This window comes from Pyrus communis, chromosome 11, assembly GCF_041283825.1.
Source record: "Pyrus communis isolate YQ-2024b chromosome 11, ASM4128382v1, whole genome shotgun sequence".
Taxonomy (NCBI): domain Eukaryota; kingdom Viridiplantae; phylum Streptophyta; class Magnoliopsida; order Rosales; family Rosaceae; genus Pyrus; species Pyrus communis.
The window spans coordinates 22,662,048-22,734,136 of NC_142575.1; the positions used below are offsets into that span (position 1 = coordinate 22,662,048).

General features: G+C 36.9%; 3 protein-coding genes, 3 long non-coding RNA genes and 2 pseudogenes across 15 annotated transcripts in view; 4 read left to right on the forward strand and 4 right to left on the reverse strand.

The window, feature by feature from the left end:
- Positions 1–4,609: 4,609 nt before the first annotated feature.
- On the forward strand, positions 4,610–7,011 carry LOC148693102 (uncharacterized). The gene is made up of 3 exons (XR_015953613.1): positions 4,610–4,653; positions 5,340–5,398; positions 6,809–7,011. It is a non-coding gene; the product is annotated as an uncharacterized LOC148693102 (long non-coding RNA).
- A 12,435-nt stretch (positions 7,012–19,446) lies between these two features.
- Positions 19,447–21,546, forward strand: LOC137742924 (F-box/kelch-repeat protein At3g06240-like). The gene has a single exon (XM_068482861.2). It carries the CDS (start codon positions 19,447–19,449, stop codon positions 20,602–20,604), a length of 1,158 nt encoding a protein of 385 aa, XP_068338962.1. The 3' UTR covers positions 20,605–21,546.
- Positions 21,547–31,972: 10,426 nt separating this feature from the next.
- On the forward strand, positions 31,973–34,195 carry LOC137743387 (uncharacterized). Its single transcript, XR_011069459.2, has 2 exons — positions 31,973–33,419; positions 33,517–34,195. It is a non-coding gene; the product is annotated as an uncharacterized LOC137743387 (long non-coding RNA).
- A 548-nt stretch (positions 34,196–34,743) lies between these two features.
- LOC137743386 (Pentatricopeptide repeat (PPR) superfamily protein) lies at positions 34,744–36,639 on the reverse strand. The gene has a single exon (XM_068483269.2). The coding sequence runs from the start codon at positions 36,538–36,540 to the stop codon at positions 34,942–34,944; it is 1,599 nt and encodes a 532-aa protein (XP_068339370.1). The 5' UTR covers positions 36,541–36,639; the 3' UTR covers positions 34,744–34,941.
- A 1,015-nt stretch (positions 36,640–37,654) lies between these two features.
- LOC148693103 (uncharacterized) lies at positions 37,655–40,388 on the reverse strand (annotated as a pseudogene).
- A 144-nt stretch (positions 40,389–40,532) lies between these two features.
- Positions 40,533–42,023, reverse strand: LOC137742923 (uncharacterized; annotated as a pseudogene).
- Positions 42,024–45,045: 3,022 nt separating this feature from the next.
- On the reverse strand, positions 45,046–45,882 carry LOC137743909 (uncharacterized). Its single transcript, XR_015953038.1, has 3 exons — positions 45,650–45,882; positions 45,198–45,350; positions 45,046–45,128 (listed from the first exon to the last, which is right to left on the reverse strand). It is a non-coding gene; the product is annotated as an uncharacterized LOC137743909 (long non-coding RNA).
- Positions 45,883–69,760: 23,878 nt separating this feature from the next.
- Positions 69,761–72,089, forward strand: part of LOC137743351 (F-box/kelch-repeat protein At3g06240) — a 2,672-nt gene continuing 343 nt past the window's right edge. Inside the window, exons 1-4 of one of the 10 annotated variants that reach the window (XM_088678891.1) lie at positions 69,761–69,922; positions 69,999–70,034; positions 70,201–70,345; positions 71,042–72,089. The exon at positions 71,042–72,089 is cut by the window's right edge and continues 343 nt beyond it. In XM_088678891.1, coding sequence (XP_088535017.1) covers positions 71,144–72,089 — 946 coding nt within the window. In that variant the 5' untranslated portion in view covers positions 69,761–69,922; positions 69,999–70,034; positions 70,201–70,345; positions 71,042–71,143. The other 9 variants (XM_088678892.1, XM_068483230.2, XM_088678897.1 and 6 more) reach the window with 9 other exon arrangements.

The following is a 72,089-nucleotide window of genomic DNA, read 5'->3' on the forward strand; positions in this document are numbered from 1 at the left end:
AATTTAAAAAACATACTCGGAGATGGATTCAATCAGGTACTACTTGTTAGAATAGAATTAATTAATTAATTCAGAATTCTCTCCATAACACTTTATAGGAATGTAAATTCTAATTGCAATTAGTGTAGCATTCTTACTTCTGAGATTAATAACCCTATATATATTGTAATATATATATTTTGTACATATCAATATAAGAGCCGCAGTTTCTAACTGCATTGCTAAGTCGCCAGCAGCTTGTGCAGTTGAGCCGCGAGCTGTGAGCCACAACGGAGCCCCCTCAATCAAATAACCAAAACGACGCCATTTTTGTAATCATCCTTAAACCAGATCGAGGCTCGCCTAAAGCCAAGCCAGTGGCGTAGCCTGAAAAACTTTGCAGGATAGTCAACTTTAAATAACTATAAGATTAAAATATTATAAGAAAAATTCATACTAAAATAACAATCCTTAGTCTTAATAGGTATTCATAAAACATTCTACTAAAATTACAATTGCACTCACGAATTTTCAGACCACTAAAATCTTCTCATAATCACATCATTGTCAATATTATCAAAAATATCATTCTCAATATATATTACCCTATTGTCTTTCTTGATATATATATACAATAAAATCACGAAGAAAATTGTAAACTAAGAGTTAAGAATTACCTAATTGATTTGTTGATTCAGAAAAAATTCTGAAGATGAACTGGTGAAGGCTTGATGTCTCGAAGTTGGAGATGGTCGATTCTCTGAATTGGAGAAGTTAAAAGTTTTTTGTTGATGGAGGAGAAGTTTGAAGTTTAATGCTAATTGATTGGTTATCATTTCAGTTTGTGTAATTTTTCTAATTTTCTAAATTTTATAATATATTAAATAATGAAAGAAGACAAAAGGTAAGAAATAACTCTATCATATTAGACACTTGGGTCAACTGACAAATAGAGGTTAAATTATTTAGTGGGCCACATGGGTGAATATATAAGAATATAGCATATCATTAATGAATTATAATATAATATATACTATTTTAATGAGAATCATTAAAATGTCACAAGGGTCAAATGACCACTGTAATGACAATGTGGCTTCACCTCTGAGCCGAGCCCACGATCTTGTAATTTTTTGAAAAAACATGACCTATAGTCATGGTTTTAGTCCACGTTATTATCCGTGACTTCGAATTCCTCGAGAATTTCGTCGAATTATGTGGGATTCCCACTTGAATGCATATAGTTCTCAAACCCCCACCCTCCCCGACGTAGAGCAATTTTTGCTCTGACGACCAAAACTGGTTCACCGTTGAACCGAGGCTCTATGACCCACGCCGGGCCCAGAACATGGCCACCTAAAGCGGCGTCGCCGGTTTTTTGGGTGATCTCCCACCTAGTGTTGCTGGGGTGTTCTTGGACCACAAACCGAGCTCAATTTAGGCCTGGTCTTGCTCACCCTGCAACAACAGCCCTTTGGGCTTCTTCCTGGGTCTGACGAAGCAACCCAAGGTCGCAGATGGACCACCAACGAATTCCAACGCCTGATTTTTTTAGGCATTGTTAATTGTAGGCGTGGGTTCAGCTTCATTCGGTTCGATTTTTTATCAAAATTAAAAACCAAACCAAAATCACTGTTTGGTCCAATTTGGTTCGATCTTTTATCGGTTTATCTTCGGTTTGATTTGTATTCGGTTTGGTTTTTTCCGGTTTAACTTTTTTTTATTATTAATTTTTTTTTCTCTTCTTCTGCAGTAGACAAACGAGTTGAGATCCAGAGTCACTCTGCCTTGCTTAGCTGTATCAAATGAACTATACAGATTACTGCAACAAAAAATGGCAAACAACATCGTTAGTCTTCAAAATAGTAGATAAAGAGATGATCTTAAAAGAAATCAAATTTCATGCATATCATTGTTACGTGTATATATATCTATCAACAATCACAAATTTTACAAATAATTTCTCTCATAGAGATGCTTGAAGGACTGAATCACTAGAGGGAGGAAAAGAGAGAAAAACAGACACAAAGATCTCCTGCGCAGGTTATGATCCAAATTTTGTGAGGTTATTCAAGGAGTAATTCGTCTAATACCAACTTAAAATTCCAAATCAGAACCGTTTAGTCAACTGAATAATCACTTTAGTGTTTGTAAGAAAAGACTTTGTTCATTCTTATCCTCCTCGTACAGCAATATTCAAGGATCTTTCATTGCAAAAACATATCTGATCATGGAAAAAAGTGTTTAATCATTGGATTATCACCATACTCATTCATAGGAATGTTATTTTTGTCTGGTTAGATTATCTGAACAAAGTATTGCATGACTAATTGGAACGCTTGTCATTTTGCATTGCTAATTGATTTATGATTCAGAGTCGGGTTTATCTCTCTGGCATGAAGGTTGCTACATGACGGGCCAGTTCACAGTGACAATCTATCTATCTATCTCTCTCTCTCTCTCTCTCTCTCTCTCTCTCTCTCTCTACAATCTATAAAAACCAAAACCCAGTACGGCCAAAGGGTTTACGCTCCCAGAAAAATCTAAAATAACAATCTATTGAAAATTGAAATATCTCAAATTCTCATGACCACACTACACATATGGTATATTTGTCCAATCAAAACCAGTTTGAAGAGATAAATAGAATTTGAGAGACAGAGAGATAAACACAGAGAAGTGAGAGTGTGAGACTAACCTTTTGGTCGCCGCTGGGAATGAGAGACAGAGTTTGAGAGACTGAAGGCCGAGAGAGAGAGGAAGGTCGTGAGCCGCCTCTTGGAATGAGAGACAAAATTTGAGAGAGAGGAAGTTGATGCGCGACGCGAACTAGGAAAATGGGATAGAGTAGAGAGGAATACGCGGATAGGGTCAGGGTCAGGGACTTAGGGCTAGTTTGGTATTGTTGTGCTTTGCAAAAAAACTGTTTCTGCTGTACTGTGAAAATAAACTCATTTTTGCTGCTTCACGTTTTCAACTCTTTTTTTTTTATCCAAAATTGTGAAAATAAGTTGTTTTTAAGTGTTTACCAAACATTATTTTGAGCTCCGCTTTTTTTTATACTCACTTTTTATAAAAACACCTCAGTACCAAACTAGTACTTAGGGTTACACGGTAGAGGCCAAAACACTTGGATAATCACGGTTACCCGCCCATTTAAAGTTCATGGTTACGGTTATGGGTAACCGTTTAGACAAACAAACGGTTATGGGTATAACCGTTTAACCGTGAAATTTAAATGGGTGGTTATGGGTATTACCCGCGGTTATAATAGGTATCCATTTACCCATTTAATTTAATATATGTAAAATTAAAAATAAAATTAAAATTAAAAACCCCAAATTTTCAATCTCTCCGCCAAACTTAGAGTCTCAAACATCCCATACCCGCTCATCTCTCCCTCCATTTAATTTCAGGGGAAACTTGATATAAGTCCAATTTTTTGAGTCGATAGTAGGAATAGTCCAGTTTATTAAAATAAGTCCAATTTGTTATATTTAATTATTTAATTATCAATAGTTATTTGTTCAATGATAAAATTTATTATAAAAATCAAAATTTTTTCCAATTATCTCTTTACTTATTTCTTTTTATTTATCTTTTTATTATTTCTCGTTCTTTCTCTTGCTTTAAACCCCATTTATAGATTTTATTTTTAATTTTTATAATCAACCTATATCACAGGTTAATTATATTTATCTACCTATATGACAGATTATTTTTTTATAATCAACCTATCACAGATTAATGTGTCTTGCTTGTAGGTATGTTATGTTTTTTCTACCTTTTAATTAGGTTTCATATCTCACGTATAGGTATTATATACATTCATATATTTGTTACTTGAGTTAGTGTAAAATGTTTTGCAGATAAATTTATGTTAGTATATTAGTTTTTTTGTTATAATGTGACAACCCGTTCCAAATTTTACGTATTTATTTTATTTAAAAAGCGTGAATTTACGAAATTGCCCTAGAGGTAAGGACTTTGACTTTTGTTAACCATCGTCTAGAGAGACGTATGACTTATTCTTTTAGCATATTCTCGTAATACTCGTGGATGTGAACGCATAGGCGAAAATCGTTTGCGAGTCCGGATTATAACGGTATAGTTACGGACGTTCGAAATTGGTTATTCAAGGTTTAGTGTTGATTAAATTAAATCCCCAATCAGAAATTGGTTATTTAAGGTAAAGCCCAATCAGAAAAAGGAAATAAAAGAAAAAAATAAATAAATAAATAAAAAAATAAAAAATCCCAACTTTCCCGTGGGTTTTTCACACTCGCAACCACCCACTTTCCAAGGCCGATTCCAGCCAACTCCGGTGGATTGTTTCGATGCCACCACCACCATCTTGAAGCTCTCATTCCCCTCTACAAAACTCACCCAAGAACCACCTTGATTAACCATGGTATGAGGCGGTTTGAGGCCACGAAAGTTGACGAAAATCAATGGTGCTCCGGCCACCCTTCTCGATTTTCCGGCAAATCGGCAAAGCAATGGCCGATGCCACCACTTGGACTTTGTAGCCCATCATCCCAGGAGCAAAACCCAACCAACCTTGACCCCGTTGGACCACCGTAGACGACGAATCGATGTCGGGAGGTTTTAGGCACCCGTCGACTTCGTGGGAAAAATTGACCATCTTCCGTCCACTTTTGGACTTCGTGGCAGGTATGAAAGTTGTTCCACTCACTGAGATCTTCATTGCTGTGAAGTTTGAGAATTTTTGAAAATAGTTGAATTTTCCGGCGAGTCGGGGCGGCCGACCGCCACTCGCGGCGGCGCGTGGCCAGTGGGCCGCCAATGCTATTTTTAGGCTATGTCAAATGTCTTGAATTCAGTTTTGTCATTTGAATGACGTAGGTTGATAGTTGGAACCTAAATTCGTTACGATACGTTACTTGATAAAATGTGAATCGATGATCCGACCGTTGGATCGTCACCAAAATTGGATACATTATAATACAAAATATTTAAAGATTATAGGAATTTACGGATCGGGAATCCGACTTACGGATCTTCCTGAATTGGATTTGTAAGTTAGTAAAATAAATGTTCACGGCCACTTGTTTTAGGCAATTGGCGGAGATTTGACCGTTGGATCATAATGAAATTTTAATATGTTATTCTAGAAACATATTGTGGATCGTTGGGAGTTGCGGATTGGAAATCTGATATGCGGATCTTCCGGGTCAAGTTATACAGGGTTGTAAACCCTACCGTCGATCTTTAATCGACGGTTGACTTGTGGTCAATGGGTATCAAACTATTTTAGAATGTCGTTGAGGTTGTGTTTTATGTGAATTACATATTCTACGGATAAGAGTTCTGAGATGTGATTTGATAATTGGTCACAGGGACCAATCATTCAGGACGCCTCGATGCGTGCGCTAGAGAATCATAGCGTGGACTCCAGGTGAGTGCATCTTTTCCTTTTTATCGTACATATTATTGAGAGTTCTATCGACACTTTTAAATTGATTAGGCATATTACTTTCATACATATTTAATGTGAATGCTTGAAGTACTATATGAACTACGAATGGCTTGATCTCTGTCTAGGGTACGTAGGCAGTCTAACGAGATGTTAGATGCAGCCATAAAATATTTGAGACAAAAGCCTTGCTTGGGAAATCGAGTAATGTGAAGGAAATTTGTAAAGGCAAGTTTTAGTTTTGTGAATTAGTTAGTTAAATTAGAGTTAATTGGGTTGTCATGGATAATTATTCCTAAAAATAAGTAGTTTGGGAGTAGGGCGTTACTGATTGTACACTTCACACCATATTGTTTATAATTGAAAATGCTATGACATGGTTAAGTAGTAGATTGCATCATGATATATCCATATGTATATTACTTGCATATAATTATTGAAAATGCTTTCAAGTGCAAGGGTGAACTCAGGACACCCAGGTAAGTTCAGGTGAGTTTATCATAATAGTTGAATCGATTGCGTTATAGCATGACTACAGTTATGAGTTAGGCAACTTCGATACTGTCGTACTGGTTGCTATGAGTTGCACATGTTATATTGAGATGCATTGAGAGCTCATAAACCTGCACCCCGGTGTTAGTGCTCCCGCCCGTGGCCAGGGCACAGTCCTTCACGTGATGTTCACCTCTCGCACCTTACGCTCACCTTGGATTCAAGGTAGGTGCACAGTCCTGTCGTACAGACCACTTTAGGTGGTTCCGACTCGTAGGTGACCCGCGATTATTCGCCCAGTCTTCACGTGATCGTAGCACTTGAGCGTATTTATTTACACCCAGTCCTGTCGTACAGATCACTATAGGTGGTTCTGACTCGTGTGCAGGTATACTTATTGAGCTATTGGCTAGCCAGGATTGATGAGATATGGATAAGTCGTACAGGTCACTATAGGTGACTCCGACTTATATGCTGGCCATGATTGATGAGATATGGATAAGTCGTACAGGTCACTATAGGTGACTCCGACTTATATGCTAGCCATGATTGATGAGATATGGATAAGTCGTACAGGTCACTATAGGTGACTCCGACTTATATGCTAACCATGATTGATGAGATATGGATAAGATGTACAAGTCATTTTAGATGACTCTGACTGATATATCACTTTGTATTGATTTAGTTCATTTGGCCTACTTATTAATGTATGGTGGAGTTGATGGCAAACCGTGGTTTTGGTCATTTCTGAGTATGGTTTGGATATATGTATATGTTGTACTGTCTTATGGAAAACGATACGGGTTTTACATTTAGGGGCATTACTTTTTGAGAGGTAGTAACTTTGGGAAGCTTGGTTTTATTGCTTACTCACACCTTCTGTTTGGTGCCCTCCAGGTTTTAACTGCTGAGTTTGTATCGACAAGAATCTGTGGCGAATCTTAGTATTGATGGATATTTTTTAGGGTATGATTCTTACCCACACTACTGTACCTTACTTATGCTCTGACATCGCGTGTGAAATGGGTTCGCTCCCACTCGTAGCGCACTCTGGTATTTAGACACTTTTAGATTCAAATTCATTCACTTTTTATACACTATCACATTTTATGGCTTCGTCACCTTCCAGGTGTCGGCCAGCACAGCTCGATTCAGGGTCCAAGTGGACTTTCTGGGTCGGGGTGTGTCATATAAGATATTAAATATATTTTTTTGGAGTTGGGAAATGCATAATATTAGAAGATTTTAATTGATTTTTAATATTTTTAGAAAATATAAAATGAGTATAAAAGAAATAAAAACATATAATTAGATAACTGGACTCACTTATAAAAACACTCTACGTTTTTGAACTTGGATCTAAAAGCTCCTTAATTTAATAAAGGATTAATACTTTTGCGTGTGAACACTTATGCGATTCAATATTTTTAAATTACAACATAAAGTTTGACCGATAACAAAATCACAGCAAGAAGATTATGTACCCATGACGCGACCACATCGTGCAAGCAGATCCCGTTTTGATATTAGTATACATAATTCCCATGCAGTTGCTCCATAAAGTCACATAAATTAAGGGACACATTACACCTAAGCACAAAGCGACATAATTAATTAACCTCTTCTGAAAGCATTAGTGTTCGAAAGTATTTAGTTTCAGAATATTTTGGAGCTTTGAATCATCTAGTATTCAAGATAATGACTACTTTTTGTTTTTAAAAACTTTACTTTGTAATCATATGGATTATAATTAAAGACTTGCCTAGGTATAGTAGAAAAATATTATTCGTAAACTATTATTTCAATTATTGGAATTGTATGAGGACTTAAATAATTAAAATAAGAAAATGCATGCTAAAATGTACTTGTAACGGTGTTTAATTGCTAGAAAACGAAAATTATAACAAATTGTTCTTTTGTAATTTTCAAGTTGTTAAAAAAAAAAAAAAAAAACCATGTAGACGAGTGAAAAAAGGGGTAAATGGGTAAAAAAAGGATAAACGGGTTCAAAAAACGGGTAAACGGGTAAATGGTTATGATTAAATGGGTAAACAGTTATAGTTAAATGGGTACACGATTATGGGTATGGTTAACGTTTATAAACAGTTATGGGTATGGGTATAACCGTTTATGCAATTACCGAACAAGTAAACGGTTATACAGGTATGGACATAAACGGTTATGGGTAAATAACCGCGGTTACCCGCCCACCATAACCGTTGCCCATCCCAATCGAAGTAGAAGTGTAGAACGATGCCCGTTTAGAATAGGTTTATTAATTAATTAAAAAATTACAATACGACGTCATTTTGAAGAGGTGACGTGAGGTGAGGTTTTCGAACCCCAGAAACCAAAATCGACCTAACTAGATTCGGTTCGGTTTTTTTTTTCAATTACGTTTTTTCAACCTCGTTTCGATTTTTGGTCCAATTTTTTTCAGTTTTTGGTTTTTTCAACCCACCCCTAGTTAATTGGGCTTATTTTTTTGCATGTTTCTTACTTGTTGGCCTGCGTCCCAGCAACGACAAATTATCGATTTAAATTATTACGGTAGGCCCTAAAGACCTATGCATTTATATGTTGAATATTTTAATGTATATATTGTGTTTGCTTGTAGAAACTTATGAACCTGAAGTTCATAAAATTCGAATCCAAAGTTAAGGGTTTGGTATGGATGGATAATTTAAACCAAAACATGTCTATTTGAACCCAAATGTTCTACTCCTTATGTACGGATGGATAATTTTGTCTCCATTGCACTAACCACAATATAGTTCTCTTTTGTGACAACAACATGTCGAATTTGAATAAGCTCGATTTTACCACTTTGGAAGTCTCCAAGAGAAACTATCTTGAGTGGGTCCAAGATGTGAAACTCCACCTTACCGCTAAGAGCCTTAGAGCTACCATAGAAGTTGAGATTGATGTTCTAGTTGGCGAAGCTGAGAAAGCCACCGCCATGATTTTCATATGAAGGCATATGCATGATGCATTGCAAATCGAGTACCTCATTGAAGAGGATCCATGGGCTTTATGGATCACTTTGGAGGATCGCTTTGATCAACAAGGAGATATATTATTGCCTAAAGCAAGACACGACTTGTAGCATTTATGCTTCCAACTGAAGATTGCGTTAAAAATCTGTGAATGAATACAATTATGAAGACTGCATTACAATTGCTTTATTATATTGAGATAATGTGTAAATAAAGTATTGTTGTCGTTTCGTTAAAAAAAAAGTGTTATATTGTAGTAGAAAGATAAATGTGAATTTGAGACACTAGTATATTGTGAATTTTATTTTACTTTTGTTAAGTCTGTGTACAGTGCACTACTTGACTTGAGGTCGATCGTCGTCGGCAATTTTTTGATTTCCTTCCTATAATTTGGATTAACCTTCACAAATTTGTATGCTTGATTGTTTAACCTTCCCATGATCACTCTCCTTTCATCAATCTCACAAATTTACTAGGTTTGGCTTGATTTACTTTTTCAACCGTCTTTTGAGGTTCAGTCCAGAGTTATTTCCAAATAGTATAGCTTGCCCATTCTAGTACCAGAACCAATTATCTTCCATATGAGGATCTCTTGACAGAAACAATACGAAGGCCAGAAGGTTACAACACTGTAGAGAGCACTAGAAATTTTTCGAACAGATAAATATGTTGTAATTTAACACAGGAACTACAAGAACTGAATCCAAAGTTATAGTATTGGTAACAGTTATAGAGCCCTCCCCAATTGCTTTGGCAGGATTACCATCTGCTACTGAAACGGCGGATTGAGTGAATTTATGGAGGTCTTTAACCAAGCTTGGGTCACGATTCATGTGATTAGTAGCTCCAAAATCACTAATCCACAATTTTAGATCTAGTATGTAAAGCAAAATTTGGAGTAATTGAAGCAGCCACATGAGCTGCTGCGGTAGCATGCTCATTGGAACTTTCAGAAGTCAGCTTAGAAGATAACATGTAAAAATTTACCACCAGTATTTCACCAAGGCATTGAGTGATCCCACCATTCAAGATATCCAAATCACACCTCATAGCATCCATGAAAGGTGTGGTTGTTTCAACCACACTCACTTATAAGTGCACGAGTACTAGAGTTGGTTGAATCCGGTGGCTTGGTTGGATTGTTCTAAGGGCATGGATTCCACTTGAGAATTTCGCAATCATGACAGAGGCTTTAAAGGAAGGACCGCGCTCAGACTAACATTGTTTGGCATCACAGTTTATATATAGGCATAGGCTTCATCAAGATTCAGTTTTGGCTCATTATGTAGGATTCACCGCGAGCTTGTCATGCCGGTCAAGCTCCTGAAAATACTAGTCAAAATACTGTAGTTTGTATTTACCGGTTTGCCATCTTGTCAAATTGTGAAGGTCTTTAGATACAACTCATAGATCCTTGCCTCATCACCATCATTTGAGAATGTCTTTTTCAGCGCCTCCCAGATTTCTGCAGACGCATCTAGTTGAAACTTAACCACCCCTTGACTCGTAGATCATTCGTACACCATTTCGTATCGGAAGTCTCTGTCTCAGCATGGTTGGGAATCATGCCATTCAGATACCCTAATTTTGACCAACCGCTATACACATCGCCAGGATTTGGGACCAGAGTGAATAGTTGTTTTCATGGAGTATGACTCTTCCAGGAGGAAGCGCAAAATTATCTTGCTGAGTGATAATCTACGGAGAATTTGATGAATCAATGGTGATTTGAGGTTTCTTCATCTAAATTCATCAATGCAACGGAATAAGATGTGAAACGCTAATTTAGGTTTTTGTTCTAGGGATTGCATTTGAGTTTGTGTTTGAAATTTGTTATCTGACTTGGATTTGAGAGCTAGGATTTATAATTGAGAAAAAGGAATCCTGGAATTGTCCTACTATAATACCATGATAAAATATTTAGGAAAATGCTAGAAAGATCACATTTTTGAAACCCAATAATGTATGACACAATAAAAAGTTACGGGGGGTGATGTGATGGCCGACACTAAATTGACTATATAACCCCATTCAAAGATGATGTCACAAGCCAACTCAATGACAAAGCCATAGTACGATAATTATGATGTGTAAAAATTTGAACCGAAGATGTTCATTAAATAATAAAAGCCAAAGCTGCTACATAAGTACTTATCATCCTCCCCACTTGGGGACACAAAATATCTCGTGTTCAACCCCGTTATTAATCATATCACATTAGAGCAGCTAAAAGTTTCACACAATAGTAAATACAACAGAGTGCACAATAGTAAATACAACATAGTGCAGTGCTATGCATAATCAAAAGTACGATCATGCAAATATTATTACAACTACAATAAAACTCTAGTAAAGGAGCCATCACCCAAGATTCAGCGGATGAAAGCCTCACTGCCAAGCCCACTCGTCCCCACCGGTGTTCTCCTTAATCTTGTTATGTCCTCAAGGGGTCGATAAAACAAAATGTGAGTGGACCAGTTTTTATCACAGTTATAAAATCATTGTTAAACATAATAACCCCTGTTTTGAAAACATATATAGCGAAAAACTATATAATATAGTACTACCATAATAGTAAAATCTTATTCATCAACATCAATGAAAAACCATCAAGTTCAAGTTTAGAAACTGTACCTTCCATCAATCAAACATGCTAGCATCCATTAACACAAGTATAGCAAGCAAGAAATATACTAGCATCAACTAGTTAATCACAATACCGGTAATACTATTATCAATATCAAAACAAGTCTCATCCAAGACTAACACAACAATATGCATCCATATATTAAGCATTTAAGCATATACGTAAACATCTAACGTAAAAACATTTGGTTTTTCGAAGGGGTCCACTCACAGGTAAGCAAAGCATCCATCACACTTAAACTCCTTGCTTGTATCCTTCTGATCCTCAATTAACCCTGTGAATATCAATATAAGCTAAGATAAGCTTAAATCATCATTTTAATGGAACATAGTCCAATTCAACCCTTTAGGCTTCGAATTTGCACAAATAGAGGGCACCAAGGGATTTAGAACTTCGAAAAACCTAGGGTTAGGTCTTGGGTTTGTCACACCTCGCCGTGCTCCAACCATACACCACCACGGTGATGTCACACGCCGCCTTGGGCTTTCGTCACCGATGATCATGCTGCCTTGGGCTGCCGTAAGTGAGTTAACAAAATATACCTTCTTCGTTATGAGATTCCGTCAAAGTTAACAGAATCTCAGCCACTGCCGTTAAATCCAACAGTGACCGTGGCAAGTCTTCAGAACTCGTGGTGATTCATTGGAAACTACAAAGTAGCCCAGAACACGATCAGGGCTCTTTCGAACTCGATTTCAATGTTTTCAAAGCTAAATTTCAAGTATCTTGGTCCTAAAAATCACTAGAAACATACCTGGGATCCTTTTAGGACAAGGATCCATTGAATCCCTCTCGGATTTGACTGTTGGAGCTCGGTGTAACTCGCCGAAATTTGGAAAAAGGTTGGCAGAGTGCGTACATGTCAAAACTTGGCGATCTCAACCCAAAATTTGCATGCAGTTGGGTAATTTGTTACCTGTAATGAGGTTCGAAGGCGTTCGAGTGCCAGAAGCCTCGAACTCATCGGAACAACTCAAGGTTCACCATCGAAAGCTGTGACAGAGAATATGGGTGCATGGAGAGGATTAGACCACAAGTTAAAGCTAGAATTAGCACAAAAACACACTTAAAATTCACCAACGAGCTAAACCTAAAGAGAATAGTCATCACCTAGCTTCGAACTCAACAACATTTACCGGAATTCGTTGTCAGGGATGACATGCATGCACAGATTCATTACAGGTCTTAAACCTTTGGATTATCGACATAAACACACATCTCAGAGCAAATTATAACCCACAAAAGTCAAGAAAGGGATTAAACCATACCTGAGATAGAGTTCGAGAGAGCTCAAGCTCTCACTGTTAATGGCAGAGCACACGAGGTTGCTTCGATGTCGGAACAAATCTTATTCTAACATTAACCCTAGACCACAATCAGACATAAGGGTCGAAGACAAACCTGTCGAAGCAGTCATAGTAGTACCATATTAGTAGTTTTAGGAGAACGCATTTGTGCAACATAACTGTCGAAGCCATCATGGTTGTCAAAGAACTTTTCCACTCACTTAGAGACCTTTATATTCTAATGGTGGTAGACCCCTTGAACGTAGAACACTCTCTGTGAGTACGGAATTCATTTTATATAGATCCAATGGTAGCCAACTTTCATCTATCGTGGAGGGTTGGTTATTCACCCGTTGCACCTAATCCCAACCGTGTATGGAGCAGTTGTGATTAGTGCTTATTTTCAAATGCACGTTGGAAGTGTATTCCTCAATTATAGGATGTAGCTTTACATGTATTCAAACTCTATTTGATTTGTATTACCAACCTATTACTTCTCCTTTATCCTAACTAGTTGAGTCCACATAGGATTCTTACATTCTCCCACATGGACATTAACTAGTTATGGTATGAAGCAAAATGTCCATGACAAATCATTCCTTAATGATCACCTTGAGTTTCTTACCCAACCAACATCTTATACACATTTACCAGTAAACGTTTGAGACTTGAACTCCAGAAAACAATGCATGTAATGATACTGCATGCACCCTGGAATCACAATGATGCAATTGATATACATTTCATACACATTCCAAGCAAGTAATTTACAACTTATATCACATTTATTTCCTCCCACACATTTACCCAATGTACCTTCATAGATTGAACTTCCAAGTTCTCATCTTCAACCATTGGACATTAAACTTTCAAGCTCCCTGCATAACAGACTTAACCAATGTGCTCTTTGGAACAATGATTAGTCATTTAATTGCACATCACAAATTCTGAATTAACATAAACATTGTCAATTATAAGCTTGAAAGAGAATAAACTAAAATCTTGTAGTGACACAAGACATAGTGAAAACAAGCATTGGTTTCCTCTACTCCCACATTTCAACAAACCAACAGGTTCCACTTTAGGAATAAATTTCTCTGAGAAACAATGAAAACAAGCATTTGTTTGGCCAAGGAGTTTTTCTTCTTTTGGTCAAGGTATCATCTAATCCATCCTTAGGAATAGATTCCCCTCCAATACGCATTACTGTTGTGCCCTAAAATTTCCATTTTGTGAACAAGCAGAAGACAAAAACAGCATCCAGCACCATGGATTCTATTTCTACATAATGGTTCACGGTCAAAACTTTACCACCTAATAAGAAATATAACTAGCTCGCCCCAGTTGTAAATAGACAAAGCTTTGAAGAGGACCTTGACACATGTATACTTTCCATAAAGGTTCCCTTGTCCCAAAATGGTTTAACAATTTATGATTCGCAAGAACCTACTAGTCAAAATCTAATTACAGACACAATGCAAAGAAAACAGCATGAATCAAGAGAACTTTTCTAGTCATGTAATCAACATAAATAATACTAATTACTCAAAACCAAAATCATCATGCACACCCATGTTTGCAACATGTTCCTTGAAAATTCCCAAAATCAGTCGTTTTGTCAAAGGATCAACTAACATCAGTTTCTTATCAACATGCTCAATCAACACCGACCCCTTTCTCATTTCTTCTTTCACAGACAAGTCTTTCATGTCCATCGTTCATGCATGTTTATGTTACACCTTTGGCCAAGAAACATAAACAACCATAATTTGATAATGGATTGTATAATCTTATTGTATAACAGTCATGTCAGAGATTACGAAAACAATCAAGACTTCAAGTCTTTGGACAAGAAAACAGTCAACTTAATTCTCTTAAAAAATAAAATAATATTCTTGAAACATCTCAAACCATTCATATATTTCTCATTTTAAACTCAATTCAAGTTCAATTACCTAAATATAAGCAGAACATTATTTTCGAGGAAATTCCACTTAACCTCACCCTTTTTTTTTTTAATACACACACACACACATACATATATCATTTTCTCGTCATAAATCATGAATTTTCATCCTCACGTTTTCATTTACCTTTGGATTAGATGCCAATTAACTCACACGTAAAATGCACCTCATCTAAGACTTTGACAAATTCTTGCATCTATATCCAAAAACCTCCTCAGCATTCACTCAAATATATCAAAAGTTTTAAACTAGAATTTGCAAATAACCCATAATATTTATACCGCAACTTAAAAAATCACAAATCAATGAAATTGAAGAGAACTCAGTTAACTACATGATTCGTTCATACATACATATATATATATATATGTGTGTGTGTGTGTGTGTGTGTGTATATATATATGTATATGCTTGTTCATACGCTTATAGACGCATAAACATGTTGATTGAAGGAGAAAATTGAAGATACCATTTTTGATGGCCTAGAGCACCAATTAGCTTCCTCCCTTCCTGAATGGTTTTGGTATAAGCATGCAATGTAACCCCTTCTACCATCCTATATGCTACCAAACAGATAACAGCACCTAGACCAAAATTTCCATAAAATCTCACTTTGGTGAAGATTTAATCAACATTTGTCCATGATTAAAGTAACATGAATATTTGTTCCAGATGTGACAGCCTTAGTTATTTTCTATTGGCATCATTCCTGAATAAGACTTATCAAGAAAAGCATTAATGTGAACAATTATAATCGCAAACAATTACAATTAGATGAAAGAAACAAAGACCATCGACATCTTACAATGGTTCCCTCTGTTGTGACACCACCACTCATCAATGTATTCAGAGTCTACAAGCCTAGAAAAAGTTATAATTTTGCTAGGGACCCCTAACCTTGGTGTTAAGGTAGACTCTTATACAGCTGTAAGAGAAAATATCGCTCACAGTAGCTTTACTTTTGAGAAAGATGATTGCCAAGACTTATATCACTTGGACTCAAACTAAATGATAAACACCATTTTGTAACAACAAAAGTAGGAAATCAAATATGAGGTAAATCAGAGTCACCAAAGTTCAAGTTCAAAATTACTCAAATCCAATCACTAGAAAATCTCAAACAATACTACTGCACATACAATGTTTCTTCACCACCCGATTTGATTTAAGGATCAGTGGCATTTCAAAAGGCAAAGCTCCTCCATGTGTTTTGCAAGGTATTCAACTTGTCTTTTGTTTATTAAACCACATAGGTGGTTCTTTTAAGTTGGATTGTGTACCTTATAACATAATTAACAATCTTGGATTGATTGGGATAGCAATATTCCACAACTTTAACAAAATAAAGGTCATATCAACGACCCCATTACAATCCTTGATTAAGTACTAGGCATTGGGCAACCGATAATTGAAGACACACGACACACATGAAAAGTGAAAACCCATCGCTTATAAACGTAATGCTTTATTTCATAGTAAGATCAACAAAACAGGTAAAAAGAAATTAAGCATAATTTCTGATTCTTTCCAAGAATGACATTCAAAACCGAAGGCAACCTGACTACTTTGTAAGGGTTTTGTCGGGCACCGATCATATATAGAAATAGCATGGATGGTTCTTACTCCCATAGATGAATCAACTACATGCACTGCAATCTGATATCAAGTATTTCTATTTTCCTTTAAATTACTCGCACACACAATTTTTGAGCAATTGATAACTTGATAACAAGAAAACTAAGGGGTTTTGTATCAGATTAAACCAAAACAGTGATAGGTTAATTCCATCAAAATTTAGATGCCAATCAAATTAAATGACTCACAAATATATCAAAATCTATGGCTCACTAATTAATGCTATCAGTGACGATAATAACAAATCAAATAAAGTATCACCCACATATTTGGTATTAGTTTGTAAACTCAAATACCAACAGTCTGGAGATCGAGAACAGGAGATGGAGCGAATGCTGAAGCAGGTGTGGCATCATCTGGTGCGCTTAGATGTACGCGACCTCTACACACATCAAGAAGAGCCTTTGTCTTTCCTTTTCTTGTTGTGAATACAATTTTTGGCTGTCAAAGACATGAAAAGCTTAAAAAAACCATTAGTGATTGGTAAATGCATGTTTATATCACACCTTTGGGCAAGAAATATAAACTACCATTGACCTTCATTGTATAGCCATCACTCAAGGATCTTATCATGCAATTATTACTAGTCCTTGGACAAGAATATTGCCTCATCTGTATGATGCCATACACTGATTAAAAATACCAACAATTTATACATCCCCTTCTTTGGAAAAGAATGTGAACATTTCATGAGTTTTAACCACAAATATTCTTCCGTTATTGTAATCGAACAATGCTCATTAATTGTTCTTAACATTTACTGCAAACCAAATTGTTAGTATAGGAGCAGAAAAGATAAAACTCAAAGTGATATAGTTATCAACAAATGAGAACCCAGCAATAACTAAAGCAATTTAGTACCATGTCAAATAAAACCATAAGAGCAACCCCTATCCTACCCTACCCAATTGCCAAGGGAATCTACGGACCCAGATTGGGCTGCGTTGCCTAGAAAGCATTAATTTAGTTGTGGAGAGATTGGAGTCGCTAAAATAATTTATCCTGGTTTGCGAGTCATAGCGTTTGACTGCAAAGGATATACACACCCTTTGTGCTATCACTACAACCCCAATGATATGGATTTATTAGTGATACAGTTCGGTACCCATTGACAATGATTAAAAATCCTTATGAAGGCCCACAAATTCGTTGATGTCTTCCCAAATTTATTTGGGTTTTGACAACCTTGTCATCGACGGGACCAAATGTTGTTCAATTTGAAGGCAGATTCTATATATCTTGTTGATCGTTATGGTAAATCCTATTCTTTTGATGTTACTACTGATCAATCCATCTCAAATATGAAAATGGTTGTACATGAATATGGAGGCGGAATGTCTATCTGTCAGAATCATGCAATATAATTATACAATGGATCTAGGGCATGTTAAGTTGGCTCTGATACCAAATGTTGGAACAAATCTTATTCTAACATTAACCCTAGACCACAATCAGACACAAGGGTTGAAGACAAACCTATTGAAGCAACGATAGTAGTACCATATCAGTAGGTTCAGGAGAACGCATTTGTGCAGCATAACTGTCAAAGCCATCGTGATTGTTAAAGAACTCTTCTACTCACTTAGAGACCTTTATATTCTAATGGTGATAGACCCCTTGAACGTAGAACACTTTCTCTGTGAGCAGGGAATTCATTTTATATAGATGCAATGGTAGCCAACTTCCATCTATTATGGAGGGTTGGTTATTCACCCGTTGCACCCAATCCCAACCGTATATGGAGCAGTTGTGATTAGTGCTTATTTTCAAACGCATGTTGGAAGTGTATTCCTTAATTATAGGATGTAGCTTTACACGTATTCAAACTCTATTTGATTTGTATTACCAACTTATTACTTCTCCTTTATCCTAACTAGTTGAGTCCACATAGGATTCTTACACTCAATGCAACTTGCAATGCCACAGATGAGTTCCCCATGTCCCAAAGGTTCACAGTTCGATTTTTGGGAGTTGGTTTGGTCGAAATCGAGGGGAATGGGGTGGTTTCCTTCTCGGAGCTTAGAGAGATAGAGAGAGTCAAGAGCTTAGAGAGAGGGGTTACAGAAAATGAGGGAGAAGAGAGAGAAGAGGGAGAAGGAGAAGGAGACCGAGTATAAATTTTTAGAACACGGATGGTACGCCATGTGTTTTTATGCAAGTGGTGGAAATTTTTAATTTTTAAGTTATTAACCTTTTAACACACATAACCCACCATTTATATAAAGACATGTGGTGTACCATCTCGTGTGACGGTCACATTGAAAAATCTCTCGAGACCGAGAGTGGGTATAACCCTACTTAAAATTGTTTTGAGTGAAATTACGGTTTTGTCCTCCAATTAAATTTAATTACAAATAGACCCTCGGGTATCGTTTCATAATTCGATTTTGAGGCAAAACTTACATACAAAAATAAAGTTTATGAAACTTAAGAAAGTGCGAGGATATAATTCTTGAGTTGAGGCTAGATAATTTAATTTAGTCACCCACTCGAGGGCAAAATAGTCATTTCCCATGTCACGAGAATAAATTATACTATTTTAAGGTATGGGTTGTAATGGTGTACCACATTACTAAATTTATTTCATTAAATATTGGTTATATGCATCATTTAATACGCAAATGTGGTCCGAAATGTACTCTCCTAGCATTACTCTTCTTTTAAAACCAGCAAATAAATTTTACAGCCCACTTCAATTTCATTACTTCTGCCCAAATGTTTGACCAGAACTATGACAGTTTCTTGTCTTCTTTCAGTTGGTTTGTTCTTATAGTTGGTTTGCCTTGAGACAACGTCTACTTTGCTTTGTAGTGCCGGCCTTCCGTTAATATCTAATTAGCTATTTCATCTGTATCTTACAGCCAAATCCCTTGTTCTCCTTTATATATTGCTCTTGTTCTCATCTTCACTTCATCTTCATATTCTTATTCTCAAAGAAAGAATTCCGAAATTAGTAACTCACCAAAAAACCATCTTTTGTAGCTCAAAGAAAACCGCGGAGCGAATGATGAAGGAAGAGAACCCTAACCTTCCATGGGAGATGATACGCGAGATTTTTTCATGGCTGCCAACAAAATCATTAGGCCGATTCAGGTGTGTATCTAAGCCATGTCGTTCCTTCATCTCCGATCCCAACTTTGCTAAAATCCAGCTTAACAGAACAATTGACAATAAGCACATTTTGTTCCAAAGACGGAGACTTGTATTTACTAATGAAAAACGTCATTCCATTTACTCTTGTAACCTTGATGAACTTCTCAATCAAGACAGTCGATTTCTGGATGATGGAGAAAGTATTACTGAGAATATCGGTAAAAGTGTTGTGGTTAGTAATCTGGACTATGTTCATCCTGAACAGTCCAGTCTTGATGGGTTGCCGTTGCCGAATTTCTGGGTCTTGATTTCTTACTGCAATGGGTTAGTGTTGTTCAAGTTAAATGGACAAGAGTTATATCTGGTCAACCCAGCAATAAGGGAATATAAGAAACTGCCCAAGCCACCATCTTTTGACACACTAAGTCTTTTCGGGTTCGGTTTTGATCATGCCAGTGATGATTACAAAGTGGTAAATGGGTGGTCCGTGAAGGATGAGATCGAGTTTGCTGTCTATTCATTGAAAACCGGTTTTTGGCGAGTGATTGAAAGGCGGTTTCCCTACAAAGCTATGTTCTGTTTTATTGGCTTCATGCTGAATGGAGGCGTGCATTGGTTGGTGAAGATAGCCCAAGATGACTCGTGGGTGATTATATCTTTCCTTTTAGCAGAGGAGGAGGTTCGAGAAATTCCAGTACCATTTACTTCTTATAAGCCACTACACTATAAACTGGGTGTCTTCGGGGAATTTCTGTGCATAGCAGATTGGGTTTCTTCTCATGTAGATGAACAATATACTGACTTTTGGGTTATGAAGGAATATGGAGTCAGGGAGTCTTGGACTGAAAAAAGGTTCTCTTGTTTCATCCCATTCTCGTTAGTACATGCAGGTTGCTGGAAGAAAGATTATGTTCTGTTGATTTGCCAGCACAAGAAGCTGCTGGTTATGTACAACTTTAGTGATGGAAGCTCGCATTGCATAAACATTTATGATTTCCCTAAAGTAAGTGATGCGGGTTTCTACGTGGAGAGTCTTGTTTCGCTAAACTATCCTCGCAATATTGACTGAAAACTGAAGCATGAGAGAGTGTAGATAGGCGCCAGAGAGGTAAGAAGAAAAAATTTATCTGTGTTTCTTGTTTCTTTCGCATCTGTTTCTCAATTTCCGTATATCTTTCTCTTGCCAAATAATTCGTGATTTTATTTTCCTCTTGCCATTACTACTGTTATATTCTTGCAGGTTACTTAGTATTGCTTCTTGTTTGACAGACCTCTTGGAGCCATATATAGGTCTAAGTTGTTTTTTGTACAGTTCATGAAATTATCAATTTGAAGTATTCATGCATTAATTAACGAATCAAGAAGATGATTCCTAGCAACATGCTATAGTTTGTGTAAAACGAAGAAGTTGGATGTTTTAGCTGCTTTGAAACTTAAATGTATATTGTTCTTGCTCCAAGACTGCAACCTTGATGAAATGTTAAATGTGTTTGGCCATCATGTGATATACATACGGAAATATGATAGGGGCATAATTTTAAACCTGCGAGTGTACGTGGTTACTCTCATCTATTAGATTTTTACTGCTTTGTTTGAAGGCTTCATTTAACGTTTAATCTACATTTATGCTGTTTAAAGTGAATGTTGAGGTTAAGTGAATATTCTGATGAATAATATGATCATAATGGGTTTAAGTGTAGTTTGGATTGAAAAATTTTGATGCATGATTCTAGTAACGGGTATATCGGTTTTGAGCATGTTGCCATGAAATTGAGATGAAGGTTGATAGAAATGATACATTTTGTTCTCCTGCAGTTCATTAAGGACTATTGGATGCTTGCCCTTGCTATTGAGATTCACCTTCAGCGATTCAAGACCGTTAACGTGCTTTACAATTGCTTTATATTGGGATAATGCGTAGTAAAAGTATTAATGTGGTTTCGACCCAAAAAACACTAAATTATCGTAGTAAAAAAGATAAATGTGAATTTGAGAAATTAGTATATTGTGGATTTTGTATCTGTAGGTACGAACATTTCACGCTTAATGAAATTTATCTTTTTTTTATGCAGTCATTCACCATTGCATGCATTGTGTATGTGTGTATATATATTGTCATTCCCATAATCGTAAATCATACGGAGCAGAACGATACACGGGTTCACCCTTCTTCTGTGGTGAAGCCGAATGTGCATGAAAGAAATTAATACAAGGCGTATAGAAAATGAAGTAATGTTATAAAAGAAACATAAATTGAAAGGTCAATTATTTCTCTGTCTGGACAGAATATTATTTTTCCTATTCATCTCATAGGTTAAAGATGAAGGGAGGGGGAATGCAAAGGATATAAACAACAACGAAAGAGAGCCTGTTAGCGTCTGGAAAGCAACCTCTTCGCGCCTACTCTTCACTACTGTTCTTTCAATTTACTGAAACAAACACATTTTCAGTCCTTGTCAAATATCAAAGCAATGAAACAAACACAATTTCAGTCCTTGTCAAATATCACATGCAGACAAGCAATGAGACAAACACAATTTCAGTCCTTGTCAAATATCACATGCAGACTAATCCCTACTATAAGATTAAAAATTAATTTCAGTCCTTCAAATAGGCCTACCATTCAACGCAGCAAAATATTCACCTTATGCATGCAAGAAGGAATGGGGGAAAGCAAATATCCACATATTGGTTGATTTTTTCTTCACATACGTCTAATGTTACACGATTTATTCTTCTCTATGCTTTCTTTTTGCTCAGTATTGGTGGTGTTGGGTCTCTCTGCTTTCTCGTTTCTTCCTCTTTGTTTTGAATGGCATATATATGACATATATTTTCGTGGAGGTCAACAATTTACAACCAAGAGGAATGTGATTAATACCATCAACCTTTTGTGCTTGATTATATTTTTTCATTTTTTCTTCTTGGATTTTGTTCGTGTTTGTAGCTTTGAAACATTTATTTCAAACAAAACAAACTTACAACAAAGGTCCAATACATGCACACAAAGCAAAATGGGACCTTCCAAACAAACCAAAAAAGAGCCCAACCAAAAGTTGGGACCCAAGAAAACAGAAAACTAAAAACAACCGAGGGTTCGCTACAACCACTGCCAGAACCAACGCTGCTACAGAAGTGCATGTCGATCTGCACAAATCCCATCCCCCAACCGAGCCTTGCCACAGCAATCCCATCAATCAATTCCAATCTTCAGTCCAAGCACAGCCATAGATTACAAAAGAACTTGCAGCAAAGTGAAAGAAGCGCGTGGAAATCCACGAGCAACACTACCATCCAAGGCAAACAACAAAGAGAAAGTGATGGTGTTTGGAACACCCTACCTAGTGGAAGCACTAGATCAAAACTCACCGACTTGACAAGCCGCAAATCACAACGAAACTTGACTAAAGATCGGAAATTAGAGGAAGGAGGAGGAGATACACCAATGGGATAAGAAGAGGGTAAATCGAACCAGGAAGCAAGGGGGAAAAAGCAGCGAAGGGGAGAAGAGAGGGAGACAAAGGCAAAAATAAAAGAACACCCACCAATCTCAGCCGCAATTAGAATCAGTGGCAACAAACTTGAACACGATTGAGAGCCACTCACACGAAAGGGTAAGAATCGCCTGCAAGGAGAGGGAAGGTCTCTTACACGGAGAGAAAATTCCAGAAGATCCTCTTTTCGTGTTTGTAGCTTTTGTTGTCAGATTTTGATTGTTTTGATGTATGCATGAACTGTTGAATTTGGCGTTGGGATTGCTCATATTCACATTAGATATATTCAATTAGGTACTATATGAAATATACTCGATTAGGTACTATTCAACTAGGTACTATGATTTAAATGTATTCAACTAGATAATACGACCTAGCGTGTATTTAACTATTATCTAACCTATACATTATACTGGTTGAGTTTCTTTACATTTAGCGTAATTTATGCATGATTCTTTAGGGAATATTTTGTTTTGTCTTTACATTTATTTTTGACATATTTGTTGGGTTTTTCTCTTTTTCAGGCCGGGACGAAGCCACATATTGCCGGGCCACGTGTCCCTTCCCAATTTTGTTGGCCCTGTTGTTTGAATGATATTGTTGTATTTCTACCAACTACTCCTAAATAATTGCGCTCTTTCGTATAAAAATTTCTTATTCACATCCTTCTACACATAAAAATAGCAATATGTTCATTATAAAATGAACGAATGACCCTATCTAACCAATAATTATACTCTTCTATCTCTATTGTAAAAAAGTAGAACATGCCAATAAATTCATATAACTACTAACGGGAGCATAAATAATTTATATGTATCTGTATCAAATAAATAAACGGCACATCAAATGCAATAATTAACAAATAGCGATAACTAGTAAGACAATAAATCGAGAAATTAAACAACCTAAACATACCCATTGACATCTTTAGTCTTTTGCTCTTTCATTCTTCTTAAGATGACCGAAATTGTTCCACAGTTGATTAATCTTCGGTCGCATTGTATTGCGAAACTCATTCACTACTGGCTCTGCATCCAGTACGAAGTCAATGAAGACCCTTATGCATGCACTTACCTTCGTTTCCATCTCATCCAGGATTGGTGGTCTTGTTAGCATCCATGTTAGCGATTCGGGCGAAAATGGAATGCTCAAAACAAACTCCATCCTTGAAATCACTGCAGAGAGTAATCGTTCCAGTCCTTCATCGAGCATTATTATGCAGAAGCATTCAAACAGCTCAGTTCCATAATTGTAGCCTTCCATAGTAGCCAATCTTCCCCCCATTGCCTGCATCCTCTTCATGTTAATCTTTTCCAATTCACGATCCGCTATTCCCAGAAGACTAGTGACTCTTTCATTTATAGCACAACCATCCCAATCAACTTTAGTCTGTAGCGCATAAATCTTACGACTGAACTCTTGGAACTTATCGATCATCTCATCCGATCCTTGTGACATCAACAACATAATATCGACAAGACAGAGAGAGAGCCGAGTTCCAATACTGACTATTAGATTCCTTATTTTTTTCAGACCTTCCTGTTTTTTGTTTGTTTGAGAACACTCTTTCAGGCATTGCACACAACTCTTTCCACTGGAACGAGAAGATCCTTCCATTTCTCTTCAAACAACTTCCTTCTCCTTCCCAAAAAAACTTACAAGAGAAAATGAAAAGGGCTAAAGAAACGTACAAGAGGAAATAGTGTCATAATTGAGATGATTTATTGGTTTAAGGAATTAAACATGTTTCCTTAAATTAATGAACCTGAGATAGAATGTTTCATTTATTCCTTTGCTATTCCTTCTTCCCAATCTAGTACGTTTTTCCTTTCTCACCTCCATTGCCTCCCTATTCAAAATTTGTCACCGTTGAGCATGGTTGTCTACGACGTCAAACCGTGGTTACAATCTTTCGTTGATTCTTGAGTTTTCATTGTCCTACGTTATGTGAACACAATGGCACATTAATGGTTCAAGTTTGCCAGATTTTTTTTAGGAATTGAACCTCCTGATAATGTTCCGGGTGCTATTTTAAAAGAATTGCTTCTTAATTATTCACGAAATATGTGAAAAAATATTTATCTTGTCTGACACAAAAAGTTAAAATAAAAAATAGGGAAATTTTATTTGGACCTAGTTGTCTTATCTTTACACCCAACTAAAACATTTTCTCTATTAAACATCCAAGTTTGCCCTTAAATAAATAACAATAAGAAAATAAACCTTGATGTTTTTATCTCTGCACCCAATAACTCAAAACCTAGCACATCACTGCACTCTTCCATTATTTTCGGCAAAACCCACCCAAGTGACAGCAAAAAATTCTATCAAGATCACGCACGACCATGGGCTCCAAAATTTTCAATTGGGATTATTTATTGGAAATTTTAGGGGTAAATTATCAAGACCATATGCAGTAATATAATCGAAATCCAAGTCGTGTAAAAGTAGTTTCATCCACGGCACAATTTGGAGAATCCAAAAAAGAAAATAAGCAGAAGCTGCAAATCAAAACCACTTTTGTGAAGGAGAAGCTGCGGGAAGCCATACCTGCCCCAGTGAAGGAGTCTGTGGGGGGAAAAGCAGCATATGCAGCACTAGAGCAGCTGCTTTGCTTGGAAAAAAAGAATTCATATGGTCATATGTTACTTGGACACCCTCAGCTTCTTATCAGACATCATATTTTCCATCTCCAGAAACTATAAATTGGTGATACCATTTGGTATGTTTGTTGGGTGCTTCTTGACTGATGTTTTGAAGGAGACATTGCAGGAAGTGCTTTCTAGGTCGGAGGAGAATGCCAACGGGATAGCAGTTTGTTTCGCCGAAAATAATAGAGGGGTGGAGTGGTGCGCTAGGTTTTGGGTCATTAGATGTAGAGATAGAAACATCGATATTTATTTTCTTATTTACTTATTTAAGGTTAAACTTGAAAGTTTAGTGGATAAAACATTTTAGTTGGGTGTAGAGATAAGATAACTGGTCCAAATAAAATTTTCCTAAAAAATATGAACAATTTTGATTTAACACAAACCATGAAATTTGGTTTCAAACCTTCTAAATCTAAAAGGGATTCTTTTCCTTTTCTAATTTATGTTCCATTAGAAGCAGGCTAATTACTTTTACATCCTTTGACGTTTGTAGGGTGTTCAAAATGGAGCACAATGTTTTAATTTTCTCACATTTACACCTTGATATTTTGAAAGAGTGTTGTTAAACCCACCCCATTGTCCTATTTTTCCACCCACCTTATTATCCCACCAATATAAAAATTTTAAAAATTTAAATCTTATTTTCCCACGCACTATTATTCCTAAAATAACCTTTATACCACCACACCATCAATGTTCTGTTTCCACCACCATTCCCTTCCCCTGAACTAACTTTACACCAAAATCAAGATTGCAAATCTCGAACAGTACAAACTGAACAAACCCAGAAATTTATCTAGTGAAAATTTACAACCTTGAAAGCCAGAGTCATTGGTTTTGTTGGAGAGTTGTAGAGAGCAAGAGATCTGCTTACTCAATTCAACTAATTTCGTTCGAATTGAAAGAATTAAATCCAAAAAGTGAAAGTAAAAAAATTCTAAAACTGAGATTTGATTCAAATGAGTTGGAAGCTATCAAATTAAAATGCAATTCAAAATTGCATTAAAACGTTGAAAAGATAAAAATTTATTGGAAAACACTACAAATTGATTAACATATTTGGAATTGGAGCCCTAGAAATCATAGAAATGAACAATGAGAAATGCTGGCTACCGGCAGATTCTTGAACTTCTTCCGCGGCCAAAAAAACTGGATCTTTCTCTCTGATGGAGAGAGATGAAATGGAAGAGAGAAGAACGGGGAAGAGAGACAGTGGTGGAGAGAAATGGGTAGTCTTTTTCTACAAGGATAAACATGTTATTAACATTTTCATTAAAGTGTGGATGGAAAAATAAGACAATGGGGTGGGCTTAGTAGCACTCTTTTGAAATCATGTCAATATATGTCTAACTAGTTGTTTGACATAATTATCCTTCATTAGAATTGATCACGTACCAACCATGAGACTCTCTTTTGAACTTTGTAACCAATTTTCAACATCAACTTAAAAGAATATAAAATCTAGTTATTAGTCCTACATAATTCTATATGTTGGGGTGTTTGGAACTAGCATACTTTGATTTTTTTATTTATTATTTTCATATTTTTACAAGGATATTGTACTCTGAGTGGTGGGAGCATACCCTTAAAATAGTATAAAGATAATCTACTCTAATTAAGTGGTAGAAATTTTGGTCTAAGCTACAATAGATCAACCATAATAATTACGTATCAAATCTGAATTCCTATGTACAATTGAGAGAAGCAAATTAAACACTCTTGATTAATACAAGCTAGAAATAAAATTAATGACATAGCAATCGAAATTAGTACACGATGGTCAATCAAACGATGGTGACTAGAAAAAGCTGAAATGCTCTGTGAGTGTTCCCATCCTTTGAAGGGTTGACCAAGTTCAACCTTGAAGGTGTCTCTTATAACTTCACTCACTTGGCGTCATTGTCCTTTTGGGGACTCATTTCATAGACGAGGTATTTGAAGAATGATAGGAACTTGGGTTCAGGTCCCTGGGGGGGGGGGGGAGAGAGAGAGAGAGAGAGAGAGAGAGAGAGAGAGAGAGAATATTTCATTCATGCTAAACTCATGACTTGTTGAAGGGTAATAATACAAGTCATACTTAGAAATACAGAATACAAACTACTACGAGATATACGATATGTATACTCCTCTGTGGTGTAACTGGGCTAATTGTAAGAGTCCATACATATAGTTCTCAACAATCCATCCCCCCTCATATGAGGCTTGATCTCAAGCCTGTAATTCTGGAAACCGAGTCTAGATGTCATTGGCATCCTCCCATGTAGCACCTTCTTATGGAAACCCCGACCATTGAATTAACCAATGAACTACCAACACATTTTTCCGTTTTACCAAGCCACGCTCCAAAACCTTTTTCGGCAGCCACTGAACATCTTCAGGAAGAATGTGAGGCAAGGTGGGAGAGGTAATCACATGAGTTCCCAATTTCTTCTTTAACAACGACACATGGAAAATGGGATGACGCGCACTGAAGGAGGTAAGTCAAGCTTGTAGGCCACTTCTCTAATTCGTTGTATGACTAGAAAAGAACCATAATATCCAGAGGGTAATTTATGACAGTAGCGATTAGCAACAATGGTTTGACGATAAGACTGAAGACGCAAATAAACCCAATGACCAATAGTGAATTCCTGCTCACCATAAACTATATCCAGTCTTGTGCTTGTAAGGTACCTCAGGCTTTTCAACAAGGCTCTTGTACACGGTTGAGTTTAGAAACTCACTTTCTCCTTCGTTGGACAACTTCAATCCAGTTACAACTGGAGTGTTGACAGCATTACACTTGGCCATTTTGAACTTCTCAAAAATGTCTCTCATGTACCTCTATTGAGATTTAGGGATACCATCATTTTCTTGCTTCACCTCTATGACAAGAAAGTATGACATGAATTCATTATCAGTCATCTCGAATTCACTGAACATAGATTGCTTGAACTCACAGAACATAGCTTCATTGTTTCCTATAAACAACAAGACATCTACATACAGACAAAGAATTAAGAACTCCCCTTTTTCACCAGTCTTCATGTAAACTGAATAAGCATATGGATATTTTTCAAAATCCATTTTGGTGAAGGTAGTTGTCAATCCGTGAGTTCCAAGCTCACGATGTTTGCTTGAGGCCATATAAAGCCTTCTTCAAACGGTACACCTTATCTTCTCTCATTGTACTTGGAAGCCTTCATGTTGTTCCACGTACACTTCTTCCTCAAGAACTCCATTAAGGAAGGCTAACTTGACATCTAGTTGATAAATTTTTCATTTATGTTGAGCAGCATGAGAGACTAACAATCTTACCGTTTCAAGTCTTGCAACTAGAGCATAGACTTCGTCATAGTCCACATCATACTTTTGTTTGTAGCCCTTGGCTACAAGCCTCGATTTGTATTGATCCACACTTTCATCTGCAGTGCATTTGATCTTGTACACCAATAGCCTTCTGATTTGGTGGGAGCTTTGTCAACTCACAAGTTCATTCTTCTCGATGGCATGGATTTCTTCCTACATGGTTGTTTTCCAACAATCTTTTTCCACAACTTCATTGAATGAGAGAGACTCATGGTCTACATATAAGCAGAAAAAGTTGGCTTATTCTTCTTCTTCTTCTTCTTGTCCATATATCTCAGTGAAACTTCTTAGCCTCATTAGAGTTGAGAAGCTACTTTATTCACTAAATGTAGGACCACTCCTTGCAGTTCTATGCATTGGAGTTGTTGTGATTGATTGAGCACGTTGTTGCTCAACAGGTAGTACAACTTCTGACTGTTCAAAATTAGTGGAAACAATCTTCTCCTTACTAACCTCTTGGTTGTTCCACTTCCATATCTCTTCCTTACTGAAGATGACATCTCTACTAACCACTAGTTTGCTAGTTAGTAGGTTATAAAGCTTGTATGCCTTGGACTCTTCACTATAGCCCATAAACACACACTTCTCACCTTGATCATCAAGCTTCCTCATCTTGGCTTCACGAAACTGAGCATATGCAACACACCCAAAACTCTTAGGTGTCCAATTCGACTTTTATCCACTCTAAGCTTCTTGTGGTGTCATCCTTTTTACACTCTTTGTTGGATATTGATTCAACAAATAAATCGAACAAGCTACAGTTTTTGCCCACAATTCATTTAGAAAACTCTTCTCCTTAAGCATGGATCTTGTCATGTCAAAGATGGTTCGATTTTTTCTCTCGACTATCTCATTTTGTTATGGGGTGTAGGCAGCAGTTAGTTGATTCCTAATTCCTTACTCCTTGTAATATGCTTGGAAAATATTGGAGGTGTACTCTCCACCTCTGCCTGATCTCCCAACCACAAGCTTATGGTTGCCCTCAGTCTATGTGGATGCCTTGAACTCATTGAAAATTCTTAGGGTAGCCGACTTCTCCTTTGTTAAACTAAACACAAGTCTTCCTACTAAAATCATCAATGAAAGTAATAAAATACCTATTACCTCGATAGGACATTAGATCTAATGGACCACATATATCTATGTGTACCAATTGCAGTGGTGCCTTTGTTCTACATGCATCACCAACAGGGAATGAGAGCACGCAACCTTCACATACATGGTTTATGGGTTTTATCTAAGCTAGACCACGAACCATTCCTCAAACGGACAGTAGCTTTCAACCATTGAAATGAAGTTGGCCAAAGCGAAGATGCCATTTCCATGACTCATCTTCAATCACCCCTATGTGACAGCTTCCAATCCTTTTGTTCAAATTCAATGGGAACATTCGTTTCTTTGAAATTTGAACACGTGCAATAAGCTTTTCTCCTTGCATTTCTGGGAGTGAGAAGCATATTTTCATATGTATAATGTACCCTTTATGGAGCAATTGACCAATGCTCAAAATGTTGCTTTTCATATCTGGTATGCAGTAGATATCAGAGATGTATTCTTCCAAACCATCTTTCTGGATGATCTTAATCTTCCCTTTGCCTTCAACTGCCAGCTTTGAGGAGTCACCAAGACTCCTTAATCCATAGGCCCCATCTTTGAGTTCTGCAAAGAACTCATTTTTCCCACACATATGGTTCCTTGCACCAGAATCCATATACCAAATATCTTGTTGGATGCTGGAATCATGGTGTGCTAGTAAGACAGTAAGTTCCTCATTGGCATTTTCACTCGATTCTGCCATGTTGACATGCTCACCATTTTTTTATGAACATTCATTGGCATAATGTCCATATTGCTGACAGTTGTGACATTGGATATGTGCATTTCCTCGAGCAAGCCTTCACTCTTGAGACTAACCACGATTTTGTGGATAGACTCAACCTATTCCGCAGCCTCGTCCTTAGCTATGGCTAGATGAACTCCCACGTCGTGAGTTATGTTGTCTATGACCTCTACTTGACTTGTCAATATGCAGCTTTGACTCCAAAACTTGCTCTAACGTTGTGGGGCTTGCATTCTTTTGAATGCGTTGCTCGTGAACTAGGAGGGATCCTAGCAATTACTCTGCACACATAGTTTCCATGTCCTTGGATTCCTCAATAGTAGTCATAACATGCTCAAAGTTGGATGTAAAGGATCGAAGGATTTTCTCTATGACACGAACATCGTCAAGCTTCTGACCATTCCTTTTCATTTGATTCACAATTACAAGTAGTCGAGAGTAGTAGTCTGAAATGTTTTCTCCTTCTTTCATATAAGCAGCCTCAAAATCTGCTCTTAAGGATTGGAGTCTGATTCTTTTTACCCGATCTACTCCTTTGTTAATTGTGCTCAGAGTGTACCAAACTTGGTTGTTGGTTGTTGCTTCTGCAACCTTCTCGAATATTGCATCTTCCAGACCTTGGTACAGAAGATACAACGCCGCCTTGTCCTTCTTTCGTAAGTCCTTGAGAGTGTCCTTTTGCTCGGCAGTATAGGCAACTTCTTGCTTAGCCGTGGGTTCAACATACCCAATACTGACAACTTACCATAGCTCATGTGATCCAAACAATGCTTTGAATTGGATGTACCATCTTTCATAATTTTCTTGCTTCAATGTGGGAACCTGGAGCTGCACCAAGTTGGACGCCATAGCTGCTCTACTTGCCAGAATAGAATTTTGGCCCTGATACCAAATGTTGTTATCAAAGTTTGCTAACTTAATGCCAATTACGTGTGTAATAAGTTCACAAACTTTATCACACCTCTCACTTCTACTATGTTCGAAACTGGACCGATTGAAAGAAAAAGAAGCAGCAAGCTTTGATAAAAATAATACTCTGACATATGAAAAGAGTTTACAAACTGATTCCTAGCTTCTAGATGGAATTGGATATTTCAAACGTACATACACATCTCTCTTGTAGAGATTTTACGAGACTTTCCAAACATGAATGTTATCCATGCAAAAGTCATGTATGGCTGCTGATGTTGAAAAACAAACAAGGCAGCTTGTAGAAAGATTAAAAGCATGCTATCTGTCAAAGATAGTTGTGCAGCCAACAATTTCAACTATTGCCATTTTTTCCTATTACATTCATTTTGCTTTTGACTTCCAACAAGAAACACCCATTGGTTTTCAGACTTGGGAAACGCCTGTTCCGGTACGGGGAAGAAGAAGCTGCGTGAGATAATGGCGGAGGAGCTACTTCCCGAGAAAATGGAGGAGCATCAGCTGATGGACGCAGGAAATCCTGTACTCCCATGGGACATGATCGTGGAGATTCTTTCATGGCTGCCTCCCAAATCACTGTGCCGCTTCAGGTTTGTATCCAAGCCCTGGAAATCCCTAATTATAACCCTAATTTTGTGAATTTCACTTTAAGAAATCATCTGAGAACAAAGATACGTTTTACCGAAGACGAAGAATCATGTTTACTATGCCAGATGGTAATTCCATTTACTCTCTGAACCTTGATAACTTACCTCTGAGTTACAATGAAAATTATAGTGACATTGGTGATTTGGTAGCTCCTGAGGTAGATTTGGTTCGTACTGAGTTTCCATGTGGTAGGATTGAGGATTTGTTGTACTGCGAGGGATTGTTGTTGTGCAAGTTGGGTAAGCCGGAGTAGTTGTATCTGGTTGACCCGGCTACTGGGGAAGCCAAGAAACTGCCCGAGGGACCGAAATATTTCGATCACAAGGGGTTTGGATTTGATCACTCGGCTGAGGATTATAAGGTGGTTTGTGCAGTGTATTCTAAGCGGTTGGACACTTTTGATTTTAGTGTCTATTCACTGTTAAAAGTCCTATTCAGTACAATGACGCCGATACGACTCATGGGGTTCTGCTGAATGGAAGTGTTCATTGGGTGATGACAAAAGTTGGCAAGGAGTCATCACCCGTGATTGTGTCTTTCCATTTAGCTGAGGAGGAGTTTCGAGAGATTCCACTGCCACTTAAAGGTTCCGGTTTTATCCCAAATGAATACTATGTGTTGGGTGTCTTGAGGGATTGCTTATGTTTAACACGTTGTGACGATTTTAAAATTCATGATGAGTTTTGGGTCATGAAGAACTATGGAATTAGGCAGTCTTGGACTAACATAAAGACCTCCTTCTGATACTCTGAACTATATCATACGAGTTTTTGGAAGGACAGTCATGATCTGTTGCTGCTCGACTATCTGTTTGGTATGTATGATTTTAACGAGAAAAGCTTTCGCAATCTGTCAGTTCGGGAATTTCCTGCATTTGAAAACGCTGGGATCTACATGGAGAGCCTTGTTTCACCCAATTACTATGGCAGTCTTGATCCAGAACATGAAACATGAAATAATTTGTTAGGAGGTAAAGGAGAATCCTCTCAATCTCTTTCCAAGCTTTGTTGTTTGTTTTAAATTTTTTTCTGGTTTTATTAAGCACTACTGAAAAATGGCTATAACAGCTCTCTTGGTCGATGGTTCTCGTTTGTGATATGCTGAGATTAGGCTTCGGCTAAAAGGTGTGGTAACGAGTGGAATGATTTGGAACTGTACGTGTTTGTTTACTCGGCTGTTAACAGGACAGGCTGCACTTCGAATGTAATTTTTCTATCATCATCTCTAGTGTTTCATGTCATGAATGTAACAATGTCCCGTGTCTACTATTTCTTTGCTTGATGTTTTCATAATTTTGCTTTCCTTTTGCCTTTGGACAGTAGTTCTTTACTAGGTATTTAGTGGCACTTTGTTAAAAGCACACAATAAACTCATTCCACACTTTGTTAGGTTCTTGTTTAGGAAGCATCGAAGGTTTTTTTTCTGAACCAAAAAGCTTCTTTTTTCCTGTCTTTGCCATTTATTGATGAAGGCGTCTTTGGTTATGTGTTGGCAATTTTGACACAATCAAAAGCACTTTCAAGTACGCCCTTCTTGTTGGACACAGTAGGTTGGCTCATAGATACACAAGTCATTGAAGTTATGTATTGATTAACTTGTTCTGTACTACCATTCTCACTGGTTCTGGATGCTTCTGTTTGTTCGATGCAATTTGTTCAAGAAACGGTAACTTCTTGTCCATTTTCATCCCTTGTTTCTGTTTCCTGTAGTCCTTTCTCGTAATTTTCCGATTTCTTTGTTTGGCTTTGGTTTACAAATTAACTGCATTTACAATATCAGTTAGGAACTTTTTATGGAAATGGTTACTGGAAACTCTTGAAACTTTTTGTACAAATGTTTGCTGGAATTCTTTAACTAATTGTCCTCCTTGTATCGCAGAAGAATAGAGCTTGAAGAAATGAGCTTCATCTTTTTGTTCGTAGAAGAATAGAGCTTGAAGACGCAAAGCTTTTGTTAGGTTTCTGGCTGTCGACTTCCATTACATCTTCATGTTTTGAACAGCCAGCTAATATCTATGTGAAATCCTGGTTGTTAGATCAGTTTCATTTTTGGAAATCAACGCATGTAAATTTGTTCCGGAGTTTTCCTCGGTTCTGTTTATCGTTACTTGATCGGCACCAGCATCCTTAAAAGTGAATTACAATACAAATCAAAATGCAAGTTTTCAGGGTTTCTAATTGATGCAGATCTGGTTTTTTTTTCCTGCTTGTTTAGTCCGATTATTCAGTTTAGTAGATTGTATTGTATGACCAGATGCGATTTAACGTTATATAGCCAGCATAAGTGGTTGAAACTTGAGAGCAACGTCCTCCCCGAAGGCCGGGTTCATTCACTAGGTTAAGTTCAGTCGTGGGTTTATTACAGTTTGCGGCTGTTCAAGGGAATTACGTACATATTAGACAGAAACAGCTCCATGAACATGTCCTGAATCCAAAGAATAAAAGCTTCGACGAGTTTCGCTTCTTCATAGAAGACGACAAAGCAATCAGGGTTTAATTCTTTTTGGCCATTTCTTTCCGAAGGTGAAGGGCCCTGTCTAAATTGCCCTTCTCCAAGTGGCTGGAAATCAGGAGCTCATATGTACATAAACTCGGGGCTATCGAACGACCTTTCATGAATCCAATATACTTTTCTGCTTCCTCCGGTTTCCCTGTTTGGCAGAAGCTCTTTATCAAGGATGTAAAAACCGAAATTCCAGGAAACAGCGACCTCGACTCCATCTCATAGTAGAGCTTGACAACTTCCTGATTGTCACCTTTTCTCTCAAACCCGTTGATCAGATGAGAGTACGTAATCTCGTCGGGTACAAACCCCTTATCTAACAGGGTAGTTAACATTTCATTGGCATGCTCTGCATCTCCAGTTTCACACAACTTTCCAACCATCTCGTTGAAGGAAGAACAACTAGGGATGAACCCGCACTCCATCATCTTCTTCAAGTAACTCGTGCTTGCTTCCACTCTTCCGGCTTTGCAACATCCTTCAATAAGAAAATTGTAAGTCTCGTCATACGGCTTCAAATCCATAGTTTGCATCTCGTGCATGATGCATTGTGCTTCGTCAATTCGTCCTCCTTCACAATGAGCTCCTATAAACAAGGTACAGATGAAAGAGTTTGGTCGAAAACCTCTCTTAAGCATTTCTTCATACACCTCCCGTGCGGAGTTTACATCTCCTAGTTTAACCTTAGCATATACAGTCAATGAGTAAGCAATTGTATCAAGAACCATATTTCTTTGCAACATTTTCTTCAATACCACCATTCCCTGCTCAACCCTACCCTCCTCCAAAATCCCGAAAACTAAACTAGTATTCGCAACCACGGAAGGCGAGCATCTCTTCCCATGAATCCTGTCCAGCATGTCAACACATTTCCTCAACTTCCCTTCCTTGCACAAAGCATCAACCAAGATTTTAATCGTCTCTTCGTTCGGATACCTTCTGTTTTCGATCATATGCTCATAAATCTTCCAAACCAGAGCAGTCCGGTCAGATTTTTCGACGACACGAAGCAATGTGTTGTAACTTGTGAGACTCAAAGGCAACCCACGTTCCCCCAAATAACAACAAATATCAAAACCAGTCTCAAACATTCTCAGCTTAGCGTAAGCCTGCACCAGCAAATCAAACACAAACGGACTTGAAGCCGCGACCTCGTAACTACTAAGCAACGAATCCACAACCGAAAACTTTGAAGCATTTCCAACATTTTTCTTCAAAACCGACTCGAGCAATGCTCTTGCATCCATGAGCAGCCTGGCTCTGGCTAAAATATGAATGGTTATGGAGTAGGACCAAACCCCATGTTCGAAATCTTTGCTGTGAGCTGCCCAGTGGAAGAAACCCAGAGCACGTTTCGCATCGATGGGTTCCTTCAGTTCTAGCAGCACACTCTCGACGAGCTCTCCGTCCAATTTAACGGACTCGAACTTTGTGGACAGAGTGTCCCAATTGCAGCTGCTTCTGAACGAGTCGCGGATGGATTTGACGACGTCATTTGGCGGCCCTGAGCTTGTGTGGATCAGTTGGGTTTTCTGATTGATGGGTTTGGGAATTAAAGATTGTGCAATTCGACGCAGCAGAGAAGCCATGAAATCAAAAGATTAAGTTGTTCAGTTCTGTAAATTTCATGTACCTTCAAAAACCACAGAGGTGTCCCAATACCCAACCCAATAGGCACTGCCCGGCACTTGGCTAAAAAAGGTCCTGCTACTACCATCGACTCATAACGTGGCTTAACTCAATTTTCACTGTTGGTGTAAATACATTGATGTATTAAAAAAAAAAACCACTTTTAACTATTTGATAATCATTACGACATTTGTCCATCAATTTATTTGATTTGAATTGGAAACTCAAGACATTACTGATTTAGAAATGATTTTACAAGGTTGATTTTATATAGATACTTTTTTTTTTCCTTATAAAACAATATATTTGGGCTAAGTTACAGGATGTTAAGTAATAATAAATTGATATTGAACTTGTTATTCACAAAAATTAACTTAAGACTTACCATTTATAAGTGAGAAATATTGAGAAATTGTGGTACTTTTTCTTATTACTAGCCTCTCTGCACGCACTAACGTGCGTGCGAGAGGCATTTTTGCATCACGGGCGCTACGCGCCCCTAAAGGTGTATTGTGTTAGTTTTTCCCATTGTAATTGTCAAGATATACTTTAAATGTATTGTGCAAAGAGGAACTTTTTTTTTTATCATGCACGTCCTAAAAAGTTATCATGTTTTTCATTTTTACTTTGTGTAAAGTAATGATTTAAATGTTATTCATGCACTTATCAAACAACATACGATTTTAGATGCAAGTTCCTACCTAAAGCCTATGAACGATAGCAAGTATATGTAAATAAATAAAAAATAGTAGATGAAAACAGTAAGTACTCGTACCAAAATACAAAACAATTTAAATGTCAAAATATAAATCCTACATAACAATATGTACATTATTCACAATACTCATAGAGTGTATATGTCACTGTTTCTTTTGAAAAGAAAGTTTACATATTGACATCAATGCTGCAATTTCCACCCATTTGTTCATGATTGATGCTTCAAATTTTCATTGCCAATCTACAAACGATAGTGAGAAAATTAAAAATCAAATAAAAAGAGTTAATTGATAAATGAGAAATGCATACTGAAAGGTTATCGTTAATAAAGCTGTTACCTATTAGGAATCACCATAATTAGCTGGAATGAAGCAAGACTTCTTTGTATACTACATTCCGTGTAAATACACCTTGTTGGCCTACTATGGAGCCACTTTTTACTAACACGGTTGTGGTTGACTTTGAGACCCCCCTCGATAAAGCCACATATAATTGTCCATGGCTGAAGACATGATCTGGAAGGTAAACACCTACATGTGGTATTGTCTGACCTTGAGATTTGTTTATAGTGATAGAGAAACTTAGTTTCACTGGAAATTGCTTTCTTGTAAGTTCAAATGGAAGCCCAGCAGTATCAGTACTTTTGAGAGGGATTCTTGGTAAGAAAACTCTGGATCCGGCAAATTGTCCAGTTAGAATTTCAGCATCAATAAGATTTCGGTAAGAACCACGACACAATAATCTTGTACCATTACACAATCCCAATTTCGGATCAATATTTCTTAAAAGCATGATTGGAGCACCTCTTTTCAGAGTTAACTTGTGCGGAGGCAAACCACCAAGTGAGATTGAATTCAAGAACTCTGGCTGATACAAATTCCTTGCGTCATCCTCAACTGAATCAAATGAATACATTGTCTCTTCTAAACCCGGAAACATATTGATTATCTTTTCATTCAACATATCAACGTCTTCATTTGTAGGAGTTACCACTGCCCTTTCCACCATGTAGGTTGCATCATTTATATGATCCTCTAAGTCAGGGAAGATTTTGGCAATTAATTGATTAATGGAATGGTCACTCTCCCATGGTATCACCATGCATTCAGGTAGTTTTACCATATCATCCATAATAACATCTTCATTCCCATCACCAACACGAAGTAAAAATTCTGAAAATTCACAATCATTTATGGATCTCATGTTTTGTTTGAGTTTTAAAATCTTTACTTGTGACCAAAATGATGCCTTAACAACACTTGCTTGGATTAGTTCGGACTTGGTTCCTTTCCGGATAACAGGAAGAACTTGTCGAAAATCTCCCCCAAATATCATTATCTTCCCCCCCAAATGGTAAGTCAATATCTGTTAAGTCTCTGAACGTTCGATCGAGTGCTTCAAATGCATGACGATGCGTCATTGTTGCTTTATCCCAAATAATTGCCTTTGCCTTTTGTATTAGCTTTGCTAAATCAGATTGTTTACCGATCGAACACATCGATGATGCATCGAGAATAAGTGGTATCTTGAATTTAGAATGTGTTGTCCTCCCACCAGGCAATATCGTAGCTGCTATTCCAGATGATGCTGTTGCTAATACTATGTGCCCCAACCTTCTCAAGCTTGCTAACAATGCGCGATATAAGTAAGTTTTTCCAGTTCCACCGGGACCATCCACAAAAAAAGTTGCATTATCCGATCGTTGAACTGCACCCATTATTATGTTAAACGCACTTTTTTGGTCATCATTTAAGCGTTCAATTGCATCAAGATCTTGTTGTGGAATACATATGGATATTTCATCTTTAATACATCCGGTCATTCCTGAACTTGATTCATTTCCTCTTGTCATTTGGGGCAAATCAAACTCGTTTATACTCTTGTTAAATTGAACCAAAAGTATGTTCAACTCACGCAAGAGTATGTTGGTAGCAAGTGTGGGAGTTATGTTAGTCATGGAAACATAATCTTCCATCATGAATGGACATAACTCATCCCATAACCCTCGAACACCAATTGGTGCACAATATACCAATATAGTGACGAATAATCTTCTTAAAGCCGACGGCATCTGAATTGTGGAGGTCTCTAACAAACATTGTCGAATACTGTCATCTCTTTCTAACAAACCTCGTTGTTCTGCTGCCTGCTTAAATGTTGGATGCAAAACCCCATTAACTGTTCTCAAGTTTGTGAAGGATGTTGGTCCTCTAACATGATTAAGAAGAATCCGAAGGTAAAATTTTTCGCCTTCAGCAGGTGAAACTGCATATATTCGCCCAATAACCTTGTTACGATTCTTTGTTTTAGACCACTTTCTTTGAGCTTGAATCCATCTGTAATGTGATGGTATCTCCATGTATAAATAATGTCGCGCTTCTGCATCCACATGATTAAGTGTAAAAAATTCAGTCAACATTGTCTTTCTTGTACTCTCATCATGTAGAATATTTGTTATGCTTTCATCGGCACGAAACTGAACTTGGTGCATATTAGGAAGATGTATTTGCATTCGCTCAACAGATGGATAAATTCGATTAATAATGAACTTGAATATTTTCCATAATGCCTCTGGTGCGCAAACCCATCTTGCATCCTGAAACTGCTTTATTTCATCGTATTGAGGGTCTGATTGCACTTCAATTGTCACTCTGTCTGGGCCTTTGTAAACATACTTATATAAGTACTTGACACTTTTTATGCTTGCGCAAATTTCGACATTGATGTGACAATCATACCTTAACAGCAACCATGGATTATATGGAATGACCCAACTATTATCAACCATTATGTTTCCTTGTCGATTAAGTGAGACGGGCAATCGATTTCCTCGCCTTTGATAAATTGGATACGAATCATTCCCTTGAACGGTGACTGGTGCAAATGGTTTGCGAAACTTTCTCTTACAACTCCCATTTTTCATACATGGAGATAGAGGATTATGAATCCCACACGGGCCATGAATCATATGCTTTAACACCACATTATAAAGTTGAGGCTCTACATCTTCATTTGGTATTTCAGCTCTAACAATTCGGTCATACTCATCTGGGTTATTGATCTTATCATTTTCATCTAACACAACCAGCATATGCACATGTGGAAGACCACGTTTCTGAAACTCAATAACGTATGCGTAAGCAACAACACTGCCCAATACCCCCTTTTCAATGATGTCTTCTTTTAGTTGCTCAAGTTTTGCACGAAATACTCTAGTGAGTAAGTCAGGGCGATCTTATGGAGTTTGTCCAGCGAGCAATTCGCTTTTGATTTCTTCCCAACTTGGGTTACATGTCATGGTAATAAAAAGATCTGGCTTTCCAAATCTTTGAACCAAAGTCATTGCGTCTTGATTTCGTTGGTACATGTCACGTGGGCTTCCAACAAATGATGATGGTAAAATAATTCTACGCCCGATGCTACCTAATAATATTTTATTTTCAATTAGCTATATATATTGTACACACTTTAAACAAAGTTATATTTTTAAATAACGATGACTGAAACGATATATATACCTGCATTGTGTTGACCTGCATTTAGAGAGTCTTCAAGTCCTTTGTAGAGATCCGCTCTAACTGTGGCTTGATTAGAATGCAACCATCTAAGTTTTTGTGATTCAATTTTAATGTAGTTATCTACAGCATATTGTTGCAAGAGACGTCCACCTCGAAGCAAAAGTGATGATCCATTATGGCGTATCTACAAAAGCAAATTTCATATATTGCTTTTAATATAGGAATCATCATTCATCTATATATACCGGGAAGTAAATTATGTTATCAGTACAAACCTGTAACATATAAGTATAATAGTCGCAACATGTTATTGCTCTTCCACCATCATCACGACTGTTAACATCCCATCCATATGTACCGTAAGGTAGCAATAGTGGATATTGTAAGGGATCATAAAATCCAACATAGTCTCGGACGTGAGAAAGTCTTCCACTAATTGTCTCCACCACGATATCCCTTCCATTTGCAATTGTGGCGTTATCTCCATCTATTATAATTGCCGCAACTTGTGATGCTGATGGTAGACTATACTGACGCCGATCTATTGGTTGCTCTTTTAGGATCAACTTGCAATTCGGCAAATCTTGGCGTTGTCCGAGGCTTCGCAATGTATGAACAAAAGGATTATGGTTGTTCAACATATATTGTATCTTTTCAACCACACCTCTATCTAAAACTTCACTTTCACACATTCGGTTTTCAACTTAATGCTCAGTGTCATATATATAAGCTTGTAAAAATCGCGGTCTGTTCCCTTCATTTGGTAAAAGTCCACCAATCTTATGATATAATGCACCTTGAGCACGAAATGTGTAAATCCCACGACCACCAATATTAATTCTTTCATCCACGTGTACTCCCATTGAAGTGAATGCAAATGCATGATTGTAAGCTCGAATATTTTGCCTGAAGTGTCTACCCTCATTTGTTTGGTCAGAGAAAAGAGCAACCATTTCTGGTGGGGATTGTATTGGGGGTAAAACAATTCTTCCTTTCAAGCAACACATATTCAAAGTTTCTCGAGCAAACAATCGTGCATAGCAGTACGGACATGTGGTTGGAGCAGATATTTGGCAACCTAGGATACCCCGATTCTCATTATAATTTCTAGCACAATTGTGGTTTCTTCTTCCTCTGGTTTGGCGCACATGACAATTGGTTCTATTTGCATGTTCTTCTTCTGATATTTTTACATGAATATCCAACATTCAGTATAAGAATTTTCTTTGTACCTAATATCTATATAAAGATAAAATTATATACTAAGCTCACCATTGTGGGGAGGAATTGAGAGCATCCCATAAGATATTTGTGACCTATTTGAATGTGCCAACTGTCCCATATGAGTACGCATTCTAGTAGAAGTTTGGTCATCATGATTTGTGATATCTGACAAAACCCTTGAATTCGCACTTTCATGCTCAATTTGTTCTAATAAATAGACCACATTATAATACGATTAGTTAAAAATTTTGTCTTTAATATTTAATATATTTAGTTGTGAGTCTAATATTTCGTAAGACTACCACTAAAAATAACTACAACATTGAGATCAATATGAAAGTATCGAAGAAAAGAATACAATGAGATTTCAATTCACTAAATTTTGTTCTTAAAAAATAACCTAATTTTTTAAGTGTGAAACAAATACAAATAAAGAAATTGAAATAAATACCAGGAATTTGTTGTTCTATATTACTGGGGTCGACCTCAACATCATAGTTAGCCAACTGAACCCGTTCTTGTATATTATTGGGACCTACTTGTTGCATAGTTAAAAGAAAAATTAGAAATTAGATTTTTTTTTTTTTTTTTTTTTTTGCATTAGTATGAGTTAAAGAAAAAGGAATATGAAATAAATACCAGGAATTTCTTGTTGTATGTTACTGGGGGATGTCATAGTATGATCATCATATAGAGTTGGAATTTGTTGTCTTTTTTCTTGTGCTATTAGACGTCGTCGAGCTAGATATCTTTGATGTTCTTCAGGACTCAATGATTGACGCCATTGTCTTGCACGACTTTGGCCACGCTCCATGGAAAAATTTATCTAAAAAATTTAAAAATAAATGAACCTAAATTGAATACAAATTCTGTGACATTCCATAAATACGAAAAAGTCTACGTAGATGCCCATGAACAGACATTTATCTACACATCACTATAATACAAAAGAACAAAATAAAATGATCACAAAATACTTTTGAAGTGTAATAAGTATTAGTGCAAGGAAATGACGGGCTTATATACACTTCTCGGTTGGTGTTAGGACTTGGATATGATTTAGCTTTCATGTTTTTTTCTTTTATAAATTAGCATTGTTTATAGAGTTTTAATTTTTATGTCAACTGGATGAGTAGAATTTTAAACTTTTTTAATACCCCTAAACCCTATCATAAATGACGGATGTGAGCTGGACATAATATAAAAAGTTTTTAGAAATGTGTAACCCGTAATAAGAGGCTAAAAAACTACCACATGACAAAGAAGAATTTGTATTCAATGTAGGTTCATTATATTTATTAGTTTGCTCTAATAACTCAACAATGCACATATAAGCTCTAAAATGTTATGATATCCTTAAAATTTTAGTAATTTTGGTTTCTTAGGTATTATGTTTATTAGTAATTTTGGTTCATTAGTTTAAGGATATGTCTTCAATAATTTGTGATCAACACAGCTTAAGAAATTTTGGGGTGCTTTGTTGGTCGTTGGGGTGCAAATGGGGATGGGATGATTTGGTTCAAATGGATTAAAAAAAAAAAAAAATGCATGTACGCAAGGTTCCTTAACAAAATCATAATTATGAATAACTGTTATGATATTCAAAATCCTTCTCGAACCCCGCTGGTGTTTAGGGATGATTTTGGACTACATGGATATTTGAGATTACGAAGAAGATTATGAATAACTAAACATCGGTCAAAATTTTTTTTGTTAGAGGACAACAATTGTTCATAATTGGTTTGATCTTGGACATAATAACAATTACGAATATTTGTTTTCTTCACATTATCTTCTCGAATTGGGGTTCAACATTAGAAGTTCTTTTCTCAAGTCTCAACATTAAGCAAAATGAAGAAAACAAAAGGCCAAAAGCAAAAAGCCACCTCTTCCGCTGTTATCACCTTCCCTTTTCTTCAATGCTCACTCCCAACAGAAAATCTATGGCAAGAATACACTTTCCCCCCTTCCTTTTTCTTCGAGCCTCAACAAATGGGTCTGCAACCAATGCCAACTGAAATAATTGAGGTTAAGCAAGAGGAGTTGATAAAGTTAGCAATTCACAAACCAAATTGAAAATCTAATTCCAAAATTCCAAACACCCACCAAATGGTTTCGGATAAAGTTTTAAAGTTGAATACACGTTACCGATACATAAGGGTACATAAGAATGAGAAGTATGAAAATTTTAAAACAAAGGGCCAATCGTGCTCTTTGGCAAATTGCAATTTAAGTTTGGCTGCTTTTCAGTTTCACTCTACCCTTAGATTTGTTCTTCTTTATGAGTAGACCTTCCAACCCAACATCCATCCACAGATATAATTGTCCCTAGCTACACCAACACGAATCCAAAATCATATATATTGTCCACTGTAAACTAATTCTTAGCTAATTAACATGTTCAAATCCTTATTTTCTCATAATAAAATAACAGAAAATTAAACAACCCAAAAATCAAAACAACCCCACTTGTAGTTTTAGCTCATTAATCCATTGGATAAATTGATGCCAAATTCAATCAGAAAACATACAATTAACAACAACCCAGAAGAGCCATCCAAAAAACCAACAAATTAACCAAAAAATACCACTTGTACTTTTAGCTTAGTCTTCCAATTGAATCAGATATACCATCAAATTTCAATCAGAAAATAGAAAATTAAGAACCCAGAATTTTCACTCACCTGCTGTGAAACTCGTCCCTGTTGAGCAGCAGTAGGAACAGGTAAACTGGGTGATATATACAACCGATTAAAACACTCAACTTTAGCTGCTTCAGCTACATAACAGAAAAAGAAAAAAAAATCGATATTGCACGGTATCTTATTCTCAATCAAATACGGTCCACCTACACGTTTCAAAATTCCTACAGTGTCAGTAATGATTTACCCTTTGTTTTGGCAAAAGGCTTTTTGCATACGCTAACATTTTAGTCAACCAATTTACATGATAGGAACCGTAAATTGGCAGCACAACAAAAGAGGATCAACAAAAATCTCGACAATTATCTGAAACTACCATTCCACTTCTTTTCAATTGTGAAGCACTATACATGTTTCACTACCAAATGCTCATATACATGATCAAACCTTAAAAATAAAAATAAAAAATAAAAAATAAAATAAAATCGTTGGAGAATCATAAGATGAATGACTCACATGCTTTCTATCTTGGCAGCTTAGTTTCAGGAAGCGAACATGTGCACAATGGGACCGTCTATGCCTTCAGTTGAATGTGAGTTGAAAAGACTATTCGCAATAGCTTAAACCAACTCGGTCCCTCTCTTTATACATTCCTTCACTAATTCCTCCCTAAATACCATGAAAAAAACAAATCAGAATTTCACCCACTGAACAAAAACCCATCAGCATAGTGTGATAAATTCATTATTTCACTTATGACTGCCACTTTACTGATGGGATTAATCCAAATAAAATCCCAATTTCCAAAAGTAAATTTTCAATTAATTTCTCAAGAGCAATAATTTCAAAAAGCCCAGAAGTATACAAAATATTACCAAAAAATAGAGATATTGAATAAGTAAAGAAAAATAACTTAGAGAAGGGGATGGAGGGGAATCTGTGATGAGGGTCGAAGGCTATGAGATTACCCAGATCGACTTGAAAATGCTGATGCCGGGTCTCCATTGCCGCTTTCCTGCAGTTGCTTTTCATCCTCTCCATTCGACAGTCCAGGTCTGCAACCCAAAAACATACAGAAAAGATTAGCTTTGCGGTCGGATTATCAAATCATGCGGTTACAGGACCAACATGCACGCAAATAAAAAATTCATTAATTTGTTTTTTCTGAATCCATAATTCAGATTGGAGTTCGAATTCAACGGAAAAAAAAAATACATAAATCCACCAAAAATTTTGCCCAGATGAAAAAAGAAATAAAGGATGAATTAGAAGCTTTTAGCAAAAGAGTTTAAATCAATAGGCCTCTCTCTCCCTCTCCCCTGTAAATTCACCGAACCTAGAAAAAGCCATCCGTAAATTCAAAACAACCCGCAAAATCACAAATACAAAATTCAAACAAAAAATCCATGTGAACATCGAAAACCACAAAAACAAAATTAATACATAATTCAGAAAGTGGTGTACCCGATTTTGAAAAGCCTGTTGCATGCAGAGCACAAAACCCAGAATGGCAACAACAAAGAAGGAGATTTGTGACTGATTTTTTCAATCCTTTTTCTATTTCGAACGAATGGAAACCACACACTAATCTCATGAAAACGAAAATGGATTTCCTTTCGGTTATTCATCTCTAAATATTAGTGGGGTGTGGGTAGTTACTCTTGAACCTCCCACTAAACTCAGTTCAGATCATGGGAATCCTCTAGATGAAACCGTCAACTGGTTGGCGCTTATTCCTCCTACATCATTTTTAGCATGTATTTACTTTTGATTTTTTTTTTTTTTTGTCCTTCAACATAGTAGTTTTGTTTTTACCAGTTTGTCCCCATTTTCCGATTTTTGTGGATTTGGATTGTGAAGAAAACAAAGGGGCTTTCTTGGTATTTCTGAATGCTTCACCAAACTGGCCTTCTCCCTTTATATATATAGATAAATGATATTATTAATTGAAGCTACGTTCGAGGGAGGGGATAGGTTTTGAAGCTTATCCACTGATTAGAGCAATCTATCATTTGCTCGAAACCATCCACTACTTCCGGTGGGGGTAAATGGTGTGATTATTATGCATATGTTTACCAATTTTTTCTAGGAAACTTTAACGAAAAACTACATTGTTACACTAAAAAATCAATACATATATTTGTATATACATTTCTTTTATACGAGACGATGGTAGTATTATCATTAGAATAAGCAAGCAAGGTTTCAACCGTCAATGAAAGCTCTCTAGATTAAATTTGGAGCAGCCTTAAATAGGGCCGACCCTGATGGTAGTCCAAGTAGGCACCCGCCGAGGGCCCCCACTTCGGAGGAGCCCCCAAAATTTTTTTATAGGGAATTTTAACGAAAAGTTCATGGTACTGTTAACTTTAACGAAAAACCACATTTTTACACTAAAAAGTCAATCCTGATACTATTCACTTTACTCTTTTATTTTGTCCTTATCGTTAAAACTCAAAGTTTTTAAGTCATTTTCATTAGTTTTCCTTTTATGTCCTATAATTAACATATAAATACAGAAAAAAAAAAATATCATAATTTATTGGTTGGTCCAGTGGAAATGTTTGACTTCCTTTTTCTTTGGGGTGTTGAGTTCGAAACATGGAGTTCCTTTTTTAGTGACTACTTTTTTTTTTTGTCTCTCAAATTTACTCCGAATCTATCTGCCTAGATGCATATAAAGTTTTAAACCTTAAGTCACTTTGCAGTTTTTTTTTCTCCTTTTAACTTCCCAATCACTCTATTCTATCAAGTTTTTAAATCAATTATCACATGGTCTTGAAGATTGTACTTTAAGGTAATCAAAACTTTGAATTTATATTTTGCTTTTCAATAATTTTTCATTCAATGGATTATTGTAATATTCGTTTTGTTAGTGTTATGTTGATTTTAGGAAAAAAAAAAAACACAAGTGAAACAATTGGCGTTGTTGGATTTATTTATTATACTTGTTAATCAAGTTTTATTATTCTTTACTCTCAATTTTAGACCCTTAACTGCAAAACATTTAGTACATTTGCGTCTAAAAACGTGAGACATGTAATGAAAATGATTTCAAAATTTTAAATTTTAACCAAAAATTATCTACTGACTTTATTTAATGAAAATAACAAGAGAAAAAAAAAATTACCAAGCGCGTGCATACCTCTTTTTCACTATTTAATTATTAATTATTAATTATTTAATTAAGGAACCATATATGTCCGCAGCGAATCATATATGATAAACAAATCAAGGAAACCAAACATTAATTACAGCAGTGACTTTGTTTGAGAGAGAGAGAGAGAGAGAGTCAAAGGAGGAGCTGACAGGAAACGAAAGGACCGCAGTTGAGTTGGGATGTGAAGCTTGAGAGAAGAAAAATCCCAGTTGATGTTCGGATATCAATAGTCTTTTATTGATTAATTAATTTTGTATTTTCTTTAACCATTCAGTTCATAAACAATGTAGTACCATTAAGTTTCATAAACAATATAGTACTATTCAGTTTCATAATCAGTGTTTGTAATGGATGCATGTCATTTTTTTTCAATTTTTTTTATTATATTAATATTGTGTCCTTTTCATTCAAATTTAAGTTCTTTTGTTCTCTTTATTAAAATTTAAGGGGTTTTCATTAAAATTTAAGTTTTTTTAATTAAATAAAGTTCTAGCATGATTTTTTGTTAAAATAAACTTAGCCCAAACTATATTTCTTGAAAGCTCCTTATATTAATTTAAGTAATGTTTGTATATTTACCTTTTTTGATATTAATTTTTAATGGTATTTGATGTGGAAATATAATTTTTTATTTATTCAGTGAACTTTTTTGTTACATATCAATACACAAAGAACTGGAAATCAAAGAACATTAAAAGCCCACTTCGAAAGCTTCCAAATTCTCAGGGCTTCGGCCTTAAACTACGTGACGCAACTGTAATGTCCTCTGCCACCCACCAACCTCAAGGCAGAATAATCAAACACTTAGAAAACAAGAATTTATGAATTTTCGCTGAATTGGGTTTTATTTCCAATCCTTTAGGTAATGTGTTGATGAACCAACAAAAACATAGGTCAGATGGAATTGCGAATGATGCTTTCTATCACTTTCCTGCCTGTTCTTTAGTTTCTAGAATTATATGATTTGATTGTTATATGGTTTGCTTTTCTAATAGAAGATCTTCCCGTACATGCATGAATAGAAAAGGGAAAACTTCGAAGAGTAAAATAATGGGATCGATCGATTATTAATTAATTAATTAATTGTAGTATAAAGAAAGAACAGTGTTACATTAGATTTAGACATTTATCCAAAATGAAACATATATATTATTGTACATAAAAAAAGGGCCGTGTAAACAATATTAGACTTACCAAATCATACTTTATCAGTAAATCTACAAAAAGCAACCTAATTAAAGAACTGCAGCAGGTTGAACCATATCATTCCAAAGGTCGTCCAAGTCTATCATGATGTCATGACCACCTTCAGCTTCATAAAATAATTGTGAGTATTCAAAATTGGGAAGTGGAAGTTGATCCTTATCATTCATGACAGGATAATTCTGATCTATGTTGGCCGGACTAGCAAGTGAAGAGGCCATGGTGGAATCGGCAACACAGTAGTTTGGCTGGTCTTGAGTAACAAAGTGGTGTGGGTGATTAGCGAACCCAGTCGTACCAGTCTGCGGCGGATCATACTGAGAGAGAACAGTACCACTACTTGGTTGTGCACTGGAGTAGTGGTACCGTGGCAAGTCGATCACATTATTCACAAAGCCATTGTGCTGAAGATAGTCTTCTTGGCCAGCCATACTCAGTGAAGAAGCCATGGTGGGATCAGCAACAAAGTAGTTTGGCTGGTATTGTGTAACAAAGTGGTATGGCTGATTGGCAAACCCAGTGGTAGAAGTCTGCGGCAGATCATAGTGCGAGAAAACAGTACCACTACTTGGGTCTTGTGTACTGGAGTAGTCGTACTGTGGCAAATCGGTCACATTATTCACAAAACCATGGTGAAGATAGTCTTCTTGGTTAGCCATGCCTATTGAAGAGGCCAAAGTTGGACATGCTGCTTCTGGCCTCGCCATCAGTTCTTGTGAATTATAGTAGTATTGTGGAAAGTCGGTAACATTACAATGCTCTTGCTGCTGCTGATTATAGTAATGATCAACATTATTCACAAAACTATTGTGCTGAGGATTAGTCTGTTGCTCTTGCTGCGGCTTTTGCTGCTGTGGGTAATGATCGGTATTAACGTCCTCAGCAACCTCAGAAGACACAGGAGTAACATAAGATTCATCAATATTCTCAAATTGCCTCTGAATCTTGTTTCTTTGGGATTCTACTACTCGGGTCTCCTCACGATCATCCGCCTTTCTCTTTCTATCATAATTCTTTCTAATCCGGCAGACTACATATTCATCACCATTACTAGTTCTTGAATTATTTGATTTAATGTACATGGCCAGTTTAGGGTCCAAGCTAAACTCGTGCATAATCCAACACCCGTTTTCTTGAGGATATTTAGTATTCGCATATGTAAACCTTTTCCACCAACCTATCGTCTCTTTAGTCTTCGGATCCTTGACTTCAGTCCCTGAATTCTGGCCATGCCATGTCCCAGACCCTATCGTGCGAGCCATGCGCGAACCTGTACCCTTGCTGCTCGTTGGCTTCAGTTTGGTAAAGAAGTAAAGGTCTTCACCTTTTCCCAAATTTTGTCCGCCATTGTTATTCCATATATCTCTCGCCTCCATGCTACCATAAAGATCGAGATCTGGAATAACATTCTCATCCTTAAAGGGTGAGCCGCGAACCTTGTTGCGCAGATAATATCCCACTAACTCCTCGTCTCTTGGGTGAAACTTGTAACCTGCTGGAAAGTCATTAGCAGATGCCATATGTATATTTCTTGCTTCCGCTTTCTTGAGAAGATGAGATTTAAGAATGTGGAGAGAAAAGGATTAGGGCCGGAGGGCTGCGGGGAGAGAGGTTTTTTCTTGGTTAGGGTTTTAGATACTCCGAGTCGATTTGTTTCTCTGAAGTGGTTTTGATGATTGCATTTAGTCCTTCCACTCCAAAATCCTATATATAGATTTAGATCAACCGCCCTAACCTTTCATTTAGGAATCATTGCCCTAAAATCACGCTCAAAACACGCTACAAATCTTCACTCGCGGTGGAAACGTAGGAGTTTTATTTGGTCAAGAATTCCTACTTAATATATATATAAAGTGAGCATTATATATAAAGTGAGAAGGATAAAAATGTGAAACATTCAAAATACCAAAAATTGTCCTTTTAAGAATTCTAAAAATTACAATTGAACCATAAGAATTTAAAGTAATTCACCACATTTTAATTTTGAATGAATTTTAAATTTAAAACTTTAATTTAAAAAAAAAATAATAAAAACTCCCATGTTAATTTTTTTCTGAATAATTTTTTAATAAAAATATAAAATAGTTACTTTAAAAAAATTGAAAGACATAATCTAATATAAAAAGGTCAATTGCCACTTGCATATGAGGCTAGTTTGTTAGTAAAAGATGCAACAATTCGTATTTGATTGATTAATAAATTCCTATTTTTTGACAAAAAAAGATTAACAGTTCGGTAATTCACTAGATAAATCCCATGCTATTTTCTTTGGAGTGATTTCATTTATACGTTTTTTAATTAGTTACTAATTTCCTTTGACAGTCTTAGTCTTTATTCAACATTCTCATAAACGACGTCATAAAATTGTGCACTATAAGAATGTACTGCCTAATCCCAAATCGTAAGTTTGAAGTCTAAGATCATCTCCAAAGGAGATGTCAAATTTGGAACCTTAAATTTAAATTTGATAGCTTATGTGGCATTTTGATACATTTTCATGTTTTGCTCTCCACCTGATATATCAAATTAAACTATTATTTTATTACATTATTTTTTTTTTTCTTATATCTCCACTCGATGGTCAGGATTGAGAGATTGTGAATGATTTCATCTGCATTGCGTACCTATGTGCTTTGCCGATCCAGGCAGTTTAGTGAAGCCATTGAACTGAAATCTGAAATGGAACAAAAGGGACGATCAGGACTGGGATTCAAATGAGGAAGAGATGAGCGAAGAGCCATTGATTAATTAAGAGTGTACCTGATTTGGAGGGGACGTGGGAGAAGCGGAAGAGGATGAGGAAGCAGAGGAGGATGAGGACCGGGATGACGTGGATGAATTTGTGCGGTGCAATGGACGGCGGTCATGACAAACGGTGAGGCTTCGATGCTTTGTGGTCCTCGTCGTCTTCGTAGGCTGCAGAGATTGAAGAGGATGAGGAGGAAGTGGTGGTGGAAAAGGCTAAAAGATCCTTAATGTGGTTGGGGGAGTCATCGACGGTAAGAGTCTGGTCCTTGGGTCCGTCGTGGGGTTGGTGGAGCTTCGACGGCGAGCCGCCCAGTAACTGTCTTTGCATGGTCATAGACTCACAGACAGGGAGAAAGATAGAGAGAGAAGAGAAGGCGAAAGATAAGAAAACCGTTCAACAATCAAATAATAAATGACAATAAAATATTAATAAAATACATTTCATAATTAGTAAAAAAAAAATTTGAAGTTGCTGTCAAAAATTGACAGCAAGCTCCTTTGCTGCCATTCCATGTCATGCCACATCGGATTTGACATTTCGGTTGGAAACAATTAGTGGTTATCTTTTTTTACTGTTATAACTTATGTGGACAATTTGACATCTCCTTTGGAGATGCTCTAAACACATGATTTGGTTTTAAGAAGTCTTAGACCCTACGTAGTGTGTTTCAGAGCCTCCGAAAGAATATATTTGGTTTTAATCTTAAGAGCGATTCTGGCAATACAAAGCTGACAGCAATTATAGACTATTTCGACCACATTGGCGATTGTTTAACAATGAGACTTGAACATTGTGGTGAAATATAGAGTACAAGAACACTAAGAATACAGTAACGCTGATTTCTAGTTAATTATCAAGCCAAAAAGGACATGTAAAAATATAAACTACTAGATTTTTCCTAAACTCAACTCGGACATGCATTAAAATTTTTCAAAACTACAACTTGTTAGCACTCCCCCAAAGACAAAGGTACAGGTGCATTATGAAAAACGTAAATACTTGATTCATACAGAGAGAAAATAAAATAGGTGATAATCTGACCTGTTTCTTCAATTTATTGAGTAAAATTACTAAACTTTCAACATAAGTGTCCGTATAGTAGCGGGAAAGGGAATTTCGTGCCAACCGAATTCCAGTTCCATTAAGTTACTCGGTTTCAAGATTATAGTAAGCCAGATCATGTCCTTCACAAAGATTTTCATGATACTCCAAAAGGAGTTCAGTACTTATTCTAAACCCTAACGGAGTAGTACTCATTCCAGGAAGAACTGTGTGCAACTTTTCGAAAGAATGTTCTTTCCGAACCCATATGTCAATACCTTTATCTGGCACACGTTTATTGAGCAAGCAAAGTGATGACTTGTAAAGATTAATAGTTGGCATAGATGGATAACCTTTGAAAATAGCGTCGTCTCTGGCAGTATCAATTCTTCGAAAACTTCAGTCCCTGTATCAAAAGACACAAGATGGAAATTGCCTTAGCCATAATTCTATATGCTACTCCATTGTGAAATGCAGAACCAGAATGCCACCACATGGTCTTTATCAAATGAGGAATTGCCTGAATCCTCTTCCACGAGTTCGTGCTTATACAGTAAATTTCCACTTCAAAGCAACTTTTCTTATAATCCTGAAAGTTCACCATCCTAACCACCTTGCAATCATTAAGCCTGGAATGGAACCCGAATGCAAGAACATTGGAATTCCTCGAAAGGATTCGGAATGGAATGGTGGCTGTAGGAAGGTGCACAAATTTCTTTATTGATGGGTTGCATATCCATATAGGACTGTAATATCGCAATGGATCATCTGACGGACATAATAAACCATTACTTGAACCGTGTATCTGAAAACGTTTTTTCATCCCCAAGGAATGTCCAATCTCCAATCACTCTTTAAACGTTGCCTCTAGTGCAGTGGAGAGCGATACGAAAAGTATGGGCATGCTTTGTGACATTACTATTAAGATGGGTGCCAATAAAACCTGAGCTTCCAATCAAACTACCCCATAACTTACATACACACAAAAACCGAAAAAGGGATTTTACGGGTAGTCTTACTAGTATACCGATCAAGGTTTTTTCGGGAATGTGATTGAAGGCCTTCCAGCGTAGATTTCTCATCCTGAATAAGATCAAAATAAAAAGAAAAAAAGAGGTTAGAATGTAAGCAACAAACCAATGTTTCAAATCCTTCACATTGAAGTTGTTCCATTTTGACGAACAACGAACAAATACAATGGCTGATCACTTCTGTTAGTGATAATTAATGGGGAAACTAAAAATGGGACGAAACACAAAGGGAGGGGCAAAATCTTATTCTTTGAACCAGCCAAGAAAACAAAACTCCTACCTGAAAAGCTCAATTGAGACTAAGCTGCACGGAGATGTCGAATGGCCTTGCTTCTTTTTTCCTTTTGGTGATGCGAGAATGTGCTGGAGTAGGGAAACCCCTCAATGTTACGCATTACAAAAACTCAATCACCACGATACACGAGTACCACCACCCACGATCCCACGAGGTTCCTTGCTTCTCTAATCAAATAAAATAGAAAAAAGTACGCACAAAATAAAATAAAATATGTTCATTAATCATTAAATTGAAAACTCAGTTGCATAAGGAATAGAGTTTGGTTACTGCAGCAAATTTTCTCTTGTTTTGATGATTGAGTGTTGTTTTATTCTATTAGGTTTATTTGAGTTTCTAAAAGTTAAACAAAATTACCCTCCAACTCCTCCCCATATGAAGAGATAGAGTGAGTTTGTTTAGTACTTAATTGAGAAAAGATAATCTTTCAACAAATCCTTTTTAATGTACACTTTGGGTGTGCTTCATCTAACGGTTCAAAACTGTCATTTAAAGATATGGGCCAAACATTATCAGTAGAGGAGCAACTCCGGTTTTCTGAATTATGTCATTTTACAGTTGTAACCCCATTATATTTGGCTAGTTTTGTATTATCTTCTATTAAGTGAGGGCATTATGAGAATATTGAAGCTTTATCAATTTACTGCTCTCACTCTATATATCGAGATTTTTACTAGATTAAGCCCACTCTGTATGTAGATATAAAAATTTAAAAAAGCAATATATGAAAGGGAAAAAATTGGAGAGGAATGTGAAAGAGAGAGAGGCAACGTGGGGTGGGATAATTTCTTTTGTACATATGGGTGAGGGAAGAGAAAAAAAGATTAAAAAAAATTGTACAAGATTACTTTTATATCCATGATTTTCTTTTTTCTCGATATTTTCTTTTAGTTATGTATGGGAATGTACAATAGTATAATTTCCTTGGGTTTTGGTTGACTAAAAGTGTTTAGGGAATAGATAGATCATTTTGTTTGCTCTCAACTTTTATATAGAGGCAGGTTAGATGCTATTTAGATTGAGAAAGGCTTGGCTCCTCAAAATAGAGGAGGAGTTCCTTTTCAATTTAATGAGTGGCCGGTTCATAGAAATTCATATTTATTATCAGTGGCAAAGCTAGAATTTAATAACAATTAGGTCATAATTTGGGTCAAAAAAACTTCATTGGATCATTTTGTCGAACTTTTGGTGGGTATTTGCCAAGTTATGCTGAGTTTTGTTGATTTTTGCCTATGACTATCAAGTGATGCTTTTTATAAACACTTGTTGATCACCATAAGGTCGCACACAAGAAATAAGAGAAGAACGACAAAGGAAAGAAAGAAAAAAAAAATTTTACAATAACTATACAAGAAGGTTGCACAAAAGAAGCAGTTTGTAATTAAGTGTTTTGACTCTCTTTTTTATTTTATTTTTTCAGTTTGCCGTAGTTGTGTATAGTCATATACAAATACATAGATAAATATACATTGCGGTTATGAAGCTATTGTGGTCATGAGCAACCAATGACCCCATGTTGGCTCCGCCGCTGCTTACTATCAGAACCGTTCATATTATATATTACTCTGTAAAGATCATATCTAAAAAATCAATTATTTTTTTAAAAAATTATTATTATTAAGGAGAGGCATGGAAAGTTGGAAAGATCATATCTTAACAATCAATTGTTTTATTTATTTTTTTTTTAAAAATTATTATTACTAAGAAGAGGTGGGAAAGTTCAAAACTATTATAATAATTTTGGGAAGGTCGAGTTTTGAACCCAGGATGCAGGGTGGAAACCCAACACCCTATGCTCTAAGATATTGGTCCACATGCATCTCTAAGAAGTCAATTGAAACAGCCACTTAGTATTATGGTCTAGTGGTATTTTTTTTCACTTGTAAGTGAGAAGTCTTAGGTTTAATTCTCGCCAAATGAAAATTTGAACCACATTATTGCTAGCCCATTGTGAGGCTAAGCCCATCCTCCTGTCCCTTAGTGTAGATAATAACGTTTGTTCAAAAAAAGAAAAGAAAAAAGAAAGCCAATTGAAACTAAGATTATTTAGTAAATCAATTGTAGCAAATAGAGAGACAATTTGTAATCCTTTAACCAAATTTGTCTATTTGTTTTTTGGTAGTTCGATGACTAAAAGATCTCATATTTTATTGATTTTTCACATATAATCTTTTCAGAGTGTTAAAATAAGAATGGTTCTTATCATAAGCATGTCTCATATATAAATCAGTCACGTAGGAAATTGCGGAGGTCCTTCTTATCATCCATTGAGGAATCAAGTTAATTCCTTTTAGATTTTCGTCTAGTTGTTATAAAGTTAAAAGAAAAAAAGAAAAAAAAAAGAAAAAACCATGTCATAAAGGTAGACAATACAAGTAATAATGTATGAAGGGATTTAATTCCGAGTATTACTACTATGATTTAAGATATTGTTGTAGGCATAATTTATTGAACAATTATATATAGAGGTCAAAGAGAGAGGGGGTGCGACATAGAGAGAGAAGAGAAAGATGTGTAATTATGAGGTGTGTTATATTCCACCTCATTGTGCCTTTATGTATAGTAGTAGGGAAGGTTAATTCCTTACCCTTTTAGGACTACAAGTCTTAATAGGTAATCAACTCCTAATAAGAATATAAGAGATATTCCTAGATACACTAAGATTTACACAATCATACTCCTATTCTAAATAGGGCTGCAACACTCCCCCTTTAGTGTGTAAATACTCAACTAAATGGTTCATTAGGTCATCAGTGATGAAGTAAGTACAGTTGATGAAGTCTTCAGCATAATGAGCGAATGCGAGTCTCAAATCAATGGAAGAATGCATAAAAAGGTAAAATTCACAAAACCTCGTCATGGTAAAACCTAGGTGGGATAAAACCCCATAGATTAAGAAGAAATGTGAGAAGTTGCATTAAGTTAAAACTATAAATCTTCTGGACACAAGTAGAAGAGCTCACAAGAGCATGATCAGCCCAGGATGGGTGCCTTGTTAAAACCTAGTTACGTAGCAAAAATCCAATGGGAAAAATGCTCTTAATCGTAGGGAAAAATAGTACATTAAGATCAAGTGAGTATACTTCTGGATACTCCCCTTGAGTTTGACATAACTTCTAAATGAGAACTACAAGCATTGCAATTGATAATAAGACCTACCAATTCCTCGGACAAGCTTCTGGAAGGTTGACTTCAGCAGTGATGTCGTGTAGAGGTCGGTAAGGTTGTCTGGGATCGGCTTGCATGACTTCAATCTTCTGATGCTTTGCTGATGTAGATGTAGACGCAATATGTCTTGGTGTTAACTTTATTGATGTATCATGGCTTGGTCGGGTTGATACATGCCGCATAATCTTTATGGATTGTTGTTGGGACTCAACGATGGATGAAAACAGCAAGTACTTCTAATATGCTTAACAAGAACTCCTAACCATGTCTCACTTGTGACGTAGTGAAGTGAGGTGAGTCTTGGAATGGTTCAAAGATTTCACAACTAAGGTCATATCACAAACCTCCAAGATATTGAGATATCCCTAACGGTAAAGACATAACCATTCGGGGATTTACCTTGTGCGGGTTTGATAAGTAACCTGCGTCAACATAACAAACAAGGCAAACATCATTCCAAAGATCAAGGGGTTGGATTCGCTCGAGATTTATTGAGATATGATTTGCTCAAATTCGTAGTACCTTCAAGGTAAGTCTTTAGTACCAATTTAGTGGTTGCATATAGGCGTAGTGCTACATCTTTACCAATAGATCAACAACGAAGGAAATGTCCTGTCTAATACAATGAGCTAAGTACAACGAAGTACAAAGTTGAACTTAGATATGGAATTTTGGATTCTATAACCTCTTAAAGGGTTTCATTTGCATATACTCTAAGATAACACATTCGGGGTGTAGTTCGATTGGTAGACCAAGGTACCGTTAGAACAACACTTGAACTTCATGTCAAGGTATAAACGAGTTTTCCTAAGATCTTTCATCTCAAATTCCCTCTTCAGGTGCAAGGCAGTTTTCTCAAGCTCTTCTAGAATCTTAGTGAGATTTGTATTAACGACATAAACTGTAACTCTAGCAATTCGAAATAAGACTTCATAGTTTAACACGTAAGGGCATTCAATCATATCCCTGACTAATCAAATAATCACTTAAATGGGTATGCCACATCCGTCGGATTGTTTCAATCTGTAAGTGAATGCCTCAAACGAGTTAAGAGGGTGTTCTGTGGTTTGGAACTATTTAAACCAGTCCATGTATTCTTCGGGAACTTACATGTAAATCTTCGTATCTATATCCCCATGGAGAAAAAACTAACCATATTTCATAATGCTGCTATCAATCACAGGACGTTTGAGAGAAACCTTGCGCCGTAAAGTGTGCATCATATCGCACTATTTCATTCATTTCATAACACTTCATTTCCTACTTGTAACACAATAGGGTTACCTTGGGCAATGTAGGAACAATAGGTCCAAAACACACTTTGGTAAGGAATTTGACCTGGATTGTAACTTCGGTTGTCCAATCAGTTCTATGTTGTCACTTAATCAACGCAACACGGTTCAATATCGTTGCTTTTTCATTTATGTCAGTAGCTACCATATAAGTGAAAACATCATCGATGGTAATCTCATTTCAATTCCATTCAGCTTATCTAAAGTAGTATACTGGACCAAGAACTTTAAGTCTTGGGAGTAATTCAAATTAATCTCATGAGATGGAAATGATTTGAGACAGCAATCAAGTATAGATTCATTGTTGTGCCGTATCTTCCTCTTCTAGTGAAGTGAATCCTATGAAATGAGTGATCTGTTGTGCTCTAGGCCAGGACAGATTGATTGGCTATTCACCAATGTACCGGACTGTCCAACATGGGTGTCCAAATCATTTAATAAGGGCGTTACACCCTCCAGGAATGTTGACTGGATGTCCGTTAAGTACGTCTATCCTTGCAAGCATGTTTGCAGCTGGTATATGATCTCGTCACTTTAGCTAGATCAAAGGAATGCGTATGGAGCAACATTCTGAAAGCTAGGATTCATCCCACTTACTTATCACACTTGTACGATACTGGGATCGAGATAAGACATAGTGGACAACGTCCACACAAATTCGCGCCGTTCTCTAGGAACGTTAACATTCTTATCTCCCCCTAACGGCGGGAAGACTGTCTCATTGAAGTGACAACCCACAAATGAGCGGTAAAGAGATTGCATGCAAGGGCTCTAAGAGAGCTAGTATGAAGGAGAATGATAATCGACAAAGATTCACATCCTTCTTTTGAAGACCTAAGTTGGTACGTTGTGGCGGCGCAACTTGGCACATGGAATGCACACCCAAATGCGTAAATATGAAAAACATCAGGTTGGTACCTAGTAACCGACTGTAGCATCATATAGGTTGGGTGGCAATGGGCCTTAAGGTAGACCAACATAGCTACGTACAAGATTGCATAGCCCTCAGCAGAAACCAAAAACTTGGTGCGTTCACCAAGGTCTGGGTGATCAATTAAATTGCACTTTATGATCGCTCTGCGAGGTTGTTTTTACGGTGAACATGGGAATTCGATGTCTAATTATAAACCCAAGAGACATGTAATACTTTATCGAAAACTGTCTATATAAACTCTTTAATATTATCCAGTCTCCCGGACTTTATAGGATAAGTAGGGTAGTGAACCCTTAATCAACTAGGAGGTTTAGCAGCAATGTGTGTGGAAAAACATGTGACCAGTTTGTCGATTCATTAGCCAAAACCATAAGCATTTATATGGTCCACATTTTGGTTGGATTAGTCCACATATATTCCCTTGAATCCACTGTGAAAAAGGGTGATTTTGTATCTTTGCAAGGAATGATATAGAAAATCAATTTCCCTAATGAGCAGGCTTGGCATAATGTGCTTGTAAGCACAAAATGTTCACAAAGTAAATGGTTTACTAAGGGGATTCGGCCAACAAGGCTATCCATGTCAAAATTCTGCTTTTCCAACTGTGTTCGGTAGAGCAAAATTAGTCTCACATATTGACTATGAGAATGGTACTCCTCAACGACATTGGTAGAGGCATGAGTAGGTGCATAACCAATGGTTTATTCCATCGAGACGGAAGTAGATTCTGCAGGGTTGAGGTTCGAGAATAATATTACCTTGGCAGGCCCTGATTCTACCAAATGTTGTAAAAACAAACTCGAAATTAGATCGTGAAAGAGATAGCCCCGAACTTGGGTTCGGTAGGTTCCAGCCAAAGCTGGAGGGGTCTGTTTGCTAGGCCTTTGCCAAAGCAAAGTAGCACCGTTTGGTGCACCTTTGTTGAAACAGAGCATGCCTTTACGTGCATTCGTGCCAAAGCAGGGTATCACCGTTCGGTAGTCTTTAATCGAACTGGGTCGAGCCATTTCGGTAAACTCTAACCGAACTGAGTCTATATCATTCTCTCACGTTTGTGGTAGTAATTAAATCCGAGAATTTGGTAAACTTCCACTTTCTACACTACTGCTTCAAGAGTGAGTTGGAAACATAGAAGGACGAGAAAAGTATTCTCTAGTCAAAATTTGTTCGGATTTATAAACTTCAGAATTGTACTCATTCATGGATGTAATCATGGTGTGCTTCAGACAATGTCTTTCATGAGTAAACAGTCTGTAGGAGCGAGCCAAAAAGCCATGGAATCTTCATACATGAGGTACTTCCGTTTATAATGCTTCAGGCATAAGTCTTCGAATGAAGATCATGGCGGAGGCTTATTCAGCTCTTCCTTGCCATTATTGGCTTCAATGGTTTCTCAGCTTCTTGATAGTCAAGTGGAGATTCATGTCTTGTACCCCACATAAAGTGGTTTCTATTAGAAACATCCATATAAGGGAAATCGAACTTGTGACGGTTCGACAATCCATTGAATTAGAGGGAATAAGATTGTGATTGGTGCTATGGGAATGAATCATCCATAAGCATCAACGGTAGAACATTCGAGTTCTAAGACATGGTTTTCATGAAAATATGTCGAGTTTTCATGGGTGTATTTGTTTTATGAAAATTTTGGGTTTCAAAGGCATTAAATTTGAAACTGCAGGTTCAATTTAGTTTATGAACGTTTAGTTTATAAAAGAGAGGTTCATGCAAGAACATAGAACGCAATATGCTGATTTAAGTGTAGTGGATTTAAGTTGTTTCAGGAACTCAAGTGTGAGCTCTTCAAGACTACGAAAGGATGTCAATGGTTCAAAAAAGAGAAATAAATTATTGAATCGATAATGTCCAAAAGTGATCTTCAAGTCAATAATTTTGGATTTCTTGTCAGATTAATGGAATATAGGTCACTTTTAATTAATTTAATAAATTGGGACCAAACGGGGTCAATCGTAGAAGCAAAAAATAATTATAACATTCGGGTTAAAATTATTTAGAAAAATTAGCATTAGGTTGAAAAAGTATAGCCCAAAAAGGTTTGGGCTTGGGTGCCATGAGTAGGGCAGAGCCCTAAAGGCATTTTGGGCTCGAGTTGCCTGCAGGCCACATGCCGAGGGTTTTTAAGCCTAGCAGTAAGCTGCTGGCATATGTGGGCCGAGACCATAGCGGGAGCAAGCCCACCCGAGGCTAGCTTGCGGGTTGGGTTACGGGATAAGCCCAGCCATATGGGCTGGCGTATAGAATCACAGGCCATGGCAGATGCAAAGCCCAACAAGCACAAAGCTTGCTGGCAGATTGGGCTAAGATCATAAGGACAGGCCAAGAAGTTTACGGGCTTCCTTAGGGAACATGCCGGGCTTCCGGCCTATACAAGTCAACCAGGCCGAAGGCCTAGGGGGTGTCCATATGGTTGCAGCAAGGCCCAGATGGCTGTTGCTATGGTGATGCCATTGTGGAGGTGTGGCAATGGTGCCGCACAGTGCCCATAATTTGTTTTTTTTTTTTTTTTTTTGACATACTTAGGGTTTGACAAATCCTAAATTGCTTCTAAGTTCTTTTGATTCTTTGACTCACAAATTCCACATAGCAAAAATTGTGTAATGCATGAAATGTGTGTGTGTGTGTGTGTGTGTGTATTGTGGCAAATATATGAACATATACAATATATATATATATATATATATATATATATATTTATATATCGGAAGGTAAATATAAATGTAGGGGGTTCATGCATCATGTGAATGTTTTCATTCTTCCCGGTCGTTTCAAATATCTTACTTTATTTTAAGCGTATCTGATTGGCAGAAAACAATAAAAGCCTTTGAATTTGTAGAAGATCCTTCTCAGAAAGTCGGAATTGGATCTCCAATGCGTTGTATCATGTTCAACACAGAAACATTAAATTGAATCAATAACATGTAGATCAATTCAATAAAATAATAAATTAATCATAAAAAGAATGATTAAAACGTAATACTTTCTTGATTGAAGATCAAACTCTTTTTAGCGCAGCATGAAGAGCATGTTGATAATGTGTTGTAGGCACAATTTACTGAACAATTATGGAGGCCAGAGAGAGAAAGGGGGTGTGGCATAGAGAGAGAAAAGAAAGATGTGTAATTGTGAGGTGTGTTCCATTCCACCCCATTGTGCCTTTATTTATAGTAGTAGGGAAGGTTAATTCCTTATCCTTTTAGGATTACAACTCTTAATAGGTAATCAACTCCTAATAAGAATATAAGAGATATTCCTAGATACACTAGGATTTACACAATCACATTCTTATTCTAAATAGGACTGCAACAAATATTACTTTTTAAAAATTTGAATACATATTGGGTATAACATCAAGCTTATTCATGTTGAGTGGAATCAGAGACAGCAGACTTATTTCAATAAAGTTGACTATCTCACAAAACAAGATTTATATTTCGTTCTCTTATTTAATGTAACTAGCAAGGTGTGGAGATATTTCAATGTACTCGAATCACAAGCTGGTACACTGCTTGTCAAAGTACCTGTGGAGAAACACTGAAAAATATATCTTTGGCATGTAATATACCAACTTGTATTCCTGTTTGGAATGCTCTAAATTCCATCCGAGTCTAATACTGCCAAAACTTACATGGTCGGATTTACCGACCCATATGTGCTAGATAACTTTTTTGGAGCCAACTTAGAATCCTCGCCGCCACATTATTCGTAATCAAGTTCTGCTGCGTCAGCGAGGGCAATCTTGATTACGAGTGCCTCAAGACTGAGCTTAAGCAGATGGGGCCGATGAATGGCCGTGCCGTACTGCTGTTTCAGTCACGATACGAACGGGCCCGGTGGCCAAGCTCGAAGGCTTGGGGGTTGGATAGGAGGAGGATAAAGATGACATGGCAGAAAAAGATGAGGGTGTTACTTTCCCAATGCACTAGTTATCTCTTTACCAATTTCTATTTTTCTATATGGTATCAGAAATTGCATGACGAACTTGCATTCATAACTTAATTGAATCAATTTATGAGTAATGCTAGAGATGCTAAATTTGTAGATAAAATTTGCAAATTAAATGATATGTCACTAATAGGAATGAATACGTTTGTCAACGCTTAAACAATAATCCAATCATCAACTTCCATGTCATTTAGTTTACAACATTTTGTCTACAAATTTAGTCTTGTTAGCATTATCCTACATTTATTTAAGCCTACCACTCCTTTTCTAAAACTAAGAAACAAGGAAAACGGATTGATACTACATTGACGATCCAACCACCCACGCATTGATGGCGATGCCAAACCCAGAAGCCAAACAATCTCTCTCTCTTTATTGTAGATTAAACTAGTGATATCCCTTGTGATAGAATATACATATATATACAAGGTTCTAAAAAATGCTAGGCGCTGGTCGAGTGAAGGGCTGGAACCTAGTGCCTAGTTGGCTAGGCGGGACTTAGGGGGTCTAGGCGGATTTAAATAAATGTAATATACATCGTACAAATAAGTTCTTATTTATACTTAAAAATGATATATATTGTATTGGGAGACATGTAAACTGCAAAATAAAGTGAACTATATATTATAAATTATTAAAACATATTGAGAACATGGGGAACAACATATAATGAGTGTTTATTCGAGTATTCAACAAGTTCCTTACATTTTATTTATGTTATTGAAAAAATAAAATGCAAAAACAAAAGTTATCAAATTTCTGTATAAGTGAGATTCACAACCTGGGCGGATGCCTAGGCGGGTCTAGATGGTCTAAGCGGGCGCTTGGGCGGGTTAGGCAAACACTTAAGCAGGTTTATGCCCTCTTTTTAATTTTCAAATGCCTAGATATTAATCGGGGCGAAGGCCCCTGCCTAGGCCTAGGCTGGATTTTTAGAACGGTGTGTAAATATATATGTAAACACGAAAAAAAGTTCCTGAAACAAGAAACAAGAATACGTGTACAAAATATATTTTATGTTTAATGATTTTGGGGTTACAATCTCTTTGTAATTTGATCCTCTGATTCTATCTTCGTAGGGTGTAGGTTTGTGGATGAGCTGTTGATCCAAATGGCCGTTGGGGCTTGATCTAGGGATGAACAGTTGATGAACGGATCTTCAAGGGCTTTTGGGCTTGATCTTGAAGGCTGGGTGTATGGATTTCTTCAAGGGGCCGTCGGGGCTTGATCTTGAGGGTTGATGGATGAGCGGATCTTCAAGGGCTTTTGGGCCTAATCTTGAAGACTGAGTGTATGGATTTCTTCAAGAGGCCGTCGGGGCTTGATCTTGAGGGTTGATGGATGAGCGGATCTTCAAGGGCTTTTGGGCCTAATCTTGAAGACTGATTGGATGTGTGGATTTGTTGAGGTTGTTGATCCAAAGGGCCGTTGGGGCTTGATCTTAGGACGAACGGATGATGAACACTTTCTTCAAGGGGCCGTCGGGGCTTGATCTTGAGTCGGCGGAAGTTCTTCAAGGGCCGTTGGGGCTTGACCTTTGAAGGAGGATTTGACGAAGAACGAAGAGTGTTTTCTTGATCCTTCGGGATTTGCTTGAGAGCTTTAGAGTTTCGAGGCTTCAAGGTTTTGGTGTGATGTAAATTCCCTTCTTTCTTTCTCTTCTTCCTTTCTTTCTTCCTTCTTCCCTTCCCTTCCCCTCTGAAATGAATGCCTTGGCCTCCTATTTATAGAATTCCAAAACTTGATTTTTGGATTTAAATAATCAGATGAAATAAATCATTTCTGCCATATATTGACACGTGTCCTATTTGATGACCTTTCCAATTTATTTCAATTTTTCGTTGAGTCACACGCTACATGCAAAATTTATGTGATACGTGAGCGTTGAAATTTTAATTATTGGTTAACATTCATTTCACCGAAATTTTGATGTCTACAATATATATCCACAAATTCAAGAGAATTAAAAATCACTTAGGGATATATATCGAATAATTGGCCCGATTACAACTAAAGCACTAAAGAAAATCAGTATAAGGCAGCAACTACAGAAACAAAACAATTAACTTAGGAGGACCTACTGAAGCTTACCCATTCAATTCTTCGGTCCTTTTTCTCTTTCGTTCTTCTTCAGACGACCCAAAATTGTTCCACATTTGATTAATCTTCGGTTTCATTATATTCTGAAAATCATTCACTACTGGTTCTGCATCCACTACGAAGTCAATGTAGGTCTTTATGCATAAACGTATCTTGGTTTCCATCTCATCTAGAATTTCTGGGAGTGCTTTCATCAACCATGTCAACACTTCGTTCGAAACTGGGACGCTCAAAGCAGCCTCCGTCTTTGAAATCACTGGAGAAAGTACTCTCAGAATTTCAGTAAGCGTTATTAGGCAGAAGCATTCATACAGCTCGGTTCCATAATTGTAACCTTCCATAGTAGCCAATCTTCCCCCCATTGCTCGCATCCTTCTCTTGTTAATTTTGACCAATTCGTGAAATGCTATTCTCAGGAGACCAGTGACTCTTTTGTTTACAGCACAACTCTCCCAATTGATTACGCTCTTTTGGACTGATAGCAAACGGCTGAACTCTTGGAACTTGTCTACCATCTCATCCGATCCTTGCGACATCAACAACATAATATCAACAACGCAGTGAGAGAGCCGTGTCCCAATCCTAAATATATGACTTCTAAATTTATATTTCCCATCATCCGATTTTGCGTGCGGTTGCGAACACTCTTTAAGCCACTGCACAAGACTCTTTCCTCCTCCCTTGGAATTAATCCCGCAGCCAGCACTAGCCCTAGAAGATCCTTCCATATCTCTTCAATCTTGTTCTCCTGCACAAAAGAACGTCCAAAAGAAAATAAATAAAAGGAATTAACGTATATAAAAGGAAGTTCCGTAGGTTAAAAGTTGTGATGATTTAATGATTTTAGGAATTAAAGATGTGTCCTGAAATTAGTGAATCTTAGAAAGAATCATTCCCGTACCTTCTTTCTTCCTTCCTTCCTGCGTACGTTTTTCTTTCCTCACCTCCCAAGTGGCATTATTTTTTAATTTTTTTTAAATAAATGATATTATCTACGCTAAAGTTAGTGAGGTGGGAGAGTTGGCTAAGTCTACTAATAATGTGGTTTAAATTTGCTTATAACGAGAATTAAACTTAAAACTTCTTACTGTAAAGTGGACAAAGGTCTTAAGAGGCCTATTTAAATTTGATATTGGTATATTGGCTGGATTGGGTACGGGTGTTCTTTTAAAGGTCTGGTTCTCTTTCAATATATAGATGTGAACAAGCGGGATTTACTCGAAAGAATAGGAATCCGAGTCCTGATATATATAGTCCTGCACTTTCGCTTGCCTAATCCACTCATGACATTTATCAATTCCAATTTATTTCATAATATTTGTTTCCTGTGAAGAAAATTATATCAATCTTTACTAAAAAAAACGAATAATACTAGATAGACCACATTTTTAAATTAGATTGATGTATCATCTCATGTGGCAAGTAATGCATACAACCAATATCCAATCAGATATTTATAGGTAAGTTGGTCAAAAGCCAATAAAAATTTACTATTTAGCGTTATATCAATTTTATGTTTTTGTTTTGGACTTAATAAATGATATATTTATGTATAGTTCAATGATGAATGACACGTGAGTTTTAAATCATTATAAATAGTTATAACTTGACGCTTCTATCCTCCTCTCTCTTTCTTGTTTAGAATGTCACATGGGGTTAAACCAGTATAAATATTGTTGGAAAAACATATCCAACAATATCAGCCTAAGACCTCTTATTCTTGGAATGCATTCTTTTAAACAGATAACCAAATTGCAACATTCAACAAAGAAACATTGAATTGAAGCTTGATAATGAAATAAGACATCTCACCTTAAGGAGACGATGTTGTCATCATAATTAGCAAGTAACTTCAACCGAATATCATTCTGAAGTATCTATTCTGGAAAAACACTCCACTTTGCCGAATCCTACCAGAGTAATCTCGAATATTGGACCGTATGTCACCTGATTTTGGTCGTCCTTCAAAATTCATAATTTCATTATATTCATCTGCACCGTCTGTCACCTATTAGAGCCAAACACCCTTCCATTTCAAACCAGGAAATGGTTACTACAACGCAATGTTTGAATCTAAATGTAAAAAAAAAGAACCAGGAAAAAGACACGGCACTACATTGTTTCAACCCAAATGTCAAAATGGACGCGTAAGAGGCGTGTAAGTGATGAAAAAAAAAAAACACCGAAACTAGGAAATTGACACTTCAATGTAGCATCTAAATCCAAGAGTAAAACGAAACCAGGAAATGGACATAATATTGTAGTGTTTGAACCCAAATGTCAAAATAGACATGTAAGAGGCGTCTGAGTGATGAAAAAAATGAAACCAGGAAATGGACACTGTAATGCAGCATCTAAGTCCAAGAGTAAAACACAGAACCAGGAAATGTATACTGCAGTGCAGTGTCTGAATCCGAACGTAAAAATAACGCATAGGAGGCGTTTGAGTGATGGAAAAAATGAAACCAAGAAATGGACACTGCAACGCAGCGTCCAAATCCAAAAGTAAAAACAAAACCAGGAACTGGACATTGCATTGCATTGTCTGAATTTAAATGTAAAAACGAACACGTAAAAGGCGTATGAGTGATGAAAAAAAAGAAACAAAGAACTGAACACTATAAAACAACATCTAAATCCAAATGTAAAAAACATAATGAGGAAAGCACGTTGTTGAGATTTTAAAGTTATTCGAGAGGACAACGATTAAGTTGAAACCATTGAGAAAATTGAGTGGAATGTCACTGCATCACCTCCAGTGAATATGGTACGAAGCATATTTTGGAGACCATGGTTCAGCTCCCTGAATAGAGTGCACCATGTGGTCGGCCAAAGCCGTGCGATTCGAGCAGTTCTTTGCTTTGATGCACTGTATACTGTATTCCACCCATGGGCATCGTCTTACTTATATTAAGATTGTACATTCAAACGTACCATGCCAAACGTGCTTCTTGGGAAAGTTGATTCTTATATCATGCCCCACAAAGATGTGAAATACTATTTTCTACAGTGGATTCAAGGGAATATGTGTGGACTAATCCAACAAAAAACCAGACCATATAAACATTATATTGGTTTTGGTTGATGTATCGACATAATGGTCACATATCTATTGTCCAGATGCCAATGTTGCTAATCTCCTAGCACTAATTTTTAGGTTGCGAGCTCACTACCCCCAATTATCCCATAATGTCTGAGGGACTAGGATTATGCAGAGTTTACATCAAAGAACTTTTCAATTATTATTTCATATCTTGTGGGATTGAAGTCAGATCTGTTGTTTCCCATGCTCACACCCAAACTGCCTCGCAGAAGTGGTCATAAAATGCCCTTGATTAACGCACGGGCAATGTATATCACACCTTAGAATTTGCGCAGGGCTATGCAATCTAGGAGTAATGTTGGTCCATCTAAGCCTATCGACATCCAATCCTTTTTTTCGTACTTATGTATTTGGGTGTGCGATTTATGTGCCACTTGTGCTGCTGCAATAATATGGGTCTTCAAAACTCTTAGATCCCTTGCAAGGGATTTCTTTTCTCCATTTTGTGGATTGTCCCTTCGATGAGACAGTCTCCCCACTGTTAGGGGAAGGAAAGAACATCAATGTTCGTAATGAACGACTTGAATTTGCATGGACATTGCCTACTATGTCTCATCTTTATCCTCGTACCACATAGTATGATAAGCAGGTGCGATACACTCTAAATTTCAGAATGTTGCTCTAGACGTATTTCTCTAGTCTAGCTAAAGTGATGAGATCACAAACACCGGTTGCAAACATGCCTGCAAGGATTGACATGCTAAGAGGGCGTCAGAGCAGCGTGCCGGAAGGGCGTTCCGCCCCTACCTGTGTTCCACCAGAGTTGTTTAGTCAATCAATTGTAACAAACAAAATAGAAAGTTTATAATGCTTTTACCAATTTCGACCATCTATTTTATATTGTTCGTAACCAAATGATCTTTTTTTTTTTTTTTTTTGCTATCAACAATTCCAATTATATATATGAAGTTTCATAAATAGACGCAAAGTATTTTGAATGACTCCACGTCATCCTTGGGCTGGCAAGTTGATCCAAATAAAAAGTCCCAAAATTTGGAAAAAATTGCTTAAAAATTGAAAATTCCTTTCTGTCAAGTTCTGAACTCCCACGCCCGTCTCTGTCCCGCTCACTCTCTCAAGGCTCTGGCCTTTAAACCCCTACCCAACCAATACCCCACACCCCCCCCCCCCCCTCTCTCTCTCTTTCTCTTTCATATCTTCCTCTCTCTAGGTCCCTGGCGCTTGATTCTCTTTCGCTCAAGGTACCTCTATTGGGATTTGGATTTTGGGTCTTTGTGTTTCTTTTCATCGACTCTTAATTTTTGGTGTGTGTGTTAGGTTTTCTGCTGGTCAAAGGCGGCCATTGAGTTTCAGGTATGTTGTTTTTCTCGACAATTAGTGTTGGAGGAGTGGAATTGGGTGATGTATAGGCCATTTTTGTTGGTTTTTTTGATGGATTCTAACTTACTTATCATCAAAGCTGCGGGATGCTGCAAGTATTTTTGGGTCAGTTTTCATGGATTGTTTGTTCTTTTGCTAGTTTAGGCGCTTATTGATGGTATCTATTAGTTCTGCAATCTGACATGGAAGTCCCATTCTCCTAGACCCAGTGCGGAGGATAAATACCTACCGTTGGATTAAAGATATTAGGGTGGGTGACCACAATTTCCTTAATCTGATAACAGGTAGTCATTTAACTTTTGTTGTTGTACTTTATCCTCCGCCGTTGTATTAAGATTGAACGGTGGGTGGCCACAGTTTCCTTGTACCCTGGCCCTGGGGTCTAGGAGGCAGTGGACATAGCTCTACCTGTCCACCTGAACATAAGCTGCATAGTCTTGCTCAGACGATTAGTAACGTGTGCGGACCTGTGCATAGTTATTGGCTTTCGTTCTTCAATTCCTTTTTTGTTCTTAAGTAAAAGTTGTTAGGAACCTTAAAGCTGTGTTAGTTGCTAATATGTGCCAGTTAATTATGGAATATTATAGCGATTAGCTTTGGCCAGAGGATTTTGCTGTATGCTTATTTTCAATCTAATTCCCATTCATCTTTAATGACAATTAATTTGAGTGGTTTAGTATGTTGATGTTTTGCCCAGCAAAAGCTTTTACTTTTGTAATCTGGCTAAAGAAGCTTTCAAGATCTCTGTCACTATGTAAGGTTTTTAGTATTCATGGTTGTGCTTTCGTGTGGATTAAAAATCGTATGATGTGCTATGTGGAATATGTATAAATGCATTTTATTGATTTATTTCTCGTAACTGGGGCTTGCTTGAGTATATTTTGATTGCTTCGAATTTTGTTCTTTTAATGTATGCAGTCTCTCAGGAGCTCCATCTACCTACTTTCTTTGGATTTTTTTTCTTCCTTTTGTTTTTTCAGGTTTATGGGTTAAGGTTAGAGTTTGTACTTGTGCTGAAAGCGGTTAAACACAGTTTTCCTTTTGCTAGATACTGAAGGTGAAAGAAAATTAAAGATCAGTTGATGGAAAACCCTAATTTCCCAACTGATATCATGCTCGACATTCTTTCAAGGCTACCAGTGAAGTCATTGTGCCGCTTCAGGTGTGTATCAAAGTCATGGCGTTCTCTAGTCACCGACCCTGATTTTGTTAAAATTCACCTTAACAAAGCTTTTGAGAATGTGGAGATTTTCCATCAAAGGCGAAGGCTTATGTTTAGTGATGGGTCACATACGTCACTCTACTCCTTGGACCTCGATGAGTTTCTCAACCATAACGATGCAGTTCATAATTATCTTGATGAAAAAGAGAATGACAATGATATTAATACCAACGATGATGATGATGAAGCAGTGGCTACTGAGCTCGACTACATTTATAGTGAAATCCCAAATAATTGGGTTTTCATGGTGTTTCACTGCAATGGTTTGTTGCTGTGCCAGTTATATAACTGGGAGTTGTATCTGGTTAACCCAGCAACAAGGAAATCCAAGAAACTACCAGATATTCCATCTTCTAGCATTGCGTATTATTTTGATCTCTTTGGTTTTGGATTTGATCACTCCACTGATGATTACAAGGTGGTTGATTTGCGATACTTGAAGGGTGGAATTATGTTTATTGTGTACACGCTGAAAACTGGTTCTTGGCGGGAGATTCAAAGGCAATATCCTTACAAATCTGATCTCATGTTACATGGGATCCTGGTCAGTGGAGGCCTTCATTGGCTGGTGAACAGAGTTCGAGGTTCATCAGTGATTATATCTTTTGATTTAGCAGAGGAGCATGTTCAAGAAATCCCATTGCCATGTGATTTGGTTGACGCTAAAGGTTATATTGTCGGAGTATTTAGACAGATGCTGTGCATAACACGTTGTGATGGGCAAACACACAATGAGTTTTGGATCATGAAAGAATATGGAGTGAGGGAGTCTTGGACTAAAGTAAGAATCTCCATGCCATATTCTT

Coding starts and splice junctions, on each gene's coding strand:
- LOC137742924 (XM_068482861.2), top strand. CDS start 19,447: ATGATGAAGGAAGAGAACCCTAACCTTCCATGGGAGATGATACGCGAG.
- LOC137743386 (XM_068483269.2), bottom strand. CDS start 36,540: ATGGCTTCTCTGCTGCGTCGAATTGCACAATCTTTAATTCCCAAACCC.